Here is a 60,948-nt window from a genome sequence, read left to right as displayed (position 1 = left end):
GGATCTTCCCGCTGGTCAAGAAAAAAACATTTTATTTATACATATACTCTTGAGAAATGTGATGGTTGTGCTCGAGAGATGTGGGATGATTCTGCCATCTGCACCCCCCCCCCCCCTTTTCATGTTGAAAAGCACTTGCCTTCATTTAACAGCTGCCTCTGATGGTACAAATGATGTAAATCGGCTGTAACGAATCTGTCCAAAACACTTCTGGAGAAGGTTTTACTTTTAAACATGCTTATTTTACTATATGGATGAAATAACAAATTAATTGGTATTAAGAGTAAGATATCGAGTGTTCTGCCTATTAAATTAATCTTTTTTGAAACACCGAGTTTTCATTCCATTATCCAGGACTTCATTTCAATTTTTGTTTGAACGTGAAACACAAGTTGATGACTTTTTTTTCTACTTGTCCTAGATTGAGTTTCGAGATGTTAACACGGTAAGAAACGGTTCAGGTAACGTCTTAAAATGAATGTGAGCCTGGGGAAGAGAGATAGAGGAGAGATTTATCTTACCACTGACGTTGTTAGTTATCTACTGGCTGTATATATAATTTATTGTTTTTTTTAAAGAATAATTGTTTCGTGGCTCTGCGGTGCCCTGATGGAACTAATAATGGGCAGACCTTATCAAATAGGCAAGCTTTGTATCAATGTTTGGGGAAAAAAGTAAAAGATTTGGATATATTTTGTATTTTTTACGCTCTTTATTACAAGACATGGTGGATTCTGATGTTCCGAAGTGAGAGAGCAAAGTTTGACCAGTTTGTATATTTATCACGAACATTTAAACATTTGAAATGTCTGCAATATCGCGGAACCCCATTGATTTTCTAAATATGGTGTGTAATATTCACAAGGATTCTATACAATTGCAAGACTTGAATCCAACTTTTCTTTGCTGTGTGTTGTGCATTTGGTGACTTCATTTCCCGTCCGCTCTTCAAGATGTTTTAAATCTTACTGGAGAGAGAGGAGATTGGATTCTATATTAATGATCTGATTCTTGTCACGACTAAACCCTCTTGTTTTCAGTAAGTGTCTTACGAGATGAGGAATCACTTTAAGATAGCAAGAGAGTAATTAGTTTAACTCTTGCTTGGTTTAAAAACGACTCCATTTCTAGTAGAAAGAACTATCTTAATATTCCAAGGTAACGACGTGGGTAATTAATGAAGTGTATAATTGGTTTTACAATTTAAACATCGATCAAAAGAAATACAAAGTTAATCATTCAAAACATGTTGTGGCCTTCTTATCCATGATGTTTAACAACAATTTGCATTTGTATGGTTTCTTTAACATAATGAAACGTCTTGTGGCACTTCACACAGAAAAGAGACCGACTACGAGTGGTAGAGGATTTAGAAGAGTTGGCCCAAGGCACAGTCAAAAAGGTAGGTTTTGAGGAAAGTTTTTAAACACTAAAAAGAAATACTGTGTCCCAAAGCACTTTACAAGCAATGAAGTACTTTTGAAGTGTAGTCACTATTGTAGTGTAGGAAACACAGCAGCCAATTTGCGCACAGCAATATCCTACAATCAGTAATGCAATGATAACCAGATAAACTGTTTTGTTTTAGTGATGATGGATCAAGGACAAATATTGGCTAGGACACCAGGTGCACTCCCCTACTCTTCTTTGAAATAGTACCATTGGATCTTTTAGGTCCACCTGAAAGGGTAGACAGGGCCTCGGTTTGACATCTCATCAGAAAGAAACATCTCCCACAGTGCAGCACTCCCTCAGTACTCTACTGGAGTGTCAGCCTAGGTTTTTGTGCTCAAGTCTCTGGAGTGGGGCTTGACCCTACAACCTTCTGACTCCAGGGTGAGCATGCTACCGCTGAGCCAAGGTGGACATCTCGAGGGAAGTAGCAAGGAAATTTGAGGGAGTTTCAGAAGGTGGGTCAAGATAGCTGAAAACTGTGCTGCCAAAGGAAGAACACTATAAGGGGGATTTAAGGCCATACTCAAAGGACCTTAGGGTCTGGGCTGGAACTTAGGACTGGAGGAGGTTTCAGAGCTAGGATATGTGAGGTTATGGAGGGATTTGCAAAGTAGGACAAGGAATTTGATTTTGGTGTTAGGCTAAGGAGCCATTAAGATTAACCATGATAGCGATGACAGGTGAGTGGGACTTAGTGCAGGCACGAAATGGTGGTGCTTTGGAGAAGGTGAAGTTTCTACAGAGAAGATTTCCGGAGGCCCGCAAGGAAAGTATTGGAGAAGTCGAACCTTAAGTTAACGAAACCATGAATCATGCAAACAAAAAGTGTGTCGATACTTTGTTCATATACTGCGTCATCGGCTTACATTGAAAATATTGGTTCAGACTGTGATGCAGAGGAGAGTAATTCTGAGAAGCATTTGTGCCGAATCTATCGTCATACCTAAAACCAGAACCTGTGTAGAGAATGATTAATTCATGTCTGCAAATTGTACTCGGGGCACGGTATTCATTGTTGCAATTTTAGGATTCACACTGAATTCTTTCAGTAAGCCTTCCTCTTGGTGCAAGAGAGAAATATATATTGGTAGTAAACATATGTCGAACATATACCTGCAGAAAAGTGAAGTAGAAAGCAGACTTTTGACTCCGAGTTAGGGGTAGTTTCAGTAATTTAACATTACAACTTCTGAACATTGATATTTAATTGTATAATTAAACTCTATTCCAAATGAATTACAAGAGTCCTGGTTTTGACAACTCAGTTACATTTGATCTTTATACAGCAGAACGACTCAACATGCGTTCTGTTTGAAAAACATGTCCAAGTGCTGATTTCCTCAGTGCTATTTGAAAAGTAGCTTTACTCCACGCTCCTCGTTGAAAGATGAAATGAACTTTTCCAGATAAACGGCGCTTCGGTGTCCATCGCTAAAAGTGGGATCTCCTTCCCTACCGAGTTCGAACTGTTCTGGTAGTTTAGCCAAATATCTCAAAGAAAAAAAAAGGCACTTCTGAAGGAGTCTGTGATTAGCAGAACTTTCTCCAGTGGAACCTCTGCCCAGAATGAAAGTCTTCCATCTTGTCAGAGAGCTGCAGAATTGACCTCAAGGTTGCGGGATCTGGCTGCAGGATTTGTACTCGTGGTTTGCCCACGGAGAGTCGAGCTGTTATCCCCTTTGGTTTCAGCACTAAGCCATTGAACAGCAACCAGCCGGTTGGATCCTTCATTTCACACTTCACATTTGGTTTGTCTAATTTACACGTGTTGAGCATACACCCGCTTCTGTAAAGCATCTTTGAGATGTTAAAAAAAAAGGAAAATTAAAATGATCTACTAATAACTGCAAGAGTAAGTGTACTGGGACATACCACTATCATACAACCATGCAGGGACGTTTTCACGTACAGACTAAGCCGTTGCTTTCTTATAGCATAGAACTCACCAGTTTCGAACAGGTCGATTACAGTATCTGTTCTGAAGGCCACCTTGTGATTTGGCATGTACTGCATTGGAAACGCGTCCTTTGGGACGTGTTAAGTTTTGCCACATTGAAAGTACCCGCGGCCGCCTTTGTGATTCCTTTCAGATAAAAGCGCAGATCAAATGGGCAGTGCGACATGTTCACCGATCACCCGAGGAACTAATACCGATTTTAACGCACAATGCACCGCTAGCGGTAGGAAAACCTCACTCCCTAATGTGCTTACAGAAAAAGGTCGGGTGTGCCAACCTTCTAGTGATTTAAAAAAAAATCATTCAGGACTGACCTCACTATTCAGGGTGAACTTTAAACAGGAATCATTTTAAATGACAGGCAAGTTTCAGGTGCGAATGGAGTGCTACACAAATATCAACAACCCCTGGCCACATTTTATATAGGTATATGAAACATCTTTTGACAGTAATAGCCACGAATTCTGTTAGTCCAGCTCAAGTACAATGCACAAGCGTAAGAAAGTTTCACTTATAATACCGATAAAGTTGGTTATCTGTATGAAAAGTTTTCGAATTAAATATCGCTGGATTTGTACATGTCTGACAATAGTCTTGTGATAGGGACGTTTCCAATGGTTTTCTTGAAGAACACTTCTTCAATAGTGGAGGGATTCACCGAGCGTAAAGCTGGCAGAAGTAAAAGTAACTTTCCAAAACGGCACGGCTGTGTTGGGTACCTGAGATGGGACAGAAGAAGAAGACTTGTTAGCATTTTGAACGTGGAGAATATTGGCCGCACCGGGCGGTGTAAAAAGAATCACCGCAATGATCGTGTGACGGGAATGACAGCGGGGCAGGGTGGAGGAGGATTGGTGTCCTGACCTGCCAGGTCACCTGCAGCTTTGTGCCCACAATTCCCCACTTGGGGAATGCAAAGCCTCACTCGGGTTAATCAGCCAAATGTGCTTTGCCGGAGACAGGAGGAGGGCGAGCCAACTTGTGTATAACATCTGCTGTCACGTTACAGAGTAACGCTAGAAAGGGGCGGCTTAAAACGACCTTAAAAAACAGAAAACACTTTTGAAATGGGTACTAGAGAAGAGAGCCGGGAATGTTTAATTATTTTCTCCACGGTGAGGATACAGAGTTGGGAACAAGGCATTTTCCTTCACCTCTTACACCAATTGTCAGCATCAATCACTCCCAAGTTGTAACGGCCAGCTTAGATTTAAGGCCAAAGTCCTGTACTTTGCCCCTAACAATCCCATTTACTGTCAACCTTAAACGAGCACCACCCACTCCATCCATGTGCCATTTCTTCTTCCCACCTCACTGCAGTGAGACTGCCAATTTATATGAATTGTGCACTTTTGTGGTGGAAACTGCCAATGATCAAGAACTGGATTGAGATCACCTAAACTCATTTCATATAGGACCTTTTACAGCCAATAGAGAAAGAAAATGTTCATCCCATTGTTCCGAACTGAACTGAAATTCAGACCCAGAGGTATAAATTGAAGAAAAATAATTTATGTAAATGCTATATCAATAATCTGTTTACTGAACTTACTACTTTTAAATCTGCCATTGGACTCGTTGATGAAATTGACTAGCAACTTAATAGAATCGTTTAAGGAACTGAAATCATAAGTTGATGAGAGAAGCCATACCATGTGATGTACCCTAACTTCCAAAAAAACTTTGGTAAAGTACAGCTCCTTTACAAATTATGGTCAGTAGATATCATCAGTAAGACATAGATATGGATTAGTAACTGCCTAAAAAAAATGAAGCAGAGGGTGAGCATAAAAGAAGCTAGGTCACACTGCGGGCTGGAGGGAGAGGGGAGGTATTCAGTGGGATGCCAAGCAACCCATATTAGGACATCTCCTATTGTTGGTACACATAAGCAACCTAGAATTGTAGTCTCAACTCAAGCTAGTTAACTCATAGATAACATCAAGCTCGTGATGGACAATGGACTCAGGGGATGCGGTCAATATCTACAAAGAAAGCTCAACAGGGTTTGCACCGGGGCTGATCAGTGGCAAATAAAATTTAATACTGTTAAATACAAAGTATAGTATATTCAAATTATGACTAGGATGCATATGTACCCTGTGAGTGGGCTGGAACTGGCCAAGGAAAAAGTTGAAAAAGATCTAGGGGGATTTGGATAAGCCAGGTAACTAACCAGTTAGTCTAATATTGATGATGGGTAAATCTCTGGAGCCCATAAAATATGACAAAATGAATACTCACATAGAAAGTCATGGGTTAATTAATCACAATTATCATGGATTTATAAGAAGCAAGTCATATCTGACACATTTAAGAATCCTTTGAGGAAAGAACAGATTTATTGATTTAAAAAATGCAGTGGATTTTGTATATATGTATTCTCAAATGGCATTTGATAAGGTGCCCCATAAGAGACCAGTTGATAATTGACAGCACTAGTATTAAAGGGATGAGGCAGCATGGATAGGAAGTTGGCTAAAGGACAGAAAAGAAACAGAAGGCTTAACAGATGTTTTTGGACTGGAGGGATGTAAATAATGGTATCCTCTAAGGTAGTGTTGGACCCATTGCTCTTCTATATCTCTATATCTATGATGTGGAGATGCCGGTGATGGACTGGGGTTGACAAATGTAAGGAATCTTACAACACCAGGTTATAGTCCAACTGTTTTATTTGAAAATCACAAGCTTGTGATTTTCAAATAAAACAGTTGGACTATAACCTGGTGTTGTAAGATTCCTTACATTTATCTATATATCTATATATGATCTGGACTTGAGTGTAGGTAGCACAATATCGAAATTTGCAGATGACACAAAAATAGTAGCTGGTAAAAAGCATTGTATGGGGCTTCAGGTGGACACTAACATTAGTAGATTGGACAGATAAACATCAGATGAAATGTAACGTGATATATTTTAGGAGGGAGGATAAGGAGAGGACATATACACTAAATGGTAAAACTAAAAGAAGAGGACTGGAGAGACTTAGTTTCAGATACAGAAATATCTAAAAGTAGGAAGTTGATAAAACTTTAAAAGAGTATATGGGACCCTAGGTTTTATAAATATGGGCATTGAGTGCAAAGGCAAAGAGGTAATGCTAGTTCTATAGAAATTATTGATTATGTTGCAGTGGGGATAAATTTTCCAGTTTTAAGCTCCTTATTTTAGGAAAGATGTCAAGGCCATGGAGAGGGTGCAGATGAGATTCATTAAAATGATATCAGGAATGAAAGGTTTAGTTATGAGGTTTATCTCAGTTATCCTGAGAGGTTTTGAGAAGGTAAATTATTTAAAACTATTTCTCGCACAGTCAGTAACTAGAGTGCATAAATTTAAGATCATAACCAAAAGAACAAAGGGAGAGGTCTTAGGAGAAAATAATTCACACAGAGGGTTGTTACGACATGGAATTCCCTACCAGAAACAGTGGTGGAAGCAGAATCCATAATAGCTTTTAAAAGGGAAGTGGATAAATATGTCAGGAAGTATCTCTTTTCATAGAAGGTGATCAACAGTTGGAATGAACTGCCAAGAAGAATGGTTGAGACCAAGATATTGTGCTCATCTGAAAAGGAGCTAGATGCTGCAATCAAAAGATTGTAGGTTTGGTATTCCAGAAGAATAAGGTGAAATTAGCTAAAGGGGCATCATCATCTAAATCTAATGTGTGATCCTCTGAGTTTGTACCAAGAGACAGCAAAGTCATCATTGGCAAAATAGGTGAGTCAAAAATCATGTTTGCCTTACTGAAGTTATTTTTCTTTTGGCAGTCCTGAGTGATTAATTGATAACAAATAGTTAATTGCAGGAAAGTAATCCAGTCATTATTCAACTATAATTTTCAATCTGAAAAAAAACAAGGAATGGGAAACATACTGTTAGAATTATGCTGTTGAGGAGACTAAGTGCAGGGAATAGGAAGCCAGTAACTGTTGGAAGAAATGCTGTGAAAGGTTACATCTGTTGATTTTGATATCCACACAAATCAGTGTAATGGCATCATCTGATCCATCAAAGAATGTGATATTATTATCTTGGATATAGAATCAGTAATTTTAAAGTAATCTAGTGGTGAGTATGTCACTAGCAAAAGTGGACAATCCCAAAACTCCACGTTACTACAAAAATGACATTGCTTCTCTCTTTCTTATAACCCACCATGTTATGTCATTAGTTGAATAGCTAACGCAGAGTATTGTTGAGATTCAAGCCATTGTATCATAAGTGAAACAGTCCACAGAGACTAAAAACATCTTAGGATCATAGAATCATAGAAAGGTTACAGCACGGAGTCCGCACCAGCTCTATGCAAAGCAATCTAGCTAGTCCCACTCCCCCACCCTTTCCCCGTAGCCCTGCAATTTTTTTCCTTTCAAGTACTTATCCAGTTCCCTTTTGAAGCCAATGATTGAATCTGCCTCCACCACCCCCTCGAGCAGTGCATTCCAGATCCTAACCACTCGCTGTGTAAAAAAAGGTTTTTCCTCATGTCACCTTTGGTTCTTTTGCCAATCACCTTAAATCTATGTCCTCTGGTCCTTGACCCTTCCGCCAATGGGAACAGTTTCTCTCTATCTACTCTGTCTAGACCCTTCATGATTTTGAATACTTCTATCAAATCTTCTCGCAACCGTCTCTGTTGCAAGGAGAACAACCCCAGCTTCTCCAGTCTATCCACATAACTAAAGTCCCTCATCCCTGGAATCATGCTAGTAAATCTCTTCTGCACCCTCTCCAAGACCTTCACACCTTTCCTGAAGTGCGGTGCCCAGAACTGGACACAATACTTCAGTTGTGGCCGAACCAGGGTTTTATAAAGGATCAAAGATTCATAGATTGATACAGCACAGAAGGAGGCCATTTTGCCCATCGTGCCTGTGCCAATTTTTTGGAAGAGCTATCCAATTAGTCCCACACCCCTGCTCTTTCCCCATAGCCTTGCAAATTTTTCCCCTTCAAGTAGACATCCAATTCCCTTTTGAAGATTGCTGTCGAATTTTCTTCCACCACCCTCTCAGGCAGTGCATTCCAGATCATAACAAGGTAAAAAATCTTTTTCCTCATGTCATCTCTGGTTCTTTTGCCAATTATCTTAAATCTGTGGGGTTTTTTATTCGTTCATGGGATGTGGGCCTCACTGGCAAGGCCGGCATTTATTGCCCATCCTTAATTGCCCTTGAGAAGGTGGTGGGGAGCCGCCTTCTTGAACCGCTGCAGTCCGTGTGGTGAAGGTTCTCCCACAGTGCTGTTAGGAAGGGAGTTCCAGGATTTTGCCCCAGCGACGGTGAAGGAACAGCGATATATTTCCAAGTCGGGATGGTGTGTGACTTGGAGAGGAACGTGCAGGTGGTGTTGTTCCCATGTGCCTGCTGCTCTTGTCCTTCTAGGTGGTAGAGGTCGCAGGTTTGGGAGGTGCTGTCGAAGAAGCCTTGGCGAGTTGCTGCAGTGCATCCTGTGGATGGGACACACTGCAGCCACTGTGCGCTGATGGTGAAGGGAGTGAATGTTTAGGGTGGTGGATGGGATGCCAATCAAACGGGCTGCTTTGTCCTGGATGGTGTCGAGCTTCTTGAGTGTTGTTGGAGCTGCACTCATCCAGGCAAGTGGAGAGTATTCCATCACACTCCTGACTTGTGCCTTGTAGATGGTGGAAAGGCTTTGGGGAGTCAGGAGGTGAGTCACTCGCCCCAGAATACCCAGCCTCTGACCTGTTCTTGTAGCCACAGTATTTATATGGCTGGTCCAGTTAAGTTTCTGGTCAATGGTGACCCCCAGGATGTTGATGGTGGGGGATTTGGCGATGGTAATGCCGTTGAATGTGAAGGGGAGATGGTTAGACTCTCTCTTGTTGGAGATGGTCATTGCCTGGCACTTGTCTGGCGCGAATGTTACTTGCCACTTACGAGCCCAAGCCGGGATGTTGTCCAGGTCTTGCTGCATGCGGGCTCGGACTGCTTCATTATCTGAGGGGTTGTGAATGGAACTGAACACTGTGCAATCGTCAGTGAACATCCCCATTTCTGACCTTATGATGGAGGGAAGGTCATTGATGAAGCAGCTGAAGATGGTTGGGCCTACCACACTGTCCCGAGGAACTCTTGCTGCAGTGCCTCTGGTTACCAACCCTTCTGCCGCCAACTGTTTCTCCTTATTTACTCTATCAGAACCCTTCATGATTTTGAACACCTCTATCAAATCTCCTCTTAACCTTCTCTGCTCTAAGGAGAACAACCCCAGCTTCTCCAGTCTCTCCATGTAACTGAAGTCCCTCAACCCTGGCACCATTCTAGTAAATCACTTCTGCATCCTCTCTAAGGCCTTGACATCCTTCCTAAAGTGTGGTGCCCAGTTTTCGACACACTAATCCAGCTGGGCCTAACCAGTGTTTTATGAAGGTTTAGCATAACTTCCTTGCTGTTGTACTCTATGCCTCTATTTATAAAGCCAAGGATCCCTTATACCTTTTTAACAGCCTTCTCAACTTGTCCTGCCACCTTCAAAGATTTGTGTACATTACACCCCCAGGTCTCTCTGTTCCTGCACCTCCTTTAAAATTGTACCATTTAGCTTATATCACCTCTCCTCATCCTTCTTACCAAAATGTACCACTTCACGCTTCTCTGCATTAAATTTTATCTGCCATCTGTCTGCCCATTTCACCAGACTGTCTATGTCCTCCTGAAGTCTGTTACTATCCTCCTCATTGTTTACAACATCTCTGAGTTTCGTGTCATCTGCAAACTTTGAAATTATGTCCTGTGTACCCAAGTCCAGGTCACTAATATATATCAAAAAGAGCAATGGTCCTAATACTGACACCAGGGGAACACTAATATACACCTCCCTCCAGTTTGAAAAACAATCGTTCACCACTACTCTCTGCTTTCTGTCCCTTAGCCAATTTTGTATCCACCCTGCCACTGTCTCTCGCATCCCATGGGCTTCAATTTTGGTAACAAGTCTATTATGTGGTACTTTATCAAATGCCTTTTGAAAGTCCATATACCCAAGCACACTACTCTCATCAACCATCTGGACAGACCAGATGCGGGGAAGATGTTCCCGATGGCCGGGGAGAGCAGAACCAGGGGTCACAGTCTCAGGATACGGGGTATGCCATTTAGAACCGAGATGAGGAGAAATTTCTTCACTCAGAGGGTGGTGAACCTGTGGAATTCTCTACCACAGAAGGCAGTGGAGGCCAAGTCATTAGATGTATTCAAGAAGGAGATAGATATATTTCTTAATGCTAAAGGGATCAAGGGATATGGGGAAAAAGCAGGAACAGGGTACTGAGTTAGACGATCAGCCATGATCATTTTGAATGGCGGAGCATGCCCGAAGGGCCGAATGGCCTACTCTTGCTCCTATTTTCTATGTTTTCTATGTAACCCTCTCTGTTACTTCAACAAAGAACCCAATCAAGTTAGTCAAGCACGATTTGCCTTTAACAAATCTGTGCTGGCTTTCATTTATTAGCTCATACTTTTGCAAGTGCCAATTAATTTTGTCCCAGATTACTGCCTCTAAAAGTTTCCCACCGTTGACGTTAGACTGACTGGCCTGTGGTTGCTGGGTTTATCCCTCTCCCCTTTTTTGAACAGTGGTGTAACATTTGCAATCAATCCTCCAGTCCTCTGGCACCACTCCCCTATCTAGTGATGGAACAGGAACAGGAGTAGGCCATTCAGCTCCTCGAGCCTGTTCTGCCATGCAATTAGATCATGGCTGATCTGTACCTCAACTCCATTTCCCTTGATACCCTTACCTGACAAAAATCTATCAATCTCGGCCTTGAAAGCTCCAATTGCCTGAGCATCCACAATCTTTTGGGGGAGAGAGTTCCAGATTTCTATTACCCTTTGAGTGAAAAAGTGCTTCCTGATTTTTCTCCTAAAATGGCCTAGCTCTCATTTTAAGATTGTGATTCCTCTGAATTCACCCACCAGACGAGATAGTTTTATTGAATCTTTTTAACATTTTAAACACCTCAATTAGATCACCCCTCAACCTTCTAAACTCAGGGGAATACAAGTCAAGTGTATGCAACCTGTCGTCATAATTTAACCCTTTAAATCCTGGTATCATACTCGTGAATCTGTGCTGAACCCCCTCCAAGACCAATATATCTTTCCGACCTATTTAAGGAGGATTTTTTAAAATGTAGCCAAAGACTCAAGCCATGTGCTATTAGTTATAATGTATGTTTTAAGGGGATCCAGATAAACGTCCCATGATGGACATTAACAGCCAATGCACTCTATGCAGTATATCTGTGATAGCGCCCATACTGGAAATGTAAATGGTAATGATGAAATCACTGCAAGCTTTCAAGTCACGATCCACAGGTGATTACAACGTCACTATTTATATTTATATACTTAGTGATTCTTTATACATAGCCCTTTAAGAGGAATAGGACTGATCAGAAACAAGCATTGGTATGTAAGCATTCGTAGTAGGGTACGGGATGGATTTTTTTTTTTGAGCACGGTGTAAAGTTATATAGAGATTTTCTGGTATGATTACTTGCGAAGATAAGCAAATCTGCAGGTCACCTGTAGTGAATCAAACTATAAATAAACATATTGCACCATCTTCAGATGCGTTAAACATGTATTCCAGCATGGGTGAAAGTCTAATATGTGCGTCAGCCCGCTCTCCTCTACCTGCTGTGGATGTAACTGTTGAGAGTGAGTTGAGCCTCGTCCTGTAGAGCTGCGATTGCTGAAGCATTACGGAAATTTCTCAGCTCTGAGCCACTCTGAGTGGGAACTAGGAACAAAAGAGAAAAACGGACCTTCTGTCAGAGTAAGTTAAGGCACACTCTTAATAACATCATCTCTGCTCTAAATTACTAAATCACGGTAAAAACAGGTTTGGTATAAATTTCAATAACAGTGTAACCCACGATATTATTTCTGCAATAAAGTGTTCTGTCTAAAGGCTTCGTGAATTTACAGCTGATAAAAAAAATCTCGTTAAACGAACATAGGAAATAATTCACATGTAACTCTTCTCGTAAGAACTGTAAACGTAATTACACAACATTAACAACCAATGTAGAATTTAGAAACCAATGTGGAAGCTGTCACTAGCACATTGCTTATTCTCATTGAAAAACAGATGGAAAGCTTGATAATGTGAACCAGATATTGTAACTCCTAAAGTTAAACAGAGGTTATCAATCGGTTTGACCAGGATGGCCGCCCATCTGATTTAAACCAGTCCATTTTGGGGGGGGGGGGGTTAAGAGAGATATATAATTTTGAGGATTAAAACCCGAACAGGAAAAAAATACCAGTTTTAAAATGTTGGATTGTTTTAAGACTGTACACATGCTAAAGAGCCTGTTCTGTATTCCCAATATCTTTTGTGTTTATTTTTGAACGTTATAGTGCGCTTTTCTGCATCAGTAGTACGAAAAAACTGCTTTCAACCGTGTTACCTTCACCATTACGATTGGAACCCATGAACCTGCTAATATTTGAAAGATACAAGTCCATCTGTTTTCAATGTGTTCAGACCGCGCCTAGACTTTTCATACTAAGCTCAAATATGTGAGTCTGATACCAAGTTACCCCACATGGCCCATGTTAGTTCCTTTCCTGTTCTTAGCTTTTAAAGTTTGAGGGTGTCTGGCTGTGTAAACAAGGGTTTTCTGTGCTCCTGGTATTGCACTGGGTTCAGAGTGGAGACAACGAGCCTCTTCATTCAGTAGAGGCCCATTAACCGAAGTCTTGGAGCCCAACGCATGTTTATTGAGGACCAAGGCTGATTTAAGCCATTCTGAAATCAGTATGAGCACCTGCAGTTTTACAGTTTGTGCTTTCACTGTTTTTCGAGTTAGACAATCTGGCGCTCATGGAGTATTTTTACTCCAGTATTAAAGTGGGTCCCAGTGCCAAAGACCCCAAAACCAGTTCCCGTGCCAAATATCCCAATATATGTCGAAAGACCCCATTACTTGCCACAAATGAGTCCCAGTTTTAAAGATCCCAATTCTAAATCGAATTGCAACACCAGCTCCCAGAGCCAAAAGCCATAGTCTCAGTCCTCGTCCCAAGATAAATCCTAACGTGAAAAATACTGGTCCCGATTCCAAAGACCCCGCACACTGGACCATTGCGCTGCATGTTCGCGGGTTTAAAATGACACTCTACCCTCAAGGCTAATATATGAATGGCAACAAGGTCTCTCTGAAAGTTTGCGCCGGGGATCAAGCTGCTCACTGACCGGCTTTAAAAGTCACGATGCATTTCAAACAGGCGAATTCGGTGGCGTCGACACGGAGCTGCCGGAATCGCGCCACCACCTCCTGCAAAGCGTGGATTTCCGCAATGATTTTGTTCAACTTCTGGGAGTCCGTGTTGTCACTGTTCATCCCTTAGAAAACGAGAGAAGCGCATAGTTATTAGATCTGAAAGTTTACTATCCAACTGTCTCTGCCGCGGTCGCTTCGCTCCTTCTTTAAATCAGGTCGGCGGCTGGATTTGTTTACAGAATGTATGATTTCTCAGAATGATGGTTAAGAACATAAGAAATAGGAGCAGGAGCAGGCCATTCGGCCCCTCGAGCCTGCTGCACCATTCAATAAGATCATGGTTGATCTTCCGACTTCAATTCCCATTTCCCTTGATTTCCCCTAGAGTCCAAAAATCTATCGATCTCAGTCTTGAATATATTCAATGACTGAGCATCCACAGCCCTCTGTGAACCCGGCTGGGGAACGCAGTGATCTTTAACCCTATGTTATCAAATCAACCGCTTCAGACTCTAGTACATAAAAGGTGCTCTTTTCCCCCTCGCGATCCCAGGTTGTGAAACAAAGTTTAAAAACAAACATTATCTTGTACCGCCTGTGATTTTAGCAATCACTCAAGATTTATCTTTTTTTATTTAGTGACCATAATAAAGTACTGAAAGAACTGAACAGCGCCGATTTATTTGCAAAAATGTCAGTGGTGTAAATAGCCAGCACTTTATGTACTTGGTGAGATTTCAGCTTTGCCATCGAGCAGGATACTAACCGTTCCCAGAAAAAAAACTGCACCTCTCTCGCTAACTCCTCCTTTACAAACCCACACCGGAGGTAGTAACTGATCTGAGAACAATCCAAAATGAATTATCAGCGATCGGTCGGTGTCCGAGTGGGTACAAATGATAATTTACAACTTCCACTACAAGTATATAATCAAGGCAACTATTTACTCAACATACATTGTACAACTATGGAGCTTTCGACAAGTGGAGTTAATGGGGCCAAACAAGGCTCCCTCTTCAGCAGTTGGAGTTCAGATCTGCGGGTGTACTTGGGTGCATCTTTACACCATTTGTAATCGGAAGAGTGGAGACTATAGATTACATCTTGCAAAATATATAGCTGTTTAATTAAGGTACGTCTTGTGCTGTTGACGGAGAATTGTCTAAAATTCAGAACTGTCTTCCTCACCATTAGAGACAGCCACTTACACCCGCGAGATAAGGTGAACAACTTGGGCTGGGCTTCGCTGGCTAGTTATAGGCGGCTGGGGTCAGCATCTTCCCCCTTAAGTAGTTGATTTCAAACAGGAACGCAAGCACAGTTTCGGATCATGCCGACACCTTATTAAAAAGCGTGCTGCAACTCACCAGATACAGCTAGCAACGTGCTGGAATCGATGGGAATGGCCCACTGAGCTATTCCCAAAACAAAGAGTTCCCTCCAGGCGTCTTCCAAAAGAATTAGCTGGAGTGAGACAAAAGTCATAAACGTTTGGATTATTTTCGGTAATTCCCGGTTTAATTTTGCTGCTTGTTAGAATACTGATTTACACAAGCAAACTTGAGGCATATTTTTAAACGTTTTTCTCTAAAATGAATCCTATGTTTTTAAATGGTTATCTGATTTTCACCTCTTCCAAAATCTCTCTGTTCCCCGTGTAGTGAAAGTAACTCGTGTCTCCGGCCCGCTGGAGTTCCTGGCTCTTCCGTGCTTTCCCTCCCTCCCCATCTTTCCACAATCTCTAGCTCAAAAGCAAAAATACTGTAAATGCTGGAAACCTGAAATAAAAACAGAAAATACCGGAAATACTCAGCAAGTCAGGCAGCATCTGCGGAGAAAGAAACAGTTCTGAGGAAGGGTCATCGGCCCGAAACGTCAACTCTGTTTCTTTCTCCACAGACGCTGCCTGACCTGCTGAGTATTTCCAGCATTTTCTGTTTTTATTTCCACAATCTCTCACCGGTTCACATCCAATCCGCTCTGGCCTCTTTGCTCTGCTCATTCTCCGGTATGTCTTGCTAACATCGGCTCCATGTAATTCAACACCAGTGCCCCAGACCCCCATGAATTGGAATTCTCTACCTATCTCTTTTTAAAAATAAATAAACTACTTAATATACAGCTTTAATCCTAAATGAAGGATTTAAAAATATATATTTGTTAGTAAAATATGATGATGTCAAAGCCCATTCACCTAGAATCGAAGTGAAGCGGAAACTAGTGGGTGAAGGTCCTTGCAGATGGGTTTTTCTAGCATTTAACTTTCCCACTCCCACCCCTTCCCAATTCCACATGGAAACTGCATGGTCGGTGCGCCAGTGTGTGGCGGCTGAGTGGTGGTATACAGAAACAACCCCGCTCCGTGATCCGCTGAGCCCAACCACACGACTGTGGGGAGGCACTGAACGCAGGCTTGGTACCTCCCTAATGGCGCAGGTAAAATCGGAGGGAGCGTCTTTCCTGGGCTGTTCTCATTCATCATTGTACAACATTCACAAAGACTTGGGAGCAGGTGTCTTGCCGGCATCGATCTCAGGCACAACTCATATATATAGTCAGGGGAGACCAATCAATACAAGGAATCATGTGCTCGTTTAAAAAAATACATATTTTTTCACTTGGTATTTACTTTTTCATTAAAAACTGAAAAACGCCGGAATTTTTTAAAAATGAGGATCCTTTTTCTATGAAATATACATTTTTACCCTTCCCTTAGTGACAGGCTTCCCATCTCAAACCCTATGTCGCTATTAAAAGTTGCAATTCCTTCCTATTGTTTAGTGTGCTTGAATTCTAAGACTCCCAGGCTGCTTCCTTTGTAGCTGTATGTTTACTGAAGAGAGGCCATAGATGTCCTCTTACATAAAACTAACCCGTTTAATGAATGTATGAAAGCACCTTCATTTAGCTTTTCATTTGCGTAGCAACCTGCCTAGTTTCCCTCCACCTTTTATCGTCCCAGCCGCATGTTTCTGTCTTGAGTCGCGTTGAGCTGTTTGGGGTTTAATCGGTTATGACTTCTTCAAGTTACAGTCCACCGTCTGATGTTTGTGGGTGGGAAAAATTAACTCCACTAACCTGATCCTGGAATGGAAGTGTGGAAAACGCAGGCACACTCTTGGCCCATTTGATACTCATGAAGAGAAGCCTGGCGGCAGATTCACAGACCGATTCAGTCGCCACTTCGTATAGGTACATAGGTGCGCCGTTGACCTCGTGAGGGTACTGCGAAAAAGGCCACAGTGTCAATTATTATTAAGAAGGAAATTGGCAGAGCTGCCATTGTCTGTGCTGCATTTCAAAGTGTAGCATATTTGTGAATGTAAGGTACTCATTGAAAGGATTGTACCAATATAAATTGATCTGAGCCATTATTATCGATTTACCGTCTGAAGTCTTTATTTATGAATTAGATATTATACTACAGCTGCCCATACCCTAACTCGCATCAAGTCTCGTTCACCCATCACCCAGTCCGGAACACCTCCATTTTAAGATCCCCATCCTGCTGTTCAAATTTCTCCGTGGCCTCACCCCTCCCTATCTCTGTCATCTCCTCCAGCCCAACAACCCTCCGAGAACCCCATGAAATCTCATGGCATCAGGTCAAAGATGGGCAAGGAAACCTTCTGCTGATTACCACCTACCGCCCTCCCTCAGCTGATGAATCAGTCCTCCTCCATGTTGAGCACTACTTGGAGGAATCACTGAGGGTAGCAAGGGCACAAAATGTACTCTGGGTGGGGGACATCAATGTCCATCACCAAGAGTGGCTCAGTAGCACCACTACTGACTGAGCTGGTCGAATCCTGAAGGACAGAGCTGCCAGACTGGGCCTGCGGCAGGTGGTGAGCGAACCAACATGAGGGAAAAACCTACTTGACCTCATCCTCAGCGATCTACCTGTCGCAGATGCATCTGTCCATGACAGTGTTGGTAGGAGTGACCACCGCACAGTCCTTGTGAAGACGAAGTCCCAGTCTTCGCACTGAGGACACCATCCAACGTGTTGTGTGGCAATACCACCGTGTTAAATGGGATAGATTCAGAACAGATCTAGCAGCTCAAAACTGGGCATCCATGAGGCGCTGTGGGCCATCAGCAGAAGCAGAATTGTATTCCAGCACAATCTGTAACCTCATGGCCTGACATATTCCTCAATCTACCATTACCAACAAGCCAGAGGATCAACCCTGGTTCAATGAGGAGTGTAGAAGAGCATGCCAGGAGCAGCACCAGGCATACCTAAAAATGAGGTGGCAACCTGGTGAAGCTACAACACAGGACTACATGCATGCTAAACAACAGAAGTATCATGCTATAGACAGAGCTAAGCGATTCCACAACCAACGGATCAGATACAAGCTCTGCAGTCCTGCCACATCCAGTCATGAATGGTGGTGGACAATTAAACAACTAACGGGAGGAGGAGGCTCCATGAACATCCCCTTCCTCAATGATGGCAGAGTCCAGCACGTGAGTGCAAAAGACAAGTCTGAAGCATTTGCAACTATCTTCAGCTAGAGGTGCCGAGTGGATGATTCATCTCGGCCTCCTCCCGATATCCCCACCATCACAGAAGCCAGTCTTCAGCCAATTTGATTCACTCCATGTGATATGAAGAAATGTCTGAGTGCACTGAATGCAGCAAAGGCTATGGGCCCCGACAACACCCTGGCTGTAGTGCTGAAGACTTGTGGTCCAGAACTAGCTGCACCTCTAGTCAAGGTGTTTCAGTACAGCTACAACACTGGCATCTACTCGACAAAGTGGAAAATTGCCCATGTATGTCCTGACCACAAAAAGCAGGACAAATGACAAGGTAAGGAGGATGTGTCCCCTGGCTGGGGAGTCTAGAACCAGGGGTCACAGTCTCAGAATAAGGGGTAGACCATTTAGGACTGAGAGGAGGAGAAATTTCTTCACTCAGAGGGTGGTGAATCTTTGGAATTCTCTATCCCCAGAGGGCTGTGGAGGCTCAGTCATTGAGTACATTCAAAACAGAGATTGATAGATTTCTAGATATTAAAGGCATCAAGGGATATGGGGAAAGTGCAGGAAAATGGTGTTGAGGTAAAAGATCAGCCATGGCCTTGATGAATGGCAGAGCAGGCTCGAGGGGCTGGATGGCCTAATCATGCTCCTATTTCTTATGTTCATATGTTCTTAAATCCAATCTGGCCGATTACCGCCCCATCAGTCTACTCTCAATCATCAGCAGAGTGGTGGAATATGTTGTCGACAGAGCTATCAAGCGGCACTTACTCACCAATAACCTGCTCAGCGATGCTCAGTTTGGGTTCTGCCAGGACCACTCAGCTCCAGACCTCATTACAGCCTTGGTCCAAACATGGACAAAAGAGCTGAATTCCAGGGGTGAGGTGAGAGTGACTGCCCTTGACATCAAGGCAGCATTTGACCGAGTGTGGCACCAAGGAGCCATAGTATAATTGAAGTCAATGGGAATCAGGGGGAAAACTCTCCGGTGGCTGGAGTCATACCTAGCACAAAGGAAGATGGTAGCGGTTGTTGGAGGCCAATCATCTCAGCCCCAGGACATTGCTGCATGAGTTCCTCAGGGCAGCGTCCTAGGCCCAACCATCTTCAGCTGCTTCATCAATGACCTTCCCTCCATTATAACGTCAGAAATGGGGATGCTCGCTGATGATTGCACAGTGTTGGTTCCATTTGCAACCCCTCAGATAATGAAGCAGTCCGTGCCCGAAAGGAGCAAGAGCCGGACAACATCCAGGCTTGGGCTGATAAGTGGCAAGTAACATTCGCACCAGATAAGTGCCAGGCAATGACCATCTCCAACAAGAGAGAGTCTAACCACCTCCCCTTGACATTCAACAGCATTACCATCGCTAAATCCTCCACCATCAATATCCTGGGGGTCACCATTGACCAGAAACTTAACTGGACCAGCCACATAAATACTGTAACTACAAGAGCAGGTCAGAGACTGGGTATTCTGCGGTGAGTGACTCACCTTCTGACTCCCCAAAGCCTTTCCACCATCTACAAGGCACAAGTCAGGAGTGTGATGGAATAGTCTCCACTTGCCTGGATGAGTGCAGCTCCAACAACACCCAAGAAGCTCAACACCATCCAGGGCAAAGCAGCCCGCTGATTGGCACCCCATCCACCACCCTAAACATTCACTCCCTTCACCACCGGTGCACCATGGCTGCAGTGTGTACCATCCACAAGATGTACTGCAGCAACTCGTCAAGGCTTCGTCGACAGCACCTCCCAAACCCGCGACCTCTACCACCTAGAAGGACAAGGGCAGCAGGCACATGGGAACAACACCATCTGCACATTCCCCTCCAAGTCACACATCATCCCGACTTGGAAATATATCACCGTTCCTTCATCGTCGCTGGGTCAAAATCCTGGAACTCCCTTCCTAACAGCACTGTGGGAGAACCTTCACCACACGGACTGCAGCGGTTCAAGAAGGTGACTCACCACCACCTTCTCAAGGGCAATTAGGGATGGGCAATAAACGCCGGCCTTGCCAGCAACGTCCACATCCCATGAACGAATATAAAAAAAATTGTGCATTTCTCCAACTCTGGCCTCTTGTCCATCCCCCACTTCCTTCGCCCCACCATTTGTAGGTGATTATGCTCCTACCAAGCACCTTGGGACATTTTACTACATTAAGGGCGCTATATAAATGCAAGTTGTTGTTTTAAAGAATAAGATTGTCAAGAAGGTGGCTTGAAATCAATTTCGGGAGTGAATTTGGTCTTGAGCAGTAGTGGAAAACAGGTAGTAACAATTGGCAGCCTGTTTTTCACCCTGCAGAATTTTCATTTCTATTAACATCAATGGACAAGAAAATCGGGCGGGGTGTAAGTCGGGTGGGGTGTAAGTCGGGCGGGGTGTAAGTGGGGCGGGGTGTAAGTGGGGCGGGGTGTAAGTGGGGCGGGGTGTAAGTGGGGCAGGGTGTAAATGGGGCGGGGTGTAAATTGGGTGACCGATTCATTATTGCCCGCTTTGCACTACCACTGAAGACCACAGTCACCCAAATGTATTACACGCTTTAATCAAATAATAATTTGCAAGATATGAAACAGGTCATTCTAAAACAATCAAAAATACTGCAGCATGTGTTAAACGAGCCCTCTCTCAACCATGCACAGTTTATACTTCTCACTAAACACACCGTATGCCCATGTTTATTCTAGGTGGAAGCTGCTGGACTACTCAGCAATTGTTACACTGTAGGTTTTGGATTTCCTGGAGCTGCAGGAAGCCGCTGACCTACAGAGTGTTCAAAAGTGGATTTTCATTTATAGGGTCGGTGTTAGTTTGCTGAGGGGAGATGTAATCTCAGAACTGAACCAGAGCACCAGCCCACTCTCCATACGGTTTGAGACCATGTGGTCCTTTTCCCCACACAGCCAAGAAGAGCGAAACAACAACAATTTGCATTTATATAGCGCCTTTAATGTAGTAAAATGTCCCAAGGTGCTTCACAAGAGCGTTGTCAAACAAAACTTGACACACAGCCACATGAGATATTAAGACAGGTGACTAAAAGCTTGGTCAAAGAGGTAGAATTTAAGGAGCATCTTAAAGGAGCATAGAGGTAGCGAGCTGGAGAGGTTTAGGGAGAGAATTCCAGAGTTTAGGGGTGAGGCAGCTGAAGGCACGGCTGCCAATGGCGGAGCGACTAAAATTAGGAATGCTCAAGAGGCCAGAATTGGAGGAGGGTAGAGATCTCGGAGGGTTGTAGGGCTGGAGGAGGTAACAGGGACAGAGAGTGGTGAGGCCATGGAGGGATTTGAAAACAAGGATAAGAATTTTAAAATCGAGGTGTTCCCGGACCAGGAGCCAATGTGGGTCAGCGAGCACAGGGGTGATGGGTGATGGGGCTTGGTGCGAATTAGGATACGGGCAGCAGAGTTTTGTATAAGTTCAAGTTTATGGAGGGTGGTAGATGGAGGTGGTAGATGCCAGGAGAGCATTTGAATAGTCAAGCCTAGAGGTAGCAAAAGCATAGATGAAGGTTTCAATAGCAGATGAGCTGAGGCAGGGGCAGAGATGTTACAGAGGTGGAAGTAGGTGGTCCCGAAAGTGGAGTGGATATTTGGTCAGAAACTCATCTCAGGATCATATAGGACGCCGAGGTTGCAAATGGTCTAGTTCAGTCTCAGGCAGTGGCCAGGGGGAGGGCTGGAGTTGGTGGCGAGGGAACGGAGTTTGTGGTGGGGACCGAAGACAGTGGCATCGGTCTTCCCAATATTTAGTTGGAGGAAATTTCTGCTCATCCAATACTGGATGTCAGACAAGCAGCGTGACAAATTAGAGATCAAGAGAGGTGGTGGTGAGGAGAGCTGGGTGTTGTCAGTGTACATGTGGAATCTGACGTGTTTTTGGATAATGTCACCAAGTGGCAGCATGTAGATGAGAAGTAAGAGGAGGCCAAGGATAGATCCTTGGAGGACTCGACCAGAGGTAATGGTGAGGGAGCGGGAAGAGAAGCCATTGCAGATGATTCTCTGGCTACTACTGGATAGATAAGAATGGAATCAGAGAGGGCAATCCAGAGGAGAGGCGTTGGAGGAGTATAGTGTGGTCAACCATGTCAAAGACTGCAGACAGGTCAAGAAGGATGAGCAAGGGATAGTTTACCACAGTCACAGTCATATAGGATGTCATTTGTGACTTTGACAAGTGCCGTTTCAGTGCTGTGGCAGGGGCATAAACCTGATTGGAGGGGTTTAAATAAGGAATTGCAGGAAAGATGGGCACAGATTTGGGATACCATCAGACAAATGGCAATAGTTGCAAAAATCCACCGCACAGTCCTTGTGGAGACGAAGTCCCGTCTTGGATGACACCATCCAACATGTTGTGTGGCACTACCACCGTGCTAAATGGGGTAGATTCAGAACAGATCTAGCAGCTCAAAACTGGACATCCATGAGGCACTGTGGGCCATCGGCATCAGCAGAATTATATTCCAGCACAATCTGTAACCTCATGGCCTGGAATATTCCTCACTCTACCATTACCAACAAGCCAGGGGATCAATCCTGGTTCAATGAGGAGTATAGAAGAGCATGCCAGGAGCAGCACCAGGCGTACCTAAAAATGAGGTGCCAACCTGGTGAAGCTACAACTCAGGATTACACGCATGCTAAACAGTGATGGTAAATAGCTATAGACAGAGCTAAGTGATTCCACAACCAACGGATCAGATCAAAGCTCTGCAGTCCTGACACATCCAGTCGTGAATGGTGGTGGACAATTAAACAACTGAAAGGAGGAGGAGGAGACTCCGTGAACATCCCCATCCTCAATGATGGCAGAGTCCAGCACGTGAGTGCAAAAGACAAGGCTGAAGTGTTTACAGCCACCTTCAGCCAGATGTGCCAAGTGGATGATCCATCTCGACCTCCTTCCAATATCCCCATCACCACAGAATCCAGTCTTCAGTCAATTCAATTCACTCTATGTGATATCAAGAAACGGCTGAGTGTACTGGACACAGCAAAGGCTATGGGCCCCGACAACATCCCAGCTGTAGTGCTGAAGACTTGTGCTCCAGAACTAGCTGCGCCTCCAGCCAAGCTGTTCTAGTACAGCTGCAATACTGGCATCTACCCAACAATGTGGAAAATTGCCCAGGTACGTCCTGTCCATAAAAAGCAGGACAAACCCAATCCGGCCAATTACTGCCCCAACATTCTACTCTCAATCATCAGCAAAGTGATGGAAGGTGTCGTCGACAGTGCTATCAAGCAGCACTTACCAATAACCTGCTCACCGATGCTCAGTTTGGGTTCTGCCGGGACCACTCGGCTCCCGACCTCAATACAGCCTTGGTCCAAACATGGACAAAAGAGCTGAATTCCAGGGTGAGGTGACATCAAGGCAGCATCTGACCAAGGAGCCCTGGTAAATTTGAAGTCAATGGGAATCAGGGGGAAACTCTCCAGTGGCTGGAGTCATACCTAGCACAAAGGAAGATGGTAGTGGTTGTTGAAGGCCAATCATCTCAGCACCAGGACATTGCTGCAGGAGTTCCTCAGGACAGTGTCCTAGGCCCAACCATCTTTAGCTGCTTCATCAATGACCTTCCCTCCATCATAAGGTTAGAAATGGGGATGTTTGCTGATGATTGCACAGTGTTCAGTTCCATTTGCAACCCCTCAAATAATGAAGCAGTCCGAGCCCGCATGCAGCAAGACCGGGACAATATCCAGGCTTGGGCTCATAAGTGGCAAGTAACATTCACGCCAGATAAGTGCCAGCCAATGACCATCTCCAACAAGAGAGAGTCTAACCACCTCCCCTTGACATTCAACGGCATTGTCATCGCCGAATCCCCCACCATCAACATCCTGGGGGTCACCATTGACCAGAAACTTAACTGGACCAGCCACATAAATACTGTGGCTACAAGAGCAGATCAAAATAATAGTATGACACCAGTCACTCACTTGGGTCTCGAATTACATTTAAGTAAATGGGTTTCTTTTTCACACCGTATTTTGTGAAGTCCAGATATGCTACATGCCCATGATTAAATCCTGGCTTCATTTCTTTCCATGTAGTAACATTTTTTTACAAATCTTGCTTGATCTCGCAAAAACATCACAGGATTATTTTTGGTTCAGCGTGACTCACCTCCTGACTCCCCAAAGCCTTTCCACCATCTACAAGGCACAAATCAGGGGTGTGATGGAATACTCTCCACTTGCCTGGATGAGTGCAGCTCCCACAACACTCAAGAAGCTTGAAACCATCCGGGACAAAGTAGCCCGCTTGATTGGCACCCCATCCACCACCCTAAACATTCATTCCCTGGGCATCGTGGCTGCAGTGTGTACCGTCCACAGGATGCACTGCAGCAACTCGTGAAGCCTTCTTCGACAGCACCTCCCAAACCCGCGACCTCTACCACCTAGAAGGACAAGGGCAGCAGGCATATGGGAACAACACTACTTGCACGTTCCCCTCCAAGTCACACATCATCCCTACTTGGAAATCTATCGCCGTTCCTTCATAGTCACTGGGTCAAAATCCTGGAACTCCCTTCCTAACAGCACTGTGGCAGAACCTTCACCACACGGACTGCAGCGTTTCAAGAAGGCGGCTCACCACCACCTTCTCAAGGGCAATTAGGGATGGGCAATAAATGCTGGCTTTGCCAGCAAAGCCCACATCCCATGAACGAATAAAAAAAAATTGATGTACTAAAAACTACTTGAAGTAAATTGGTAGAGCGTCGGGAGAGCGCGGAACACCATGAGAGCAGCCCCAAGCATTTAAACGGCAGCGCAGCAGAACAGTAGCAGAGCGTTGGGAGAGTGGGAAAGCAAACTCTGAGAAAATTTGCAAAATTGTGTCACAATCGAAGTGGCGGAGGAGCCTGTGATAGCTAAGGTAAGTCAATTTAGTGTACATTCTATAATATTAATTGTAGTTGGTTATCATTGATTGAGAAATAATTATCTTAAAAAAGAGAAAATAAATAAAGAAATAATTTAGCAATAATCAGAAAAATTAAGTCAGTACTAAATTACTTGAAATCAAGCTAAATCCATTTACTATTCATAATCTAGATCTCTAGGGATTCTATTAGTTCTCGAAATAAAGTATTGTAAACAATTAAGTATTTAGGAGAAGCATTTAGGAGAAGCATTTAGGATAAGTATCTAAGGAGACAAAATAAACTAATTAGGGGATACTAACACTAAAGGGATCCAAAATTGTATTAAATATCAATCTGGTATACATAAATATTAAATACATAAATAATAAATAGGAGTTAAAGAGATACCAAGATAAAACATATGAATAACATAAGAGGTATATATATATATATATATATATATATATATATAACATAAGTAGATTCTAAATAGAATGGAGGGACAGCTAAAACCTGTTGCCTGCAATTCCTGTGCCACGTGGGAACTTCAGGGCACTTCATGTGTGCAGGAAGTGTCTCCAGTAGGTCGAGCTCTAGCTTGGAGTTTCTGAGCTTGAGGAGAGGCTGGAATCACTGAAGGGCATATGCGAGGCTGAGAATTCCCTGGATCGTATGTTCCAGGAGGTGGTCACTCCACAGCCACACAGAGCTCAGGACAGTAAGGGGTGGCCAACCAACGGGGTAGGAAGAGGCAGGCAGTGCAGGAATCCTCCAGGAGTGTGTTGCTCACTAATCAGTTTTGAGGGCGATGACACCTCGAAGGACTTCTGATTCCAATCCACCTGGCATGGCACCACGGGCAACGGACCGCACAGGGGGCCACAGCGAAGTGTAAGAATGAAGTGGTTACAGAGGATTCAATAGTCAGGGGGACAGACAGGTGTTTCTCCAACCACTGACGTGAGTCCCTCATGGTGTGTTGCCTCCCTGGTACCAGGGTAAAGGACATCACTGAGAGGGTGCAGAGCATTTAGAGGAAGGGAACAGCCAGAAGTCGTGGGTCATGTAGAAACCAATGACATAGGAAGGAAAAGGGTCGAGGTCCTGTAGTCAGAGTTTCAGGAGCTAGGGAGGAAGTTAAAATGCAGGATCTCAAAGGTAGTAATCTCTGGATTACTCCCAGTGCCATGTCCTAGTGAGTACAGGATTAGTAGGATAAGACAGGTTAATGCATTGCTGGAGAAATGGTTCAGGAGGGAGGGCTTCAGATTCGTGGGGCATTGGGACCACTTCTGGGGCAGGAGGGATCTGTTCAAGATGGAGGGGCTGCACCTCAACAGAGCTGAGACCAATGTCCTCGCAGGGAGGTTAACTGGTGCTGTGGGGGAGGGTTTAAACTAATTTGGCAGGGGGATGGGCACCAGGATGAAACATTAGAGAGGAGAAACAAGGTGAACAGAGAACTGTGAGGGACAAATAGCACTAGAGTAAATAATAGCTCAGAAATGGGAGGGATCAGACAGGGGGCAAATGCGAGGCAGTCTAAGATGAGATTGGAGTGCATGTGCGTAAATGCACATAATGTGGTAAATAAGGTTGGTGAGCTGCAGGCTCAAGTCACCACATGGGGCTATGATATAGTGGCAATAACAGAGACCTGGCTCAAAGGGGAGGATTGGGAACTTAATAGTCCTGGTTATAAGGTATTCAAGCAAGATAGGGAAGGAAAGAAAGGAAGAGGTAGCAGTACTGATCAAAGAAATTAATATAGCACTGGAAAGGGATGATGTAGTTGCGGGGTCAAAGACAGAATCAATTTGGTTAGAATTAAGGAACAGGAGAGGGGCTATTACACTACTGGGTGTGGACTAAAGGCCACTAAATAGTGGGAATGAGATGGAGGAGCAAATTTGCAGGCAAATTACAAAAAGATGCAAGAACTATAGAGTAGTGATAATGGAGGACTTCAATTATCCCAAGATAGACTGGGATAGTAACAGTGTAAAGGGCAAAGAGAGGAAGGAATTCCTGAAATGGGTACAAGAGAACTTTCTTGATCAGTGTGTTTCCAGCCCAACAAAGAAGGAAACAGCACTGGACCTAGTTCTGGGGAATGAATTGGGGCAGGTGGAGCATGTTTCAGAGGGGGAACATTTGGGGAACAGTGATCATAGAAACATAGAAAATAGGAGCAAGAGTCGGCCATTCAGCCCTTCGGGCCTGCTCCGCCATTCAAAATGATCATGTCTGATCATAATATCATTAGGTTTAGAATAGCTATGGAAAAGGAGACGGAATAATCAAGTGTAAAAATACTTAACTGGAGGAGGGTTAATTTCAGTGAGTTAAAAAGGGATCTTGCCCAGGTGGATTGGAATCAAAAATTGATAGGCAAAATGGTAATTGAACAATCGGGGGCCTTCAAGGAGGAGATGGTTCAGATACAGAGTAGGCGCTTTCCCATGAGGGGGAAAGGAAGGGCATCCAAATCTAAAGCTCCTTGGATGACTAAAGAGATAGAGATTAAAATGAAACAGAAAAAGGAGGCTTATGACAAATGTAAGGTTCATAATACAGTAGAGAACCAGGCTGAATACAGAAAGTACAGAGGAGATCTAAAAAAGGGAATAAGAGGGGCAAAGAGCGAGTATGAGAATAGATTAGAGGCTAACATAACAGGGAACATAAAAGTCTTTTATAAACATATAAATAGTGAAAGGGTAGTCAAAGGGTGCGGCCGATTAGGGACAGAAAAGGAGATCTTCTTTTGGAGGCAGAGGGTATGGCTGAGGTACAAAATGAATACTTTGCATCTGTCTTTGCTGGAGAAGAGGATGCTGCCAATGTAATAGTAAAGGAGGAGGTAGTAGTGATATTGGAGAGGATAAAAGTAGATAAAGAGGAGGTACTTAAAAGGTTGGCAGTACTCAAAGTAGAAAAGTCACCCGGTCCAGATGGGATGCATCGAAGGTTACTAAGGAAAGTAAGGGTGGAAATTGCGGATGATCTAGCCACAATCTTCCAATCCTCCATTGATGTGGGTGTGGTGACAGAGGACTGGGGGATTGCAAATGTTACACCCATGTTCAAAAAAGGGGAGAGGGATAAACTCAGCAAATCGTGCTTGACTAACTTGATTGAGTTCTTTGATGAATTAACGGAGAGGGTTGATGAGAGTAGTGTGGTTGATGTTGTGTATATGTACTTTCAAAAGGCAATTGATAAAGTATCACATAATAGTCTGGTTAGCAAAATTAAAGCCCATGGGATTAAAGGGACAGTGGCAGCGTGGATACAAAATTGGCTAAGGGACAGAAAGCCAAGAGTAGTGATGAATGGTTGTTTTCAGACTGGAGGGAAGTATACAGTGGTGTTCCCCAGGGGTGCGAGATTAGGACCACTGCTCTTTTTGATATGTATTAATGACCTGGACTTGGGTATACAGGGCATAATTTCAAGTTTGCAGATGACACGAAACTCGGAAATGTAGTAAACAATGAGGAGGATAGTAACAGGCTTCAGGAGGACATAGACAGACTGGTAAAATGGACAGACAGATGGCAAAGAAGTGTTACATTTTGGTGGGAAGAATCAAGAGTGGCAATATAAACTAAATGGTATGGGAACAGGGAGACCTGGGGTCTATGTATAGAAATCTTTGAAGGTGGCAGGACAAGTTCAGAAGGCTGTTAAAAAAAATATGGGATCCTTGGCTTTGATAATAGAGGCATAGAGCACAAAAGCTAAACCTTTATAAAACACTGGTTAGGCCTCAGCTGGAGTATTGTGTTCAATTCTGTGCAACTCACTTTAGGAAGGATGTCAAGGCCTTAGAGAGGGTGCAGAAGAGATGTACTAGAATGGTCCCAGGGATGAGGGACTTCAGTTATGTGGAGAGAATGGAGAAGTTAGAGTTGTTCTCCTTAGAACAGAGAAAATTAAAGGGAGATTTGATGGAGGTGTTCAAAATTATGAACAGTTTTGATAGAGTAAATAAGGAGAAATTGGTTCCAGTGACAAAAGGATTGTGACCAGAGGACACAGAGTTAAGGTGATTGGCAAAAGAACCAGTGTTGACATGAGGAAAAAATTTTATGCAGCAAGTTATGATCTGTAATGCACTGCCTGAAAGGGTGGTGGAAGCAGATTCAATAGTAGCTTTCAAAAGGGAATTGGATAAATACCTGAAGGGAAAAAATTTACAGAGCTATGGGGAAAGAGCGGGGGAAATGGGACTAATTGGATAGCTCTACCAAAGTGTCGGCACAGGCACGATGGGCCGAATGGCTTCCTTCTGTGCTGTATCTACTATGTTATAAGTACCCTAATGGGCCTTTTCAAAAAAAGCAACATGTCTGTGCTCGACCTGGAAAGTTTTTTAAAAATAAGATAACTATTATATGTTTACGGAACTTGAAGTGCTTCGCGTTCTTCTTAAACTGTACAAATGCGGGTTGAGTCTGAGAACGGTGTTATGATATCATTGTCCTTACTGGATTGTTGGAGTTAAAGGTGGTAGATAGTCATTGGCCCCGCTAACTGGGATCGTTTTCAGTTGATGGGATCGTGTTGCACTGGAGTCAATCAGCATTTTACTGTAGTCAGATATATTGTGCTCGAATCAATGGGGGCTGGTTTGCAACACAACGCCACAAAGGGAAAGGAAAACTGCCGCGCTTCCATATTCCGATGACGGATTAGTCAACTGATAATCTTTTCACATGGGGTTAGCGTGGGTTCACCCTCGGGGTATAGCGAGCAACAATAGACATTTGCTGGTGTAAACGCCAAGACACTTCGTCCTTCTTGCATTACAGAAACACAAACAAACAGAACTATGTCAAATAGTCTCTGCGCCAGTATATGTGACCACATGTATGTGATGGTATCTGCGCGCTCGCATGTGTGTGCACTTGTATGTATGTGTCCCTGTGTGCATGTAAATTCTCTGCGTGTATAGCTGTACGTGGGCGTGTATGTGTGTGTGCGTGTCCGTCTTTGTATATGTGTATGCATGTATCTGTGTGTGTCTACATATGTATCGTGTGTGGGTCTGTGTCGACATATGTGTGGGTATCGTGTGTGTTGCTAATTACATCATAACCATGCAAACTTTAATTGTGAGTAGGTAGAACAAATATTTTGAGTTCTGCAACAATTAATATTTAAGTTAAAATTGGGTTCCATTTTTGACTAGTACTAATATAATTTTTTTGCTAAATAGCTAGAGAACCATTCTGTATGAGCAACACCGACCCTTCCTGTCTAAAGATACCAGCCGTGATGACTCATCCGCGCAGAAATGACTAATTGCAACATTTTCCTCTCTTGTTCATTGATTGTGTTTGTTGCGATCCGAAAACAGGCATTTGGTGTCCGAAGCTACCAGTGATCATTTACCTTTGGAGTTGGCTGTGGTAAACCCACCAAGGCCTGACGATCGGACCCAGCAGTGAGATCAATGTTGTGCGTTTCTAACTGGGTGACAGCAGTGAAGAAAGCTGGTCCGGGTAAAGCGGCCGCTGGGTATGGGGTGGCCCCTCCATTTACTTCCTTGTGCCCCCGGAAATACAGGGCTACCTGCTTCCTTATCGTCGATGTCCTCGGACCCCTTTCATGTTGCACAGCTACGAGGAAAGCACATAAGAACAAGGCATGGGAGGAGGCAAAATAAAGTGAATCAGGTGTATTTTTATTTTGTGATCTGATCATTTTTATTCTCCAAATCGTTTGCTACACTTAGGTTAAGGCGACTGAAGAATAACAAATCCCCTTGGCCATATATCGTATATCCTAGGTTGCTGGAGGAGAAGAGGAGGGAAATTTTTGGGGCACTAGCTGTCGTCGCGAACGAATCATTGGGTACAGGAGAAGTTCCACAGGACTGAAAGGAAACAATGGTGATAGCTATATTTAAAAATAGGGACACATCTGACCTAAGCAATTACAGTCCTGTTAGCCTAAGATAAGTGAAGGGTAAGATAATAGAAACCAGTCTAAGGATTAGGCTAGGAGAGTACCTAATTAGAAAAAAAAGTCACCATCTATTTAGAAGGTTTAAGAAGCCACAAGGCAAATATTTTCCATTTCATTGAGGGTGTAATAAATAGGTGTCAGCCTTGGTTCAGTGGTAGCACTCTGGCCTCTGAGTTAGAAGGTCGCGGGTTGAAGTCCCACTCCAGAGACTTGAGCACATAATCTAGGCTGGCACAGTACTGAGGGAGTGCTGCACTGTCGGTGAAGCATTCTTTCAGATGAGATGTTAAACTGAGGGCCAGTCTGGCCTCTCCAGTGGATGTAAAAGACCCCATGGCACTATTCGAAGAAGAGCAGGGGAGTTCTTTCCATTGTCCTGGCCAATATTTATCCCTCAACCAACATCACTAAAATAAATTAACTGGTCGTATCGAGTTACATACATGGGAACTACAGCACAGAAACAGGTCATTCAGGCCAACTGGTCTATGCCGGCGTTTATGCTCCACACCAGCCTCTTCCCTTCCTAATACATCTGACCCTATCAGGATACCCTTCTATTCCCTTCTCTCATGTGCTTATCTAGCTTCCCTTTAAATGTATCTCTGCTATTTGCCTCAACTACTCCTTGTGTTAGCATATTCCACATTCTTACCACTCTTTGAGTAAAGAAGTTTCTCCTGAATTCCCTATCGGATTTATTAGCGTCTATTTTATATTTATGACCTCGAGTTTTGGACACCCCACAAGAGGAAACATCATGATCACATTGCTGTTTGTGGGACCTTGCTGAGGGCAAATTGATTGCCGTGTTTCCTACATTACAACAGTGACTACACTTTATAAGTACTTCGTTGGCTGTAAAGCGCGTTGGGACGACCCGAGGTGGTTACATGCACTATGTAAATGAAAGTTCTTTCTTTAAAGTAAATAGGACTCCTTGTGATATAGTTTACTTGGATTTTCAGAACGATTCTAGCTGAAAGGCTTCTAATATAACTAAAAACTCGTGATTCCAGCGTAGAAACATGGCACTCGATAAAATATTGGATAATAATTAGGAAACAGATAATTCTCGTGATTATTATTGTCTCAGGCTGGGGGAGGTCTGCTGAGTGGAGTGTCAATGGAGACAGTTCTTTGACCCTTATTGATTCTTATGTGCATAAATGTTCTGGATGCAGAAACTAATCGTGAATTCAATAAATTTGCAATTATACTAAAATAGGTAGGGCTGTGGGGATGTGCGATACAGTTAATGATTTACAGAGAAACTTACTAATTACTAATTTGGGAGCCGAAATGAAAAATGGTAAAATATTGCCCATTGGGTGAAAAAAGTGAGCAATATATGTATACAGCGAAGGAAGTGGAATTAGAACAGTGAAACTATGAAACGAGCCTGGGAGTAAATTCATCACTGTCAATGTTAAGCTAATGTGAAGAAGTATGTAAAAAACATACTTTAGAATGTTTAGTATGTTGGCATCCATAGCCAGAACAGTGTAATTGTAAGTTTGCAACGGTTATAATGCACCGTTCACACCACCTTTGGAGTACTGTGTACAGTTTTGCTCAGCACACTTTAAAATGTGCATACATGCTTTGGAAAGGATGCAAAGAAGACCAATAAGAATGATCCCAACTGTAAAGGGAATGCGCTACGAGGAAAGATTAGCGAAGCTTAAGTTCTTTAGTCCAAAAAGGCGGTTATGAAGTGACCTCAGCCAAGTATATAAGATAGTTGGATATGTAAACGCAGAAAATTGCTTCAAGGTAAGCTAGGTCAGTAGGACATAAGGACACAAATTTAGAAAGTGAAAATTAAATTTAAAGCAGGTATTAGAAAACCAAAGATTGTTTGGAATAATCTACCAGGTAAGATTGTAGTGTCAAATACATTAGAGGTGTTCAACGTGCAGTAAACTGGTAGGCTGGGTAAGTTGGAGTTTGATAGGAATGAGGTTCAATAGATCGAACCTTTAGTCCTTGACTCGTGTGTTCTTGTGCTAATTGATAAAACGCTTGCTATGCACAGATTCGCTTACTTTATACTGTTAATATTAACTCAAAAATGCTGATCCTAACAAATCAACAAGGCTCCTTATCAAAAGAAGGAATTGTCTTCATCAAACGACGGATTGGTTCCTCCCTCCTATGAGGGTGGTAATCAGTGATGATCTACAAAAAATCCTTAACACCATTTTCATTGCTCCCACTGCAAATTAAAAAGAAATTACTTTTGCGCAGTAAGGTCGAGATATTTTGGTCTCAGTTGTTCTGATTTTAGGTCACAGTATCACAGTCCAACAGCCCAGTGTACTTACTTCGTAATTGGGCGAAATTAAAGGGAAATGTTGCCATGGTAGAAACAAAATGGTATTTCATCATAGAATCATAGATTTTGCAGCACGGAAGGAGACCGTTCGGCCCATCGGGCCTGTGTCGGCTTTTTTGAGCGAGCTACCCCTCCCATTCACCATACCCCCTTTAAAAAAAAATTCCAGCACTAAACATTATATCCTCGTGGTATGCTTATCCACTCATTTTGTGTGAATATCTGATGAGTAACGCCACCGTTGTGACCAAACAAAACCAGATAATAAAAATAAGTTAGACCAGAACTAGAAACATATAATTTTGTTGCAGCATTAAAGCCAGGCATAAATTTAAAATTAGATGTGAAATCCAATCTTTGCCATTTATAAATATAGGAACTTCCTAACACTTGGCTAAACATTCTGATGCCCCTTGTAGTTACCATTCAGATATAGCGCTCAGTTTAGATTTAGATACAAGTGCGCTTCGGGCTTTATCGCGGCACTTCGAATTTCCTCTGCCGTGTAGCAGATATTTTAAGAAAACAAACTACAATTACAAACTCTACTCTAATGATCTGGAACATAATCGTTTAACAAAACATTCAAGGAGCAGCCACGAAATGCGAGTGTGATTGATGATCGTCAGGTTTAACTGTTAAACCAAATGCAATGAAAGCACAGATTATTTCTAAAGTCAAATTGAGTGAACGTTGCGTCGATACGAGAAGCAGATGAAACGATTCTAAACATCTGCAGTACCAAATTAGCCGAATCTCCCACACCATTGTGCTTATATTATGAACAGTAAATGTCATCCGTTCGCTGCTGCATATATCAAACGTGATACCTAGTTGTCCTAATCATAAAAATGAAACACCAATTAAATGACACACATCCGTATTTGAACTGGAGATGTTTGCAAGTGTCTCCACGTACTCTTCCAATTAAATCTTAGCAAACTGCTCATTTAGTGTTAATTAAACTAATAAAGAGAAACAGTCTGCAAATATAGAGTTAATTTAAATCCGTGTACACGGGTGGTTGAATCGCGGAGTCGTCAGCTGAACGAGCAATCCCAAAACGATAAGCATGGGTTGGGATCAGACTGATCTTCGGTTTCATCTGAAGTGATTGTGACAAAAGAAATACGTGGTGAATGTAATAGAGACATAAATATATCCACCCATCTGTATCATACACCTCCCCGGTGCATATTATCCACTTGGTACCCATGCAAAGCGGTTTCAGGTGAGCGGCGACCACAAAACGGCAGTATAATTCAGGAATTAGGTCTGTCTTCGGGCACCAAAACCAAGAGAAGGGAGGATACCATGAACATGTGCGTGTGAGAGGCAGACAGACAGACAGAGAGATGAAAACAGTAGAGGGGGAAAAAAGCAGAAAACGCCAGGGCTTTGCAACGGATGCAGTATAACTCTAGCTTGGTCCCAAGCAGAGTCTAAACTATTGTAACTTACTTATCAATGTTTTCATGTTAGCACAGAACCCATTCAACGTTAAAATTATCTTGGGGGGCGATGGCGGAAGAGAGCACTTCGAAATAAATGTTATAGTTTCTTATATATTTGTGGTCCATTCCAAAGCGATGTCTTTTAAATAGTGCAACAGCACATTACATTACGATTTTCCACACAAAACGATTTCAGGAGAAATGAGCTGTGCAAGAGTATATTAATAATTCCCATCTTTAAAAGACGCCTCGACTATGTGCAGAAATAAATCCATGCCGGTTTTTTTTTATTAATTCAAGCTCGTCCAATTGAGCAGATTAAAATGGAAACTCACAGGAATGATACGCCGACCTGAATCGCAACAAGAGTGCTTCCTTGTGAAAAAAGTCCATCAAAATCAATGTAAAATTAACCTAAGGCGACTTGATGTTTTTGCGTTGATATGCCATGTTCTAATTTCAAATTCATAAGTACTGGATTCTATGGGTGCTGTAACAGAAAGTATAGATTGCGTCGCGTGTACCTGCGAGTATGAGAGAAATTACGGGCATTTTTATAGCGCCTTTCAGGACACCCCAAAGCGCTTATCGAAATGTAGTCACGGTTGTAACGGGCAGCCAATTTGCACACAGCAAGGTCCCGCAACCGGCAATGAAACAAATGACCAGATAAACTGTTTAATAATGTGTGCGTGTGTGTGTGCGAGAGAGATGAAGACATTAGTAGTGATAAAGCAGAAAATGCTGAAAATATACAGCAGGTCCATCAGCATTTGTGAATTGTGAAGTTTGGTTAAGGTTTGATTTGGGCTGTAGGCTGTTTTGTGAGGAGTTTTCCGTTTCTACTTTACATGAGATAATAGCTGCTTTCAGACGAAAGTGGGAAATTGCAATTATTTAAAAAGTGACCGAGCACTGATAGAGTTTCCGTTATTGTGTCTCATGGGTTAGGTAGAACTGCTTAAAAATACCCCGAAGAGTGTGGATGCAGGGCCCCCAGGAAGAAAATGAAGAACGAATAGGCCAGTGATAGCAGGGTTGGGAAGGGATAAAGTTAATTCGATGCCCTGACTGTGTTCTGTGACACGTGGTCCACCGCAGTGCCTCTGATGCACTAAAGGAGAAATTATTTTGTTTGTTCTAAATAAGATTATAAAGGGCGTGTTTTCGATCTGGGACAAAATAAAAAATGCATTTTCTGGATGTGAGCTATGTTTGGCGAGGAGTGCTAACTTTTAAAGGCAGGCTGTATTTTAATCTCTGTTTTATTTCACCAAAAAAAACCCCAAAACTTCAAAAATTCAGGCAGGTGGGGCAAGGGGCGGGATTGGAATTTGACATCAAAAATCTTACCGTCTTTGTTCATATTAACTTCCAGACATTTTTTCAGCCGGCAGGCTCTGCACTGATTTCTGTGAGTCTTGTCTACGGGACAACCCCCCTTCAAAAGATAATAACAGCAACAATAATGATCCACAAAATACCTCACACTGGCCAAATATCTTTCATTTTAAATGACATGTTTATATTCATTGTATTGATGTAAGTATTTTGCTCGTTACAAAAATGTTTTACAACTTCAGTGTACTATTAAGACTGGTTATTTTATTTCAAAGGGAAGGTGAAATGTCAATTTTATACTTAGGACTGACAGGCCAACGAAGAGATAGCTGTGCATGTAATTCCCTTGAAGCATTAAAAGTTACATATGCAAGATTGTATATATAAAACACAGATATACATTATACACACATAACTTATGAACGCGGTTTATGGACTGACCATTGTCAAGTGCTCCAACAGTCTGAAAGGTAAATGAATTCTATCAAACTTGTTTAAACTTTTGAGACTCTTGCAGTGCGGCTCCTACTCAGGGGAGGTCGGGATCGTTCCAACACTCCCCGCCCGTCTCCCAAAGGATTTACATAAAGGCCAGGCAGCAGAGCAAGAAAGATCACCGATGGGAATCGGCGACTACCATTCCGCTTAGTAACCAATAGGAAGTGGAGTCACTATCCTGTCATCTTTTAACCGAAGATTAACTGAATATTTTTTCAAAAAAGAAATTGCAATGATTTAGGTCAGTGTGTTTTTTGCGCTGCTAGAATCCGGATTAATAATCACTGTAAATCCGAGTTTATGGATTCCTCAGTCACCTGAACGAGGTATAACTGGGCAGAGGTACGCTTTCTACAGGGTGCTTGGTGAAAATGAATTTAGCCTAACAAACAAATAAATAGGAATATATGCCCCTTTACTTTTAGAATTGATGTAAAATGATCTCCTTCCGAAAGCCTGAAATTGGCGTGGCTCTGCGCCCATCATGTGTGTTTGAAGAGAAACTAAACACTTAAAAAGTTGCTGACTATTTCCAGTGTTTAACTGCATCCCAAGCACACAGTGTTGAAGGTAGCCCTGTGGAGTCTGAGTTCTCAGGGTCTGGTTTGTACCTGGTTGCCTGATTTGCAGACGTAGGTTCTGTTCCGGCGAATACTGCGCTTGAAAAACCCCGAGCAGCCGTCACAAGCATAAACTCCATAATGTTTACCAGAACTGCGGTCCCCACACACCTTGCACGGAATGTCCAAAATGCGACCTTTAAAAAAGTCAAATTGGTCGATTTAAGTTTTAATATAAAGTTCTCGTCGACCGGCCTCGCAAGCATCTCAGAACAAAGTCTCAATTAGCAACGCAACTTAGCATGGTTTTAGGATCCCACTGGGAATTACTGGATATAAATATCAAAACCGCTGAATCTGAAAATAAACTTTCACAAATCATGGAGCGGTGACCCTTCAGATAAAAACATCGAAACACTTTGTGATGTCTCATAAAATAACGAAATAATATTCGGATTCCTCTAGTCATACAAACTTGTCTTTTCACAAGGAAATAAGTAAGATACACAAGCAAGCCCCTCGGACTGAGAGAGACAGATGGTGCAATGTGAATAAATAACACCAGGTCCAGTTTGACAGTTAAAACATTGGTTTCCGACATCTTATGGTTTTAAACCCATCGAAATAATTTTATATGCAATAGGTCGGGACCTATAACAACAAAGAGGCACTTCCAGCCATATTGCATGTAACATTAGTAATCAATCAGGATTAGTTCGTATCAAACCGGGAGATTTGCGGCAGAGATTCCTACAGACATTGTACTTGGAGTTGATTGTATAAACATGGTTGTAAGTGGCTTATACCAGCATAACTAGAAGCAATTTACAGACTGCATAACTAGAAGCAGTAAATGTCAACATCTGAGGTGGACCGAGGGTTAAAATAAGCTTCCAGAAAAATGAAATGTTTTTTTCGGAATCGACCTACTTTCTGACCAAAACAACCCCTGTTCAGTGACTGGATATTCCTATTGAGTTTGACAGCGGTTCCTTGTGTTCTTATCAATCAACTTGTGACCTTCAAAAACAAGTTGTTGAAAATAAGCATGCAGCCAGTGTTAAAAAGTAACGTTATACTGTTGTGTTACTTTAAAATGACTCCCTGCTTTAGCATTTAAAAAGCGTGAAAATATAAAAAGAAATGCACGATTTAAACTGACCGATGGACAGTTTTACATTGCGAAAGGTAGAAACTTGAGCTTATTTTAGATTATTTTTAACATTCTCCGTATCTGTTCCTTCATTTGAAACACTGGATACAATTCGCCGACCATGAGTTCGCAGGGTTCGCTTTACTGCAGACAACCTTGTGTCAAGATTTTACTTGGGGGCATCATTTATTGACTGGGAAATACAGACAAAAAAGTGAAAGTAGAAGCGAATGTACTGACTTCAGGCTGAAGGTGAAGGGTCTTTAAGGGTTTAACTACATGGGTGGGAACATCGTCGCCACAAGCACTGAAGAGGTTCAAGTAGAGGGCCCATCAGCTTCTCAGGGAGATAGGGATGGGCAATAAATATAGCTTTGCCAGCGTCCCGAGAACACATTTTTTTAAAATACCGGGTCCTTTATCTGTTAGGAAAAACAAAGCGACCTAAAAAGACGAGGGGAAATCAACGGATATAACATTTATTTCTTGACGCTGAAAAAGAAGTTTGCGTTGTAAAATGAATTTTGCGCCGATAATCTTTAAATTAGCAATAATACGGTCCTTTGTCAGAATAGTCAGTTATTTTTTAAACATTGCTGCAAAGTCTACCGTCTGTGGTCTGCTGGAAAAGCCTCATTAGTCGAAATGTCTGCAGTTCTGTAGTGTGCATCATTATTGGGTTCTTATCGCACCTTTCGGGGTTGCTGCTCAGTACTGCGATTGCGACTGTGTGAACTCTCCTGTTGCAGGTTGCGCTCGCAGACCATGGGAATGTAAAGTTGGGACTTTGGAAGACTGGATCTGTACAGACAGCAGGAGCTACAACATTGTCTGGGATGGCCAAACTACGAGACGGGACATTGGGGAGAAAGTGTTGAGTTAATGATTTCCCATTGAACTCGTTGACTGCTCCCAATGAGGACAAGCTGTCATGACTTTTTTTAAATGAGTCCCGACAGCTGCTTTATACAAGAGCTGAAGAAAAACAGGACTATAGTGTGGGGATTAAAACCTTCTCCAAAGATGGGAATTCAAAAGTAGCACAATGAGCCAGAACAGGAAAGGTATAGAACATCAAGTCATATTTAAACAGTTATTCTGTCGGCTATCTGGATAAACGTCAGCGTCTAGTGGAAATGAAATAATTTGGTAAATGCGTAATTATGTGAACATATTCCCACCTGCCCATTGATTTACCAGTGACCCGTCAAAAACGGTAGCATGGGAATTCGGATATGCCAGCATGCATCCAGGGAAAAGCAATCGATATATAAGGAACAGCTCCAATCGTGTGGCGTCAATTTCATTTAACATTGGAAAGCCCAGCCCACACATTAACTTTTTAACGTTGAAAAAGAAACATCTTGATTGACACTGGGTGCATTCATGACCATAATGTATTGAGGGTATTGCTCGTCTGTTCGTAACTTCACCAAGCTTAATATCTCACCTTATCTTTAGATCTATGTAAATGGTATCTAGGGGGAAAAAAGTAACTTTGATCGGCAAAAGACATTGCTTATTTTGTGCTCAAGACTGGGTGGAACCCTGCGAATTCATTTGAACAGTGTCATGAAGACCAGCTAGAAATTCGACATTTTTTTTAAAGCTAAAACAATTCCAAGGATTTTAAGTTATTACTTTATTACTTCAAGTTATTCCGTTAAATAAAGTTATTAAATATTAAAGTTATTACTTTAAGTTATTCCGTTTCCCGTTTGCGTATAGAAATAAGTTTAAGTAACCGTTTATTTGTTTTCAAACTAAACTATTAAAATTTTTTAAAGAATTCTCACTACAGAAATGCTTGATGTAAAACTTTCAAGCAATGGAAATTATTTATTAATCCCATTCTTTCTCACAACTGTGTCCGGCGGAACCAATACAGTTTTTTCCATTCCAACTCATAACTCACATAATTTCCAGTACCACAGAGGAATAAACTTTTCGTTTCTGAACTTCTTAGTGATAACATCACACGCGCACGAGTTAGGAATATAACTTAAATCAATCCCAGACAATGAGAGCGATTTTGAAAGAACAGGGAAAAACTGCAGACTCACCCAGCAACATTATTAGCAAAGCAAATGTCTAATCAGGTGATCGACTGCTTTAGTCTCGACATGTGTAAAATAAAAAGAAACACGATTTTATTCACTAGGAAACATGCCTTTAACTTCTGTCAGTAGGGGGTCATTTGACACTTATTGTGTGTAATAATTACTTAAAAGTATATGGCATATTCTATTACTGTAATTACCATCAACGTTATAAGCCGTTGAAAGAAGTTATCTTTGATTCGAGGGAAGTGATTGCTGGGGGGACGAGTCGGTTTCTATTGCCACCCATACAGCGCCCTTGTTTGTGCTCCACACAAACTAACAGGCAGAGTTGGAAAAAGCTCCCTGTGTCGCCACAGCCCATGAAACAAAAAACAAACTCAGCGGCTTTGGATAGGAGCGCTTATCAAATCATAGCTAAGGAATAAAACCACCGGAAAGAATTCTATCGAGTCATAAAAAGTGGGAAGTGAAAACCCCTACACAGAAACCCCCCCCCCCATAAATTACATTATATATAATAACAATTGTCTCTATTGGCGCAGTAAAGTTTTCGGATACATCTCAGTTTGGCGAGAGTGTGGTCTCTTGCTGCATTGTCCAGTTCTAAAGTTACCATTTCAAATTAATCATCTCGTTAGACTAACTTACAGTTGTTGAAATAAAATCATTTCTGAAGCATTAATTAAACTTCGCCTTTTTGTTGGGGATGTGTTTCTCTTACTATATATCAGTAGCTGTGTTTGAAGGATAAAATAGCTCCAACAATGGGATTATGTACAAAACTTTGGGAATTGGTGACAGTAAGGTAGCACATTTAGCTATTATTTTTTCATCTGTTTCTAATACATGACAGTATACTCATGTCTCTCTCTCTCTCGCTCTCTTCTAATCACGAATATCTCCATTTCTTCTTTGTTTCCATTCCCTATATTTTATCTGTAAATTTTTTTTTTATGATGCTGAACTCTGTTAGAATTTACCCTGTTTTCAAATCCACCGTACCTAGATATACACGGTATAGGGGGACAGTTTTCTTATTTACCATTGACGTTTGTAAATGTGTTCAATTCCATCTCAAACTCCATGCTGGTGTTGATTTCTGAATGTGTCTTTTATCATCTAGTTGCAATGGCACATCTTCCATTATTAGCAACCGCTCTGCTCTTTAAAGCTTTGACTTTTTGAGATTGTGTACAATATGTACAGAGGGTAATATACTTTACTCGATAGGATTCTCGATGGGCTTCATTGTCAATCCCTCAGTAGCACCTCGGATTATTTTAGCATTTCTTATGTGGCATTTTGATTGATCTCACTCAAGAGGAGTTAAGTTTTAATAAAGATTTCCTTTTAGAGGCCATTTGCCCGTGGTTTGTTTTGACCACGGTTTTTGGACTACACGATTGTCTTATTTTACTCCTACTTCAAATTCTTCAGTACTGAGAGCAGATTTAGGATAAGGGAAAATGTGAAATTGTTGCTCACTCCCTTCAACAATATTAACAGGCAGATATGGCCTGCAAAGTCTGGATTTAGAAAAAAATTGCGTTAAATAAAGGGAATCTGTATTGTACAATGGTAGAATCTCCTAATCAGGTCACTGCATTCTAGTTTAAGAAATGAGAAATACCACTAAACAATGCTTCATTACCATGACAAGCGAATGGAGAGCGTGCATGTATTATCCTAAATAAAGTCTGTGTGGTTTCAATAATAAACCTCGACATAATCTATACACGTATATACCTGCAAAATTAAATCATGGCGTCTATGTACTGATTATCCTGGATATATATCTGGAGAATCTGAAATTACAGATCGACGTTAAACTGTGTGAATACTGAATCATTTGAAATGGTGAAAACACACTGGGTTCCATAAGTTAAGACTCGAAAGGTAAACATGGATCCATGTGTTTGAAATATAACAGAAGAAAATAGCTGATTGCTGGTAGAACCTCCAATCTTGTTTTAGATCGGGAGTCTCCCAACTTAACTTTTTTTTGTGAAGGAAGAAATCCAACAGGTTCTAAACACGTTCACTCTCTCTAAGACGTGTTATCAGAACTAAAAGGAATCTGTAACACTACCCGGATCCTGGGGCCTCGCCAACTCGAATCAGAACTTTTATTTATTAATCCCGTACCCGCGTACAAAACAGGTCGGTGTGTAACAAACGTCTGGCTGCGAATATGATTTACAAAATCTATATAATGTTTAGCGGCCAAAACTGGGATCCGCAAACTTGGAACAGTTTCACCCCCACCAAATAAAACCTTAGGTATTGAGCTGACGTGCATTTCATCTCCTTCTCGGTCGCAGGTTAAAACTGGCCGAGAAGTGAATTATTTTAGTTTAAGGCCCAGCGAGAACAAAATTCTCAATCTGCACTTTGATCGCAAAATACAGTAACAAATAACATGACGATATTTGCTTATTACTAATGGATAGCCCTAGCAGAAAGTATCGCAATTAAATCTAGCACACACACACACACCCCTTCCCCGTACCCGCAATTTTAACATATATTATTGAGATGTTTCTCCCGCCAGAGGCTGAAATCAACAAACAAATCCATATTTATACACATCACCCACTTGTTGATCCGGCGGGCTTGCTCATTCTTGCGGTCCTTGATCTGAGAATGGCTGGGATGTCGTTTATTTTAATATATATTTATATATCAGGCTATATCATGAGGCGGTAGCTGGTCCAACAATTTGCTCACAGTGAATCCTGTAAACTCTCCTTTTGCTGATCACCGGCGGCTCTCTGCTCACAACAAGCGGAACGGTAACTTCTGATAATATCAGCCGCTTTCCCACCAGTCAGCCTTCAGCCGGTGACGTCCATAAGTGCCCAGCTCTCTCTCTCTCTCTCTCGCTTTTAAAGTAGGAAGGGTTTGATCGGTGAATTCACCAGGTCCATCCGTCATACATCAAGCCCCCTTTGGAAGTTCCGATCTCCAGAGCTGTCAGCGGTTTAAAAAAAAACATAAAGAGTCCTGACTTTCCGATTTGGTCGGGACAGAAAGGAACAAGTTGCAAGCAGCTTCCGGTAACGTGAACCAAATTATTAGGATTTTTTTTTTAAAGCATTCTGGTGTGTCCTCTTAGATCTGGGTTAGAATACCAGCGCTTCCACACAAACAGGGGCTGTGAGAGATGAGCGCGGTTAAAAACTTCCTTGCCCAGTCTCGGTGGCGCATCTCACTGCTTTTTCTCTCACCCCCATTGCACTATTACGTCAGCACCCTTCAGCTTTTAAGATGCCAATGGCATTTCTGAGCTTTCCCGAAGCTTTAAAGTTACAATAAGACTTTTTTTTTGTGTGTGTGTGCAAAAGGTGGTGGGGCTGGGAAAAGGGAAGGGGGGGGGGCGAGGGGAGGAGGAAGCTGTTGCGTTGTCATCTGATCCAAATAGAGAAAAAAAATATCCCCGGTAAAATGTTTCTCTTTCGAATCAGACACACTGACAATGCACTTAAAACTGGAGAAGAGACAGGGAGCAGGCACATTTACTGCTTTCTGCACCGTCCTCAGCAACAAAACTGGCAGAAAGATTTAATTTCAATAAAATGTCATTTAAAGCTACACTTCTTGGCTATAGATCGCACCCCGGTGAGTAGAAATGTATATAGAAATGTAAAATTATATTTGCTTGTTACTTATAGGTAATGTTAGCAGAAAGTATCATGACTAAATCTAGCACCCACCTCCCGCGATTTTAACGTATATTAAAAAGGGGGTTCGCCAGTCGGAGGCTGAAATCACCAAGATTGACAACAATGTGAACAAAACTGAAGCATCAACTCCTGAATATTTTGCCAGACGCCGTGCAATGCGGTGACTTTGTAATGTGCTACTAATATCGAAACATTTTTTTTGTACGGTGTGTTAGCAGTGAACATAACAATGTCCGACGAGATTATTATAAACTGTTAATTAATTTAATGCAACATGAAAAGGTCGTCTATCCCTCTGTAAATTGTCGACTGCGGATTTCAAATGATACAGAAACATATCAGAGACAAGACCCCCCCCCCCCTCCTGTTAGAGTTTCCTTAGCTCTTCACGTTGAAATTAAAGTCGAATCAACCCCTCTGAGCGGTGATAACCTGTGAAGCAAGAGGTTGCTAACCTCTCCGATTGGGTTGTGAGGTTCGATACGTTTTCTGAGCTATCACTCGATCGGCTACTCGCGATTAAAAGCTCAGAGCATTGTTCTTGTTCGTTCTTGGGAATGTTTTGGCCCCGGGCACCGCAAATCTTACTAAAGTTTCAGCGCCTTTAATCTGCTACAGTTACTAACGACATAACGAGCAGAGATCCGCGGCTTTGCTGAAGTGGACCGCGCTGTAAAATTGGTCACGGTGGATTGATGTGCTTGGCTTTGGCGCAAATCCTCTTGTCCAAATCTACCGAAAAGGATTCAAGAGTTTGACTGTGATCTCCTCTAGGTGATCCCGGTTATATATCTTGCTCTATTAGTGACATAAATCTCCTTCGAGTAATGCAGTCGCAGCCAGTCCCCCTGTCTCCAGCGAGCATCACCGGTCACGTGGCCTGCGAAAATCCCACATTATGAAGATAGTTTAATGCCATTTTGGAAACTTGAGTGCAGATCAGTGAGGTTATGGTATCATTATGTCCCTCTGTAATCCAGGGCTTCAAATTATGCTATCACTCCAATTGTTCATTGTGTTTTAAAGTAGCAACAAATTGCGCGGATTAAACAGGGCACACACGAAAACAAATATACACACTATATAAAATATGACAAAGTGCAACATTTGATTTAATTTTTCAAGGTACCCCTTGAGAAGTCTGAAATCTTTTTAAAGCAACACTTCTGAAATAAATCTGGGATTTTTCTTTGTCAGTGCATAATTTATTTTGATGTTATATTCCATAAAACTTTCTTTCTTTGGGTCCTTCAACTATCTTCAGAATATTCAGCATGAAATGACCAATTGGGTAATAATAAAACATGTTGGTGTCTGCACGGTGTTGCGGAATGGTGATCTTTACCAGGTTAACGCGTTTGACCATAAACTGTAACACTGCAGGAAAAAAAAGATTTTAACATCAAAACTTTCCCAACTCTTTCAAACTATTGAGCTGATTTGCTGAAGGAACCAGAAAGTAATTCTTATTGGACGATGAAAGTACTTAAAGTGGTTGAAATTTTTATATATAACTGAAAATTTGAAATGGTGCCTCCAATGCCTTAACAACACGGACACGCTTATTTTGGGACGAAATCTATTGAATGATTCGAAGTCCTTAGAAATAATCTGTAATAGAAAGTGAAAGTCTTACAGCACTGTACTATATTGGATGTATAGTCAAACATAACGCGCGAACAGTGTTGTAAAATAAACAAATTAAACTCCATCTCTTCAGAAAAATATAAACATCTATTCGTGTTGATTTCATTGACAAAGCTGGATATCAATTTAGATCGACAGATAGAGATGGATTTTTATATTAAAGGCATTTCAAAAAATCAGTATATATCTGCTGGTCACCTGTTAATCTGTCTGTCCGTCTGTCTTTCCTGACCAAAACTAAGAGGTTTCATTGTTCTTTCTCATTGGTTAAAAACAAACAGGCCACTCACTACCTGTAATACAAATTATACTAATTTGATGTGAACTATGCTCTCCACAGTGTATTCATTGTCTCATTTCCAGCTATTACATTTCCAGTGACACCCCTAGCACCTTGACATGGACAGCAAAATGCCGCAATCTGCAGAGGCTGGCACCCACCCACACCGGATCTTATATCCTCCCCTTCCACGTAAATGGCATCAGAAAACATAATAACGTACATCAATAAATTAGTCGAATCCAAGGATGGTTTTGAAAAACTTCGAACACGAAATGCAGGTGTTGTTGATGCAAATGAAAATATGTTATATCTTCAAAATACGACATATCTGAAATGTATTGTGCTGGCGATAAGTTTGTATCTTGCTTCAAACATCAATCCAGTGCGTTTGAAGAGCAATTTAAGTTTTATTTTCAAACTATACCTCCATCTATAAGATAATTCCACCTTTACGTTGTTATCAATTCAATTAATATCGATTGTTGCAATACAAACACACCTTCCTCCCCTCATGCATTTACCCTGGTAGCTTCTTTATGATATTCAGCTCAAAATCTAGACAGACACTTCAGCGCAGTACTGAGGGAGTGCTGCACTGTCGGCTGCCCTCCCAGGTGGGCGTAAAAGGTCCCATGGCACTATTTCGAAGAAGAGTAGGAGAGTTCTCCTCGGTGTCCTGGCCAATATTTATCCCTCAACCAACATCACTAAAAACAGTTTATCTGGTCATTATCACATTGCTGTTTGTGGGAGCTTGCTGTGGGCTAATTTGCTGCCGGGTTTCCTACATTCAACAGCGACTACACTTAAAAGAAAGTATTTCATTAGCTGTAAAGCGCTTTGGGAGGTTCTGGAGAGTGAAAGACCCTATATAAATACAAGTCTTTCTTTTATACAGGGAGCAATATCGCTCAATGAAATCCATCTCGGCGTTTTTGCTCCAGGATGTGTTATGTGATTGATCTACATTTACCGACAAACATGCAATTGAAACTGAGTGCAAAGATACAATTTCAATGATTTCTTAAAGTGACAGTGGCATTTTTCGTGGTTACACATAATGAGATAGTACCAGTGTTTCTTTGCTTTGCATGTAAGAGTCAAGCAACCTAACGTGGATCATTCACACCCTATTCTGATACGCACAGAAGCTATTAACATGCTTTAAAATCACCAAACCAAACTACTGGTGAACCCACTGTTAGTTTCTGCCTGCCCAAAATGGAGTGGACATTTTCCATGTAGGACTTACTTAAGGCTAAAAAATGCAAGAACAAATTAATAACAGGAAAGCCTTCCGGAATCCACGTGTCGGCAGGGTACTGCTGGAGTTTAACAGGCTACAAGCATGCAGTTTAGGGATACAGAACACTGCTATGTTTCCGCCAGCATCACCCGTCGCATTAGAGCATTGACTTGTGGGGTTATCAGGCACTAAGTGTGAAGAATCCCAGTTACAACGATAGGTCCCGTCAATAACTCAGTCGAGCTGATCGATAATCAAGGGCGCCTTGGAGTAAGGTGGATCTGCCTAGCTCAAGTATTGGATTTTTTGAGTCTGCCATGGAATGTTCTCCCATTGGCAGGCATGTTATATCTTAGAACCAACTTGACCCCCGAAGAGACATTGCATACCAGCTCACTAGGAAGAGAGTCACTAGTTTGGGTTTAATAATGAACGGCGCTAATAATAAATTATATTTAATAAAAATCAATCACAGTACAACACTGTAATATTACATGTCAGCATCCTTAGATTGGTTTTACGATACGTTTTAGCATTTTAACAGTTCTTAAAACTAAATGGAGCCGGCAGAATAGGGTTACGATAAGGTTACAGGTGAATAGTCCTAGAGGGCCGTGCAGTTTGATAAACCAGCTACAAGGGCCACTCCCCTTTAATAATACATTGCCTCCAGTACTAACACCTTAAAGGTGCCGGGACGGTAAGTTAAAAAAAATAAAAACAGGACTCAGGTTTACTTCTGCAATGTTGCACAACATTGTTCCCGAACCTGCTGCAGGTCGGGCCACGGCAAATCTATCTATCTGGGGCAAATTGTCAGTGAGAAACTTCCGCTCGAACTATTTTAGACAAAACTTTCCTGTTGAAATGGATAAATCCCGCCACATGAAGGTCTGAACAATGGCCGAATGCAGTGTGGTGGCTGTGGCCGAGCTGGCTCGGAGCTCACAAAGAGCGGATTAATTGGTGCCTTGGCTGACTGATTCGAGATGGCTCCAGTCATTCAGCACCACGGGGAGTCTCATTGTCCCCGGCCTGATTCCGAGTTTTCACAAACTCGAAACAAAAGTCAATTTCTTTTCAAAATCATCCCCGTGTTTTTGCTCTATGAGGTGACTTGTCGGAGTGGCGGACAGGCTAGAAGCTTGACTCTCTCTTGCGTCTAGGTACGTCTCTAATGAGTGTGAGAAAATCGCCTTTTCTTACAGACACAAGTGCAGGAATGTACTGGCACACGGAAAGTGCAAAGGATTTGCTGCAAATGCTGATTTGCGTCGATACAGAGAGTCACATGAACAGCGGTGTACTGTACAGCTAAATGCTGGATTTCATTCATCACTAGAGGGGGACGTTCCCAAACTGCAATTTGTATTTCACTGACTGTATCTCAGGTTGAACCTAGACCTGGTACCTTTTTATATTCGGAAGCCTCCAACCGTGCAGTTACTTGTACAATATTCGGTTATGCACAGAACAATTTCAGGAATCCAATAAATAAATGCTTGTAACATTACTTACCCAGTTCATTAAGCAAAACTATTAATTGACCTTTACTACAATTAAAAGGAGAGATTGTACATGCGTTTGTGGTCATTTTTTAAAAATGCAGAGCAATAAGACAGACCGCTTCTCTCTAAAACCGCAATTACTCACGAAGAATAGTGGACATAAAATGGGTTTATGATCTTGGCAGAAATGTATATGCTGCGTGCAGCCACAATCAGGCCTAAATTGAGTCTTTTTGTGCTTAATCTCTCGTTCGGTCCCAAAAAAGAGTAAGTTTACAACTCGTAGCACAAAGCCTCCCTTCACTTTTAGGTTGGGGAGACCTGAGTGACCTACGAAAGTTAATTAGGAGGTTAACAAAGAATAAGCTGGAGCAGAATACATCAGCTCTCATCTAGTGGAAGATGTTATCTATTAATTAGGAAAATCGTTAAGGTGGCTTTATTGTAGTGTATAAAACCTGCGGTTGGCGGTCGATGGTTTGATCAACCAGTCTCAACAATAATGTCGTTTAGTTAAACTGAGGAGGAGAGATTGCCCCCTGTTCAAAATCGGCGAGTATGAGTTTCAAGGAATACAGTCGAATTAAATAGCCGACAATTGTCACGGCTTTGATTCTCAGGGTATCCAAGCATACTTTGCCCATGATGTAATCGACTGAACCTGTGCGGAGAGACGCGACCCGGTAAACTGGCAGACCATTGAAAGTTAACATTACGGTTCTCATGGAGAGCTTGCTTGACTCTTTACCTCTCTACAGACCTCGGCTGTTTTTAATGCGAAAAGCCACGAAAACATTCTTTCAGTACCGAAAACGAAAGAGAAGAGATATAGCTTAATTGATTGTGTCTAATTAACTCACCGATTCTTTTATGTTCCCGTATAATCAACTGGTGGGGCGCTACATTTATATTTATATCAATTCATCGTATTATACCACTCCGTGATTTGTTAAATTATAAAAGCGTCCCCACGCCAATTAAAACTCATTATGCGAGAAACACCAACATTTATGTTATGGCCATTGCATCTGGCATTGCAACTATAGTAACTACAGGAGCATTCATAGGCAACAGCCCATGGACTGGTGTAATACATATACATACATACATATATATATACATATATAATGTGTGTCTGTTATACATATTTTCCATTTACTCCATATACAAGTTGATAAAGTGAAGTATTAATCAGTATTAATCAGTATTGTAGCTCTCAGGTTTCACACCGGGGAGGTGACCCGCGTCTCCACTTCTGCATTTTCAGCTTGTACACTTGTGGCAGCCATAGAATCATAGAAACCGAGGGCATGTAGCGTTTCTAAGAGGCTTGGTTCAGATTGGAAGTTGTAAGGATTGATTTTTAATTGCTCCAAGTGGAAGGTTGCCTCCCTCGGCGCATTGTTGACACGCGCGTACCCTTAGTTATTTATTTATTTTGAGGCCATGCTCGGCACATTGTGCACTGTCTTCTGTCCATTTCCCCTCCCCTTCCCTTCTTCTGATAGGACACATTCAGCAATCACGCCAAACACAGTTGTTACCTATGCTGCGTTTGTTGAATTCTCATTAGTCTCTGTCTACACTCAATTAAAACATTTGAAAGAGTTATTATTGCATCGAAAGTACCTCCAAGTGCAACAATAGACATGGACTAATAAACACCAGGCTTTGTACACCAGTGTGCAGTGTATCAGACGTCACAATCACTCATTTATAGCCTTCCTGAATAAATATCCTGTATATTTTAAGCAAGTGACATGTGGTCTAAGGGCATTTATGTCACACAGGTCGGCAGCAAGATACAATTAACTTCAAATTAGATTAAAATAATTTTTTTGAATTAAGAATCCTAGGTGTAAAGACAGGGCCCACAGTGCAGGATGCTACCTACGGTGAAAAGAGTAGGGAAGACGACGCCAAGTTTAGGTATTAAAATATTGTGCCAGAAGGGAACGATTGAAGGAGACGAGCAACTTCGAGATGCTGGGAAAGAATGAATTACATTTTGAGACATTTAGGAACAGGTGCTATTCTGGTTACATAGAAAGACATATCCTCACATAAAGGGCTACCCTGCAGACAAACTGAATATAAAAGAAATGATGAACAACACACATATAGTGTACAAAACAGATATGAATTCCGTCACCATGCATCAAAATGCATCCATTTTAATGGTATAAATTTTAATGGCTACAATGTCATTCCAGTAGTAGACGAATGAGTGATTATCTATTGATTGGTTTGCCAGATACCTGTCTCTATGTATTCATAGTTTGTAATGTTTGACTATGTTTTTAACATGCTGGAATAATTACAATAAAGCAAATGATTATTGTGATTTTGCCTTTATGTGACTAATGCATATGCTTCGGTGTAATTTACTCTCTCTAGGACTATGAGACAGATAGGATTTATTAAAGTCCAATATGCTGTAGTGTGATTCAAAGTATGAGGGACATGGGGGCATCGAACCCACTTTGAAACCTCAGGCAGTCTAACTCTCTCTCATATATCTTACACTTGAAACCCCTTAAGTGACAACTCCACATATGAGCAGTCCAGAATCTCCCATCCCGACCCAAGATAAATAGAAACGCTCAACCAACTTATAAAATGGATTCAAACTAACTGGAAGGAATCGGTAGGGAAGTTAATAAATGCTAAGCGGATATTTAATGGCCAGCCTTCTGTTGAAGGTCTTAGACTTCGGCCGTGGGTTTCCAGGAAAAGTCACATTTACTACAACTTTAAGACATTTAAAAGGCGTTTGTCCAGACCTTTGACGAGACAAACTGCTGAAATGCGACTTAGCAGTTACTATTTGAAGATTAAAGTGACTAAAATCTAGATAATTTTTTTTGTTAGAAAGTCATCTCTAGCAGTTGTGTGTTTAGTGTCATGAAATGAGGTGGATGGTATCTATTTTCCTAATGACAAGCCAGGACCATTGCCAGACTCATTCCCTGCAGATGCTGCGCGTTCCCTTTTCAAAGAGACCTTTTCACACGAGTCCCAGAATTACAGTTCATGAACCATTCAGGCAATTGACCAGCATGAACCTCCCTTGAATCGCCTAATCTGATGGGTGGATCTATGTGTTTTGTTGCTTGTCAAAAACAATCACCCCTCAGCCCATTACATTTACAGCACGTCGTCCTTTAATTGGTGTAACACACTGAGAATTGAAAAGAAGAAAGTCCTACCAAAGAACCCGAGTGAATGAGCCCTGACGCAAAAAAATGCGAGCTCGTTGTTCTTCAAAGGTTGAGACTTGGCCACTAACAAGGAGGTAAACAGTTATTTAAAGAGCAATTTCACGAAAGTGCAAACCAATGCGCCACCTCGGAGGTGCTCTCGCAAACTGCGCTGGTTGCTTAGGCAAGTACTAATTGGAAAGGGCTACCTCCAGGAGTCTGCAGAATGAACCACGAATGACTTGTGTATGTGTGTGTAATAGGAGTGGTAGAGAGTGGGGGTTGAACCGCAGTAATAACGTCCAGCGCTGTGCTGACAAATTTGATTAGTTTGATCCGCAAGCTGCTAAAGCCTGCGTTGCTGTGGGCCAGAGTGTGGCGTGCTACACTTTTCCAGGGGTCCTCCCACGTCATCGACTAGCAGAGTTTGTAAGCAACGTTTGGTTCTCAATTTTAGCAGAGTTGAAATATGTCTGTTTCGTGTCTTATTATGAATCAAGACGTCTCCTACTCACTCCGGTGTGTGTGTTGTTTTTGAGGGGGGCGGGGGTGGGGTGGGAGAGTGAACAGCACAAGCTGGGCGAGCAGTAGATGTGCTACCATCTTTGAGGCGACCAGCAGCGAGGAAGTCAATGCCGCCTTTGTGCGCTTCTCCCGGCTGCGTGTTTGTTAATTATCCCCCTGTCTGAACCCCCAGAGAACCACCCAGTTTACTGAGCAGGCAGACAGCACGCACTTAGGGAAGATTAACTTTGATTAGGTAATATAAAAAAACTTCATCCCACAACAACTTTTCACTCGAGGCCCCTACGTGTGACAACAAATAAGTTGGCAATAAAAATGGTAGATGATTATTTCTTTTTAAAATCTGCACTCAGTATATTGAACATAATAAAAACTCTTCAAACTGTGAAAGTCACCATATCAGTGTCGATTTCCGTTAAACCCCATTACCTGCTTATTCCTTTCTTTTTATCAATATTCCCATCTGTAACTATTTTCCATCTCTAAATATCAATTATCTATCTATCTAATTTCCAAGCAGATTAAGTATATGACTGCAGTCTCTGTGTACTGAAAACACTGGTACTTTTGCTCCAGTTCCTAACTCCCAGAATTGTAATCCGTCAAAAAAAAAGCCATTGATAACTGAGCGTTACTTTTTAAAACGTTAGAGGCAATTTGCGCGGACCCTTTTTTTTCACTGAATACGTTTCACCAAAAACGCCTTTATTATGCGCCCCAAACAGCCTACTTGATGAGTTGGCTGGCACAAATCAGTTCTTAGCAATCCCTTGATCCACGTCAATTGTCATATAGAGTTGGGGCACTTTGACCGCGAATAGTGGTGAAGTCAGAGCTAATCCTCTGAAGGAATCACGGGAAAAGAAAAGCAACAATAACTAAGTCAAGCGTAAAAAATGAAAGAGAAATCTCTATTATCAGTCACTACATTTCCCAGCTATGTAGTGAAAAATAAGCTATTTTGTCATTCGAGTCAGACACCTAGAGAAGAATATGAGGTCGCGGTGGGTTGGGAGACTCACACGACGTATAGAGTAATATTTTAGACTAGAAGATCTCACATTTGGCACCCCCCCCCCTTCTCCCATCCTCTATTACCATTACATATAGAGTGCCTTTATTTCATATTAACACGGTATATGGAGCCTTTGTACATAATAAACAGAGCTAAGTCTGGAGGATTAGGAATAGTCACACAGCCTTCTACCGTATAATTTTAAGTACACTGGACAATTTACAATTCAGACTTATTCTCGGCTCGCAGTGCACACGCCGGCCTTTTAAAAAGCTGTAGTTATATCATTTCCTATTTTTAAAAAAAAAACTTCGAGGCTTAATATAAATGATGCTTTTTGATCCCTATTTGTGACATCAGGAACAATATAAGAGATCCCCGCTCCTTCATTCCAGAACTATTTCATCTACTTCTCCTCTGCCGTGTAACCTTTAGTCTCTGCTTGTTGCATTTGACGTTAAAATTAGTTGCACTCAACATAATTCAGGATAGTCGAGTGGATTTATTGACATCTGACAAAGTCAAGATATCTTTTGGTAAAATGCTGCAGCAATCGCAAAGTTTCTTCTATGTTTTTTCAATATTTCAACAGTGCTTAACACTTTCATGTATTCATTTATATTTTATATATAACTGCAGTTTCTTTTAGGGGTGGTGAGTGGGGGGTGTTGGCTTCATAGGGACGTATTCAAGTGTAGATAAGTAACTAAAATCCACTTTCGACTGTGTGACATTGCACGTTAACACGCACCTCCATCCCAGTGCTCATCTTAGTAAAGGAGAGCAAATTTAGCAGAGTGTATACTCTCATAATTGAAAGACCTTTTCATTCCAATCGTTCTTCGGCCTCATATTTCTCTTTTTAACATTTGAATTTAAACTAGAGATCGATTTGAATTTGGTGTGCTCCCTATTTTAATTAAACGCGAAAAAACCCCACTAATATCTGAATGACCATTTTTCTATATATATTATATATATATTAACATAATCATTTCTTTTATAAAAATTCAAATTGTAATGTCCTGCCACAGATTTGCATAAAAGCGTTTCTGCATCACCCATGCACTTGAAACAGTGCTTGAAGCTTACAAGACACTCTGCAATCCTAATTAGTGATTTTTGTCCTCTTGTACTGGGCTCGGTATCTCATGCAAATTAACACTTCATTGCAGGCACGATTACATTCATGCAAAAATTAACTGCATGTTATCCTTAATGATATGCTGAAATTCTCTTATGTCGGCTTCCTTTTTAAAAAAAATCCTGATTACTTTAATTAATACACAAAAAAATGAAAGACTTGCAATAAATATTGGCTTTTAGTAATATCTCATAGGGAACCTAACGTCCCTTAGATCATTTTGCAGCTCTCATTTATAATGACACGCAGCATCTTCAAAAAAAGTTATGAGCTATAAATTCAAAAGCAAGTGTTTAAAAAAATAAAAATCAATAATGCCCTCGGCTTTTTGGAGAAATGAAACGTTCTGTTGCATTGCTCGTTCCCCGCGATGACCATTTTTAAACCTTGCGTTTTAGACTGGCATCCAACGATCCGTTCTTTCGGTGCTATCAGCAGACAAGAAGCAGAACACAAATCGCACGTAGAGTATTGGTGCTGCGCTCCAAAGTCAAGAGTAACCGAACAGGCAGCAGCAACCTTTGCCAGCGGTTGTCGCAACCTTAAAATGCACAGTGAAACTAAACAGCAAGACCATTTGTTGCAAAGTTGGAAGAAAAAAAAGACTTTCAAGTGGGTTAGCACAAATGGATGATTTCTCTGTTGGAGCAGAGTATTATTATAATATTAATGTACGATCAGTTAAAAAAAAATTTTCATTTGCGTAGCTGAGTTATAGGAAGCTGTAACTTTAAATCTGGAGTGTGTGCTCGAAAGAGGCGCGCTCATCTCAATCTTACTTTCATCAGTTTCATCTGCCACCTCTCCTCAAGTACGTGTCTATTGTGTTTTATTCTGGAGTCTCGCATCTGCCTGTGTCCTTTAGTGAATTCCTCTCATTCTACAGTAAAGGTATTTAACAGCTATTGGTGGTGGTTGCACTTGAGGGAATGATCACACGGCGACACGATTTGGCGCATTTCCCTTAATTCTGTTAAGTATATTTTGAAAGAGTAATTTTTTTTTTCAGCGCAGTAACTATTGAGGAGAGAACTCGTCGTGGTTATTCGATAAATGGGTCCATTAAAAAGAAAAGTTGTTTGAAGTTACATTATTCTCGAGTATCTTGGAAAAGTGTTGGTCAGTGCAGACTGAGGGGTATCAGTCCACTTGTGATTGCATATAAAAAATGAGGATGGGCTGATAACTTAGTTGGGCGAGAACTTTCAGGCAATGTCAATGATTAGAGGCGATTCAAGCCTGCTTGTCCATGGAGAGGAGGGCGGGGGAGAGTTCAGTTTGTGTTGAACAGTTTCCACAAGCCTCAGGTTGGAAGTTGTCCATGTGAATTGTCTATCTTTAGTTCTTGGTTAAAATCATGTTTTTTAAATCAAGTTTCAATTCAGAAAAATAAAACGAGATAATTCTAGAAATGCACAGTAGGTCGATCAGCACCTGAAAGAGAATCAATAGGTGTTTTTAAAACTAGGATTAGTGGGTTGTTAGGGACGCTGAATTTTATGCGGCCGGTCTGTCTCAGCCAGTGGCAACCCCACAGTCAACTTGTTTGATTCGCTAAGAGAGCAGCCGAAAAGGCTCCATTAGGCTTCGCAAATCCAGTAACTCTACTTGGAGAGTGCCACTGCCTGTGCAAGACCTGTATGTAGGGAGCTGACAGTGGTAGCATTCCCCTTAAATCCAATATTAAAACAACTACAGGTTAATACATGGGGTGAGACCCTTCATCAGAACATTCAACCAAACCATTTAATCTCCAGAGTAGAAGTTTCACCGCAATGTCTTCTCCCAAGCTGAAAAAGAACGGGATGTAAGAAAACAAGTAAAAATTTGCACTTACATAGCGCCTTTCACAATCTCAGGAGGTCCCAAAGCACCTTACAGCCAATGAAGCACTTTATCAAGTGTAGTCACTGTTGTAATAAAGGAATCGCTAGAATATCTGTCTAGTCTCAAATTCAGTGTTACCGACAAACTTGAATTTGCTTCATTTCAGAATTCCAGTACTCCTGGTTTTCTTTTTAACTTTGTATTTAGTTTGTAGTTCCTCTCAAGTTTGATCAGTAATGCTGCTTTATGGTGTGAAATCTCAAAGGTGTGTGTCACTGGTAGTCTGACCCCTGACAACATTTGTAAACGTCTACCTGAAAATTATATCAGAGTAACCACATCCACTACGTGTAAACTGTACATTTATACAAAATTCAAACAGCTTTCACAATTCCGAGTTCGTGATAGATTAAGATAGGACAGCGAATATCACCTGCACTGATAATGAGATTGTATTTTTGTTTCATTTTAGCGCTTGGCTCCTGTATTCCATCAAACGGTTTCAAGACATGTTAGGAACAACAGCAAAAATAAATCCCCACACAAGTAATCTCTTGTCTGTCCATATTTTATGTCTCCTGCCTAACCCGGATACTTATTTTGATTGGCCATTGTTTTATTAATTAAAAGTATACAATGTTATTAATAAAGTATCACTAATGATGTGGAAATGGTAATTGTGCCTATATGCATAAGACAGCCCAGAACTAGAAAAGGCCATTCAGCCCATCAAGCCCATTCCTTTCATAAACCCCTGTGTCATGGATTATATCCAACCCAACACTCTAGAGGAATGTCTTTGAAAAGTTTCTCCCTGTCCCCAAATGTAAACCAAGAAAACACCAGACTGTCCATCTAACCTTACATCTTACATTGATCTTTCACTGGCTGTTTTCCTTAGCATGATCCCAGAGCATGCTCCCAGAGCATCTAATGTTCAAAGGTTGTGATCTGAGTGCAAAATTTAGACTGACACCCCAATGCAGTACTGAGGGAGTGCTGCACTGTTGGAGATGCTCACTTTCTTTGTATTCCACAAAGAATTCCAGCATCTCTATCTGTACTTATAAAACTCAACTGCATTTTAACAGATGTTTATCCTTTATTTTTGAAAATAGATGATAATCCATACAGGGAGTCAATTCTACACATCCGCTGTGGACAAAAATGATTCTAACTCAAGTCTTGCTTGAGGTTTGTTAATATGTCCCCTAGTCCTGTTTGAAATTCATGTCCCCTTGTCCTGTGCTCATACTCCAAATTAAGTTTGCATCCATATAATCCATTCCTTTGAATCACGTTCCATCTTAATCTCCTTTTCTCTGAATCCTTTTCATAACTTGGGAATAAGTCCCAGAATCACCCTTTTGCTCTTTTCTAAATCCACCCCAACACATGTGCCCCTTTTGAAAATGGGGTAGTCAAAATTGTGCACAACATTCCAAATGTGATATCACCAATGATTTACACAAGGTTAGAATAACTCACTTTGACATGCAGTCAAATCCCTTTGACATGCACTTTAGTGTGCGATTAGGCTCATTAATAATAGCTTCACACTGAACAGTCAGTGAAGGGTTAATTATCACTCTCTCCTATTTTTTCCTTTTCCTCCATTTTCTAATGGACACCAACTTATCATGTTCTGTGAGCTGTGAGCACTGCTTTGTATCTTTGTTTTTATTTCCCACTGATCTTACCATTTTAAATTAATGTTATTATTTTCATTATGTGTGCTGGTTTGGTTTGTTCAGTTCAAAAATCAGCTTTGGTGGCCCCACCCTCCCAGAAATTCTAGCAGTGCCCTTCCTTTAAGGCGAGGCACTGGATGAACCCCACAGCTTTGGATGTTGCCCAAACCCACAGTTCCACCCACCTATTTCAAATTAGAACCTATTGATCATGTGCAAAGATTAATGGGTACCACATGGATTTCCCTGTCCTAATATTTTGATTCAATTTGTTATTTTAATTTATTTTGGTTTAAAAATCAAATCAGGTCGTCCAAACCCTCCCTAGAAATTTTAGTGGTGTGCTCCCTTCAAGGGGAAGCAGTTAGTTGTGTCCCTGTAGAGCTAGGCTTGTTTGGCCCTGTATTTAAACTGGCCTAGCACAAAATAAGTCCCATTTATTGTCTTCTGGGACCGGTAGACACCTCATGGAATTTTTGTTTCAATTTTCCCTGATTTTAATGAATTGATTTAGATTTGTTCCTTTTAGTTAGTTTTGTTTCAAAATTCAGTTTGGATGAGTCAAGTTCTACCTGGAAATTTGGTGGTGTCACCTCTTTAAGGGGAGAGAATTGAACATGTCCCAGTGGGATTAGACTCGCCTGGTCTCACAATTTCACTGGCTGACTTAAAATAGAAACTATTTATTGTGGCCTGTGACCAACGCAAAGGATTTTGTTTTAAATTTCCCTGATTTTACAATTTTCGTTTTGCCTGTCTTTCTTATATTTTCTTTGATATGTACTAATTTCTACAGTCCTTAAAATGTCCCTGTTATTTTCTCTAATGCAACATTCCACTTAATTCTCTTTAGAGTTCTTCACATAACTCCATAGTTTTCTCTTTTAAACTCTTTCACGTATTGTTATTTTAACCTGGGTCTTAATAACAATATCAAATCAAATTATTACGTGATCACTTAAGCCCAAGGCTCTCCTATTTGACAAAACACTTCTCTATCTACATGTTCATCTTAAATTAGTGGTCCGTGTGTGGGTGCTTATATGTGTGCCTTGTATGTGTGTATGTCTATTTGTATGTGTTGATGTTTGCCTTTATATTATGTGCATGTCAGTATGTATGTAGTTGTCTGTCTCGTGTGTGTTGCTATGTGTCTTTATGGATGTATGTCAGTATGTATGTAGCTAACTGTGTGTCTCTGGGCATGTCTCTTGTCTTTATGAGTGTAGTGTAAAACAAAGGCGACTCCTGCTGGTCACATAAAGCTAATACCTCCTCTTGGTTCCAGCAGTTCCCAGTCTTATTTGGCCTTAAGAGCATTGGGTTGGTCTTCTGAATATAACCAAGGCTTCTTATGCTGTGTAAGTGGTTTAAAGCACTTCTAACTCCAGGGATGACAGAAGCACTTAAATAACATAATGCTTGGTTGTACTGGAATATTTTACATCGAGTCAATTATAATAATCTACATGCAAATCTGAAGTGTGTGTGTCAAGACCAACAGGTCTCCATCTCCATGGGTACAGTATCATCAAACACTGCTATTACAATTCATGGGGGTCCACAAAGCAGTTATTCTTTACAGGGGTGGGAGGTTTAAGCTCATCTGAATGTCTTAACGAGAGTTCATTACAACGAGGTTTCCTCAGCAAAATTGAATTGTTATTTAGTGGCATGTTGTCTATTTGGTACCTTCAGGTAGGTCGGGGGGGGATAGGGAGGGGGAGAGCTGGCAGTGGCCTAGCATACTTTTTATGGCACCCGGAGGAGCATTCATGTTCCAGCTGGACTGCCAGCTGAAATTGGATGGAGCATCAGGAAGGCATGCTCCACCCAGTACACTCCTAAAATGGCAATTGGGGTTCTTTGTGCCTCATAAGACTTCCATTTGCATTTTAAATAGGCCTATCACCTGACTCGGTGGGGGATGCTCTTGTCATCCAGTGGTAGGCCCAGTAGAGGATTGCCACAGCCACAGCGGGAATGGGCTGCTAAGTCTTTCCCCATGTTTATCAGGGCTCTTTCGCCCCATTTCCACCGGGCAGGAGGCCTGAAAATTTAGCCCATAGAGTTTTACTGGACTGAGGAAGACCATTCGGGCCATTGCACCTGTGGCAGGTCTCTTAGTTCCATTACCCTGCTCTTTCCCCATACCCATATAAATCTTTCTTTTTTCAAATATTTATCCATTTTCCTTTTAAAAGTTATTATGGATCCTTCTTTCACCACTATTTCTGCATGGCATTCCATGTTCTAACAACTCACTGCATTAGAAAACTTATCTTAACCTAGCCCTTCATTTTTTTGCTGATGATGTTAAATTTAAGAGGAGTGAGGTCTGTAAGTATCGTGCTGTGTGTGTCTATTTGTGCATGTGTATCTGTGTGTATGTACGAATGAATATGTGAATGAGAGAAGGGACTACAAATCACACCTGTAAGGGGTGCTGTGATAGTGTGCTTCAGTTCCTTTCGTAAACTGTCAGTAATGCCCAGTGGATCCTAGCACTGTAAATAGCAGTGAGAATTACTTAATATTGGGGTTATAGGTCTTCATATTTTGCTCTGAAGCCTACCATCAAAGTTCATTTACATTGAAATATATTTGCTCATTTGCAGTTCAAGAGGTTAAGTAATGCTTGAAATAAAACATAATTGATTGTTTCAATGCAATTTCTTTGATATAAAGTTATATTTTTAAAAATCATGAGCTC

At 41.7% G+C, this 60,948-nt stretch overlaps 1 protein-coding gene across 1 annotated transcript; it reads right to left on the bottom strand.

Moving 5' to 3' along the window:
• Positions 1–3,968: 3,968 nt before the first annotated feature.
• nr2e1 (nuclear receptor subfamily 2, group E, member 1) lies at positions 3,969–43,087 on the bottom strand. The gene is made up of 9 exons (XM_067983889.1): positions 43,063–43,087; positions 37,302–37,447; positions 36,205–36,292; positions 30,484–30,710; positions 16,764–16,910; positions 15,053–15,149; positions 13,658–13,807; positions 12,091–12,196; positions 3,969–4,131 (listed from the first exon to the last, which is right to left on the bottom strand). The coding sequence occupies exons 1-9, from the start codon at positions 43,085–43,087 to the stop codon at positions 3,969–3,971; spliced, it is 1,149 nt and encodes a 382-aa protein (XP_067839990.1).
• Positions 43,088–60,948: the final 17,861 nt, after the last annotated feature.

Source organism: Heptranchias perlo, chromosome 5 (assembly GCF_035084215.1).
Source record: "Heptranchias perlo isolate sHepPer1 chromosome 5, sHepPer1.hap1, whole genome shotgun sequence".
NCBI classification, from domain to species: Eukaryota; Metazoa; Chordata; class Chondrichthyes; order Hexanchiformes; family Hexanchidae; genus Heptranchias; species Heptranchias perlo.
This window is presented reverse-complemented; position numbering and strand designations above follow the sequence as displayed.

What these genes read in the sequence shown, in the direction of transcription:
- nr2e1 (XM_067983889.1), bottom strand. Translation starts at nt 43,087, where the DNA reads ATGAGCAAGCCCGCCGGATCAACAA. An exon ending in AGTTAATATGAACAAAGACG is followed by an intron (nt 30,711 to 36,204) that starts GTAAGATTTTTG and finishes CTTTCCTCGTAG; the next exon opens with CTGTGCAACATGAAAGGGGT. An exon ending in TACCACAGCCAACTCCAAAG is followed by an intron (nt 16,911 to 30,483) that starts GTAAATGATCAC and finishes CCTTTTTCGCAG; the next exon opens with TACCCTCACGAGGTCAACGG.